The following is a 72,089-nucleotide window of genomic DNA, read 5'->3' as shown; positions in this document are numbered from 1 at the left end:
GAGGACCTTGAAAAAATAAGCAGGTTGTGGACTATGAAAGTTCCTTTAAGCCATGCTAAGAGTTGGAGTTTTATTCTAAATTGAAAATAGAAGCCATTTAGAGGATTGGAAGCAAGTGAACAGAATGATCACGTTTGTTTTATGTTTTGTCCTCTATAACTAGGGAGGATGGGCATGAGACCTAGTGCAGAAAGACAGTGTTGTAAATGGACTTCTGTAGTAGGATTAGAGATGAAGGCAGCTTGGTCTTAGTTGCTATATGGAGTCCCCAATTAATATCTAAACTGTACATCTGTTTTCAAAAGAATCCTGGTGATATATTCTCATAATGGTCCCAAGGCAAACTCATCATTTCACCTCCAAGTGACTTACACAGGGTCACACAACTGTTCAGATTTGGAATGTAAGCCCTGGCCTCAGCTCCTTGCCCACTGCTCCAGAATAACACTTAAACAGACGGCACTGATGCTGGACTGGGCTGCACTTTTAAGGACTAGGGAGTTTTTGAATGAATGAAAGGAAACAAGATTTATGGTGGCTTAGGGTTTTTTGTTTGTTTGTTTGTTTGTTTGTTTTTGCTAGTTTATTTTTAACATTTTTTTCAAATTAACTAACTTTCTGAAGCTTGCTCAACTAGTAGATAACTAACTTTCTGAAGCTTGCTCAACAAGTAGATAACTAACTTTCTGAAGCTTGCTCAACAAGTAGACAACCAAGATGGCAACAGCCTCAAGTTCTGGCACCCATGTTCTTTCCACACTAGTGCAGATCGTCCATCACAGTGCTTCTCAGACAGAAAATAAACAGTTATATTGGATATCTTTTAAGGATGCCACTAGCTTCACAGATAAATCCACATTTATTTTATCCATTTACTAAGTACCTATTGAACATCTATTTGCAGGAACTGCGACAGATGACAGAGATTTAAAAACTGATGTTACAATGTCTGCCTTTTAGGAGATAACAATCAAGTGGGAAGGTCAAAACTGATACCCTAGGACCATAAAGGATACGGCAATTATGAATGGTTTCTTGGCATTTAAGGAAAAGCAAGAAGCCAAGCCTTGGACAGATGTAAACAACTGATATATCCATAGGGCAACAAGTGTGGGTCTGACCTAGAATACTCACAGAAGAGAAGATGGTTGGGGCTACTACAGCTTCATAGGTCTACGCTATTGTTCAGGGGCTGATATGGATACTGAGTAAACAAAAATGAGTCCCTCTTACAGAACATTGCCAGCATGTTAAAAAGGGTAAAAGTGTTGCCTGAATTTAATGTGATACAGAACTAGAACTTAACCTGTGAAGTCCCCTCTCTAATCACATTGGAAGGTCATGACAGTAACTTACTCAGATTATGTGATGACAGTTCATTCCAGATCCTTTTCAAAAATTCCATTACACTGAGAATAGTGATTTGAGAATTTAATTTGCATCCCCAAAGCTGTATCATTTTACAGGCAGTACATGACTTGTTTTTATCTGTGGACACCCATGTTACCTATGCGCAGGGGTTGACCAGCTGATCTTTCCTAGTCATTGGTTATCTTCTAGTCTTTCTTCTGTCTCAGCCTTTCTCATTATTCCTACAGGTAGGTCTCAAACTCCCAGGACAAACTGGCTAACTGAGGTGCCTATTAACATATCAAAGTGGACCTGGTTGCCAAGTTCTCCCAGCATCCCTCTGTTCCTACTTGTTATAGGGTCCTGTGCCTTCCCTTTTATCTACAGTAAACCTTCTCCTCCAACCATACCTAGAAGCACTCATGCCTTCCCTTTTACTTCTTTTTTCATTCACTAACCACTAACTACATTAATGAGCTACAAAGTTCTATCAATATGACATTACTGCAGAGTCAGCATCCAGCAGGACAGTTTCAATCTGCACGCTGTTGAGGAGTGTCATTTCTCTTTGATTGAAATTTTCAGAGGAAAAAATACAAAACAAAGAAAATGCTTAATTTTATTTTTGTTTTGCTTATTTGCTAGTGCTGATGACTGAAATCAGGGCCCTGCACATGCCAACTCAATCACTCTATCACTGAACTACACCATCAGCCTCAAAATCATAACTTTCAAAACCAAGCGATTAGACCAAAACAACAAAGAAAAATAAACTATTAAACATGAAACATTGTTCTTCTACCCTTCATGCAATCCATTATACCTTACACTGTCCTCTAATATAATGGAAGCCATATTTCATTGCATCTCCTACTCTACGTTTATTTCTCCCCTGTTACACCATTAGCTCATTTAGAAGAATGTATCTTACTTATCTTACATCCCTGGTGCTTAGACCAAGGCCAGGTTCACATAGAAAAGTGAAGTAAATGAGTAAAAAGATAAAAATGTATCATGGTATCTGGCTCCTGCATAGCATCCATTAAAATTTAGCGGATTCAGAGAACCTCTAAATACAGACTGTTGGCATTGAGAGGTTTTTAAAGGCCTTTGGAAGAACCCCAATCAACAACAGACGTTTCCTATGCCACCTGAAGACTGTGACTGAAGATTCTGTCTTCTGAGACCATTTATTCATCTTTGAGAAGCATAAATTAGAAAGCTGTTTGTATTCCTGGGCTGACATGCCTGGCTTCCTTCCACAAATTCTGGTTGTATTCCAAGAGATTTCTGTGAATAAATATGTCCTTCAGAAGATTATTTGTTATTGATTAGCAAACCTTGTCTATGCCATATTTCATTTTACAGCAAAGTCCTAAATGTTTACAGTAATAAATTCTAATAAAATGTAACTAGAACCCAACTGAAATTGCTCAGCATAGCAACAGCAAAGTGATAGTTTTTCCCCCATAGGATCTTAATCCTTGTTTAATCAAGAAAATTAAAACAGGCAGGCACTATGGGGTGCACCTGTAACCCCAACTACTTGGGTAGTTGAGGCAGGAGACTCAAAAGCTCAAGTCCAGCACTGAGAACACAGCAAGACACTGTCTCAGAACAAAGTTGAGGTCTGTAGAGCAAATCCTCTAGCACTGAGAGACAGGAAGTGAAAGAGTACTGTTGTTAAAGTCGTGGAGTGCTAACAGTAAAGCCTCTGGTTCCGGTAAGTGTGGGCACAGTGAAACCGTGGAACTAGAGCACTCCAAGGGTAGGAAGAAAGGTATACCGGGGATTCAAACTTCAGACAGTCGTCTTTCAGGGGGCCCCCGGGGCGGGGGGGGACGGGGGGGGGAGCGCAGAAAACAGCAAAAACAGCGGGAAAAGCCTGTGAGTTTTAAATGGACAGATAGTGGTGGGAGAGGGGTGTGAGTCAGGACCGCCTGGGGGCTGGAGCAGCAGGAGGTGGGGTACAGGCCTGAGGGCTGGTGTGGGGGACTTTGCTCCGTGGCAGGTTTGTTTGGATTAACTGGGAACTAGATGCTCATCACCAGAGGTAGTTGGCTGTAGGGGGTGAATAGGTAATCTAGGTGCAAATTAACTGTGAAATGGTCAGAATGATACAAACCTTGTAAAGTTTAAATGAGAATAACACAGGATCACGTGCTTATGGGAAGGAACCCAGTAAATGACTCCTACCAAGGAGAGCACTGAGGACAAATGAAGGGATTGAGCAATAGTCTGATCAAAACTTATCATTTATATTTTAGAAGCTGATGCCAGATGTGAAAGCACAGGTCTGATAGATGGTCACAGTCACAGAGCAAGTCAGCCTCCGGGTACCTGGTCTCCAGGTCTGCTCTCGTTCAGGCTTTTCTCACACAGGTCTGAACAGAAGCTAGCAGTTAAGGCATTTGCTTGTACACAGCTCATTCTCTAAGCCTGTGTTGTGTGGGGGAGATGTAGGCACCGGTTTATCCTTCCTCTGGGGTCCGTTCACATATAATTGCTAAGGGCAACCACATGAAATGTAAATCTTCATTTCTATGTGGCCCATCTGCTCCCACCAGTCACCTGCACATGAAAGATGCTTGTCCTGATTGCATTTCAGGATTGAATGAGCAGTCAAAACCTGCTCCCATCAAGGCTTTATCACAGGGGGTACAAGCCTCCATGACGGACTCCTCCTGAGGCAATAATGCATCCCCTTCCATTAGTGAGAAGCATAAGAAGAACCTGTCAGAACTGCTTCCCCAGGATGGGGCCCCTCAGGCAGGCAGATGTGCTATGTATGAAGAGAAGTTTTCAAAAGCTTTCCTCATTCTTTGCCTGGGGCAGAGCAAACAGGGCTGGGACCATCAAAGCCAGCTGCTGGCCTCCAGGGCGGAGGGGCTAGGTACTGCATTTCACTTCATAGTCTTGCTCCTCCCCACCACACTTGGTTCAGGTTTATTTGGTTATGTTTTTTTCATTTTAGCATGTTTATAAAGTTAGTCTTCTTTAATTTTCTTGCCCATCCATGTAATGGTAAAACAGAATAAAAAAATCAGAACTATCTAATCAGAGCTGAGTGAAAATGATTTAAACCCTCAGGGAAGGGCCAAGCATGCTGAATCACGTCTTGGATCTCCCACTTGATAGTACACCAACACACAACTACCCCCGTTGAAACAGCAGTGCTGGCTGGAGGTGATTATTCTGTTTCCCTTCTCCCTTCCCACTAAAGTGGAAGACAGTAAGTCAAGAGGAAAAAGAGATGTAAGTTTAGACCAAAGACTATTTTCCACAAGATTGCACATTTGAAAAGTCAGTGAGTGAAGTTCTCTTATGTGTTTTAAAGGATATGCATTCTGTTAACACATCAACACTACACTGACAGTCCTGAATTCTTTTATGACTTTTAATGTGTTTTCAGGTCTGTAATTAGTGTATATTAAGAATATCAATTATACATAATTCTTAGTATTTAACAAAGGACAAAACAGTGCTTGCAGGAAAATGGAAGGGTTGTAACTCAGAAAAAAAACCTAGGATGTCTCTATTAAGCCTATCAGAAACCATGAGAAAAAGACCCATTGCAGATGAGCCTTGTAAGGAATACATGTAAGGCCTAGGGTGAACAACCCTGGTCAGGAGTGATAAGCAACAGAATGATGTAAGTAAACCACGAATGGAGTAGTGATAAGCTATAAGCTATGTGTGGAAGTAGGGATAAGACTAGAAACCCAGCCAGGAAAGAATATAAAAGATGAAGCCTCAGACCAGACCAACAGAGCTCGTCAGGCCCTCGTGCGAGATGACTCTCCTTTGCCAGAGATGTGAGATCCTGTCCCCAGTGCAGACATGGCTGACCTGAGGGAGGCTGACCCAAGATCCAGAGGAACAGACGTGGAGAGTCCGGACCTGTACACCTGGAGAGGTACTCCTGCTTCCATTTGGAAGACAGGATGAATAGTGCTTGTAATCTTACTGTGTGAATAAATGAGTGTTATACCAAGTCTGAATCAAGAGTGATTATTCCTCCCCCATAACTGGGGTATGTGCTCGCTACAAGCCTTCTTTTTCTCTACTTTCCATTAATTTACGTGATATTTGACCTGAAGAAGAGAAGAAGTAGGGAAAGAAAGACAGAGCTAATGGAGTAAATCTTCCCACTTAGCTACCAGCTCCTTAATGGAACCCGACTCCAAGGAAACATAGGTTCTTCCTACCTTAATTATCACTTAGACCTAGAGTGACCCCAAAACAGGGTCTTCCAGAGAGTCTCTTTCACTAAGATCATGGAATAAATACCTAGATCTCCACCAAGATTCTGATAATCAGTTTTTCTCTGTATTTTGTTGTGGTTTTCTATAATGGTCTCCATCTATTGAAAAGAGAAGCTTTTTTGATGAAGGATAAAAGCCACTTACCTGCAGCTTTAAGGACAAATATCTAGAATGCAGTTAGGAATTATGCTGGTTTAGTCAAGTGATGGCAGAAGGTTCTCCCCTAAGATTCATGACCTCACTAACTCTCGGGAGTTGATTAGGTTTTCAGTACCAGTCATGATTGGGAACTCATACTGTCGAGTCCAGCTAGACAGTTCCTAAGTTGTGGCCAAGACATGGGTGCCACTGTTTCACCTGCAGGGACATCTTGCCATGCTAGTTATTGTTTTGGTTCATAGATGCCATGCTAGTCATTGTTTTGGTTCATAGATGCCATGCTAGTCATTGTTTTGGTTCATAGGTGTCACAGTTGGGTAGGACCGTTGGCTGCCTCCCTCCTTTGGCAATATATATGTATACACAGACACACAGACACACAGACACAGACACACACACACACACACACACACACACACACACACACACTATATAAAAGCTAGTCTTCAGGAAGAAGGCTTTCATAACTGATCATGGACAATTCAGACACAATGGATTCATCTACAAAACAACTTCTACACCCAAGGCTCAGAAAACATCATGAAAGAAAGAGAAGGCAAAAAAGATTATGGGAGTCAGAAGACCAGGCTGTCTACTCTGTCATCATTTTTACTAGAAATGACAGGGAATACGCATGATACTTTAACAATATGGCTGCTTAGATAGTACCTGAGTAATAAAAACATCAATAGATGGGCTAATGTGGAAGGTGGAAATTTCATGGACCCCCATCTCTAGGGGATAAATCTTCCCTGGGGATGAGCCCAATTTATTATCCATTTTATACATATTATATAAGTATACTATAAATACATATATATGCACTTACTTATATATATGTAACAAAGTAAAAGCAGCCATGAATTAGGGAGGGATCAAGGGGAGGGTATGGAAGGGGTAAGAAAGAAGAAAGGAAAAAGGGAAAATGATGTAATTATATTTTAATTGAAAAAATATTTAAGATGTGATCTCATCTTTAACTCTTAACAGGTGTCCAATAAGACACAAATCTCTTTTGCCTTCCCAAGATTCCATTTTCCACTATGACAAGACTGTTTTTTATGTCCTCTCTGCCACAAATGTCAACAAGTTGTAAAATCTACTTGAAAGACTGAATTTTGGAGACTTTAATGTTGATGTAAACCATAAAAGGGAACTTTTAATTGTCAATAGAGACATTTTATACTTAGTTTTAAGTATTTGTTAGCACAAACCGAAAGTGCCTCGGATAGAAACAAGCACTCAATAAGGGACTACCACTGTTTATCCCCAGGAGCACATCAAGGGGCAGGCAACACGTCATGTGAAGAACGGTGGACCTCTTCGAGCTGGCCCACCTCTAATTAGCTGACACCTCAATCACAGAAAAAGGAAAAATAGAGCATAGTCTGGTAATTAAGAAAAAAACACAATAGAAATAAAAAAGAAATAATGGGAAATAATAGAGGGAAGCAACATCCCAATCTTAGCCTCAAGTTATTGATATCTGTGATTATCAACAGACCTTGGAGACAGGGATAGCTACTCCCCCTTTACACACAGGGACCTAAAGTTTGGGAGGCTGTGTCCCATGCCTGGGCTCTTCTGTGATTAAGTGGGTGAAGTATAACTTGAACCCCATTATCTGACCGAATCCAGTCACACTGTGCTCTTACACAGCCAGTTTTGTGAGGCTGTGTTGTGTTAGGAGCACACATGTGTCAGCACATACTGGTCAAACAGCACACACATGTGTCAGGCAGCACACACGTGTCAGGCAGCACACATGTGTCAGCACACACTGGTCAAACAGCACACATGTGTCAGGCAGCACACACGTGTCAGGCAGCACACATGTGTTGGACAGCACACACGTGGCAGGCAGCACACACATGTCAGGCAGCACACACGTGTTGGGCAGCACACATGTTAAGCAGCACACATGTGTCAGCATACACTGGTCAAACAGCACACACACGTGGCAGGCAGCACACACATGTCAGGCAGCACACACGTGTTGGGCAGCACACATGTCAAGCAGCACACATGTGTCAGCATACACTGGTCAAACAGCACACACATGTGTCGGGCAGCACACACGTGTCAGGCAGCACACACATGTCAGGCAGCACACGCATGTCAGGCAGCACACACGTGTCGGGCAGCACACACATGTCATGCAGCACACATGTGTTCGGCAGCACACACATGTCGGGCAGCACACACGTGTTGGACAGCACACACGTGTCAGGCAGCACACACGTGGCAGGCAGCACACATGTGTTGAACAGCACACACGTGGCAGGCAGCACACACGTGGCAGGCAGCACACATGTGTTGAACAGCACACACATGTCAAACAGCACACACATGTGTCAGGCAGCACACACGTGGCAGGCAGCACACACGATTCATTTTGCACTGTGCTTCACTGAAATGTTATGTGATTGAAATAACCCAAAAGACTTTAAAACCTGCTTAATGTTATTATTTACATCTCTGATTGTATAATAGACTTCTTTCATAATTGTAGGTGGTAAAAGTGGTTTCACACCGAAGTGGAAACAATGTTCCCCAGTCCACGATATGAGTTCCGAATACTCGGGGTAGTGATAGGGAAGCAGGTTATTTTACAACCTGCAAAGCTGGGCGTCACTGGAAAAAAAAGACAAAAAATGCCGCTGTGCAAATTGGCGGCAAAGCAGTGGGTTTTGTGCCCTTGATTGCTTTTCTCTGCCCTGTTCAGTTCCCATTGGCAGAGTTCTCCAGAAACCACAGCCTTCCCGGTGTGTAGTACTGCCCCCAGATTTACCACAATATTGGCTCAGGATGTAAAGCCTTATCTAGTGTGCATCTTGGAACCTGAGATTGCCTGTTTTTCTAAGTAGGCTCAGTCCATAGACTGCCTGTAACTTTGTAACCCTAGGATAAACTGAGGGCACCCAGACCAGCAGCACTGGCTGCCAGCCAAGGAAGACAGGGACTAGTGCCCCTTGCTTATCTGTGATTCTTTGATGAGCTCTAAACACATTTCATACTGAAAATTAACCATAATGGTTTATTTATTATGTTAGCATAATACTTGATAGTTGGGGGGAAATTCTATTATTTATTTTCTACTAAATTATTTTAAGCATTCCTTTTCTTTCTATTGATGGTAGAAGGGCAGTTCTCCATATTCATTTTTTTCTTCCTTTCCCTACAATATGTTCTAGGAGAAACCAAATTTCCCTCAGTCCAAATTATCAGTGTTAATATATATATCAAGGCCAACTTGTGGAACAGAGACATCTATTATCAATGATGTGTGAAAGGAGATGTCTGTGAGTCAATTGTGGATTGCATAATTAACTGCTTTCTCTGGGCATATTGGAAAAGAATTGTGATCTTAAACCTACAGATTTCTCTCTGGCAACAAAAGAGCCTAGAACTGTTGGGGGCCACCAGGTAAGATCTAGAATGAAGACTGCCCAATAGAAGTCAGAGTTAGAGGAGAGACAGGGACAGTGTGTGTGTGTGTGTGTGTGTGTGTGTGTGTGTGTGTGTGTGTGTGTGTGTGTGAATGTTAAAATATTAGTCTCATTTGTTAGTTTGACTTCTTTAATAAACATTACCCAGGAAGAAAAATGTCAAGACCAATGGCATTTTGATGATTTTTCCACTGATATGTTTTTGCACAATGCAGTTAAGTATCAACTTTTCTACTATGCAGATTGTTTGGAGCCCCAGTTCCTTCTGCATGAGATTGACTTGATTTCCTCACTAGTAAATAAACATCTTCTTTAGGTCATTTCACAGCCAAATGGTCAGTTATATCTCACATCCCTCTAAGAAAAGGAAAGAGAAACCATGTCCAATGTTAGGGGCTCGCACACTATTTGGTTATGGATTTTATTGGTCTTTATGTGTTGCTGGCAATTTCAGCTACCACAGTAATTAAAGTGTTCACTATGCTATTGGGCCTGGGGATCATTTTTCCAGCTTCAGGATGGGAAGAATGGTATTTAGTACTCAGAGAGATACTCAGATATTGTCACTTCATCCCAATACAGCTAAGGGCTTCCAGTTCCAGAAAGTTCTAGAATCTTAATACATCTGGCTTATAGATGCACAGCTATTGCCCGAGGCGTGCAAAGCTGTCCTAACCACACCAGAATTAATTTGACTGTGAGCCAAAGAGTGTGCTGGAGCTAAGTTTTCCATAAAATGAGAGCAGCCATACCAGACTCAGCCCTTCTCCTGTCGCTGGGAACTGATGACAGGGGGCTCTCTAGGGACACAGTGGTATTTATGTTGGTCGAGGAAGGCTTAGAGGGACTGATAATTAAGAGAACTCCTTCTCAGTAGCCTCCAACAGACAGTCACACATCCTCACAACTCTTTCTTTGAACTGTACATTTTACAAGGCAATACATACAGTGTGTGTGTGTGTGTGTGTGTGTGTGTGTGTGTGTGTGTGTGTGTGTATGTGTAGTGAGTATGTTAGATATGCCTGTATTGGGTATGTGTAGCAGATGTACATGGAATGGGGGGCAGATGTCTATGCCTGGAAGCCAAATGAACTTCAGGTGCCCTGCTCTGTCATTCTCAGACTATTCCCTTGAGAGAGGGTCTTTCAAACGAGCCCAGCGCTAGGATATGCACCAAGCCCCAGCAAACCTCCTCTCTCCACTCAGATTCTTTAACATGGGTTCTGAGGATTCAAACTCAGATCATAATACTGGTGCAGCAAGCACTTGTGCCCATCTCCTCACCTCCACATGGACTGTCCATGAAAAATCTTTCCCTGACTCCAGCTTTAGCATATCTAACCCCTGCGTCCACGGCCCCCTTACTCTTCATCACCAAGAGTGCTACTTTGTTTTAGGACAGTGTTAACTTCTAACATGTACATAAAAGAGTTCGTAACTCATTTTCTGCCCTGTGGTACTTGTGGAAATAACACATCTCCCAACCTCTCTAAGTATTAATAGCCCTCAGAAATTATCCCTGTCTGTCACTCCAGGTTTGCTATTTATTGGAAAACAGTCATTCAGAGTTTCACAGACTGCATAGCCCTTCCCAGTTTTGTTGAAAGACTGGTCCTACCAAGAGGCTGAATAAGAAGCAGTGAGAATTAAAGCACTGGGACCTGTGGATGAATAACCTTGGTCAGAAAAATGGTCAACCCTACCTCTCCCTCCTGCCCTCCAGACTCTAGAATGGGGGCGGGAGACCGTTCTCCATGAAGGGGGATCTTTGAGCTCCCAGGATAAACCCCTCTGTTATAATACAAATGATATAAAGCATTACCGAGAATTCCTGGTTTCACATTTTGGGAGCAAATTAAGAATGGGAATGGGAAGCTGGGCAGTATGCCCTGGCAGGGGACAGCAGCGCATCAGAGATGAGGGAGCTGCCCCGTGCTAGAAAGGAAGAGGAGTGTCAACAGCAAATGCTACAGGGCTGGGCACAGACATGGGGAGTTAGGAAAGAAACCCTTTCAGCAGAAATCAGTGCCCTCTGAAATCCACACCTGCTTCAGAGAAAGGAGGGAAGGACCCGAGCTGACAGCAGGCATGGACAGAAAATGACACCTTCGTGCTGACTGAGGGGTGGTGGCTCATCTAGCAATTGTGCCTGGAGAGCAAGCCTGGAGATCTGAGTTCAGTTCCTGGAACCCACGTATGGTTCAAGGAGTGAACCAACTCTACAAAGTTGTCCTCTGGCTTTTATACACACAGGACCTGGCATGCATTTCTACACACACACACACACACACACACACACACACACACACACACACACACACACACGGGGGCAGAGAGAAGAAGAAGAGGAGGAGGAGGAGAATAAAGTTTGAAAGAAGAAAAGAAAATTACACCTCCAATGTGAGCATCTACTTGGGCGGCTGTGGGAGACCCTATAACTGCATGTGTTGGGGAGGAACTGGCAAATGGTCCAAAATGCATATGACATCAAGAAAAAGAGAAGGGAGGCATGATCAGTTCTGGTACTGAGTGTATGTGGCTTTTGATGAGGGGAATGGCTGAGGAGGAAATGGGGCCTAACAGGTCAGCTGGTGGCTGGGTCAGCACTTGAGGGGATCTTGTGCTTTCAAGGACCACATGAAGCTCCAGTGTATTCAAAGGAACACTAGTCCTGCCTGTTAGGTCTGCAGGAAAGCATTAATTGCTTTATTTATTTGTTTGTTTTGTGTGCAGTTTGAGGCTTTTTTGGGTTGTTTTTAGGGAAACTGTCAATTCTAGGAGAAGGTGTGAGGAAGTGGAATCTGCTGGCCAGATGGAAGCACTGGGTGGACGCCTGGCCCACCAGCTGGCTGTGGGCTTGGAAAGGGAGGGAGGCAGAGAGGAAGAAGGTCAACAGGGAACAGCTCAGATAGAGGACTATGTGAGCCAGCATGCACGCACACACACACACACACACACACACACACACACACACGAGGCAATCTGCATTTGACTTACAGCAAAAAGCACTTATAACTGGGATGCCCAAATGTTCGATCCTGTATTTCATAGCAGTCAGGCAAGCTTGAGACTGAAAATTTAAGGTGGCCACAAATTGTGTAATGAATGAGAGTAAAATCAGTAAACAGCAAGAACCCTCCATTTGATTCTTGTAGTACTTCCTGCCCCTATACTGGGACTAGAACCAAGTTTCTCCTGCACGGAATGCAGACGCTGTACCACCGAGCCTCATCTCCAGCTATCTTTTCACTTTTTATTTCTGGAAGATCTAACTGATTTGATGAGAGTGACCTTGAGCTTCCTATTTTAGTGGCGTAGCTGGCATTTACAGGTCATTTCTGCTGCCATTACAAAGACACTCTGATGTCTTATTGGGGCACTAGGATTCAAAGGGTTCCTTGGAAACCTTATGTGAAAATCAGGAGTAGTCTGCCTCTGCTTGCTACAATGCAAAAGTGATGTGAGAAGAGAACAGACCAGCAATTTTACAGGAATCACGACAGAATTTATGTGGATACAGATATTAAACTGAGGAAATGCAAGCAGAAGTGTGCTGCAATGCACTATTGTACAACAGCTGCTGATAGTAAGTGCATATTTCAAAGGAACTAGAGGAAAGGGTTTTGAATGTTTTTGGTACAAAAGAAGTGATAAATGTTCAAGAGGATAGATACATGCCCCTTAATTTGAATATTACACAATATTCACATATATTGAACTATGATATGATACTCAAAATGTGTACTTTTTTTTGTGTGTAAAAAAAGCAAAAGTTACAGACAAAAAAAATGTCGAAGAAAAAAGTCTAAAATGCAAAACACCAAAAGCTTTCCATCAAGATCAATCGTGCCCAGTGGACTTTTTAAAGATTTGAAATACTGTGAGTTAGGACTGGATTTTCTTTGAGTGGGGTGCTGAGGGTTTTTTATGCACTTTCATGGTGGTAAGATACCTTTATCAGAAAAGCTTATTGAGTTCAGGACAGAAACTTGGTCAGTGTAGTCCATGCTTAACAACCTGTGGATGGGTCCTTAAAGCAGAACACTTCTAAAGAGGAAAAAAGGAAAATTTTCACTCTCAAAATGCCTAGTATTTAGTTAGTATGGATTATGCTAAACAAATGCAAAGGCTATTTTAGCTGTTCCCCAAACTAAAAGCAAAATATACTGGAATAATCTAAATCTTGCAATAAACAAATAGATAAGATACAATAACAACTCTAAAGTAGCAAAGAAAATGAACTCATTTTAAAATTGGTCCTTAGCAGGTATAATGAAGAAGATAAATTTGAACAATTAGGAACTAATGAAGACTTTGTAAAAATTGCTATTTACAATGAATAAGTGAGAAAATGTTTGGGAAATGTGATCATATATTAAAAATAGGTCTAAATGACAAATGCCATAGGCAATTAAAGAAATTAGTCAAGAAACTCAATTAACTAGGCATTATTTTTCAGAACCATTATAGCAGATTGGATATCTACAGCATGGTACACATATTCAGAAGATGATTGGAAAAAATTCATTCAGATATTACCAGCTGGTCATTTCCCCACTAATCATACTAGTCATTAAAATCATAAGGTTAAACACTCAGTGCATGACCAAAAGTGACAATAGAACCACAATAATCATGAACACAATTTTAAAAATAAGGCTCACATAACAAAACAATATTTTTGCCTCAACATCAGATATAAAAAAAATGATGAAAAATTGATTTTGCACTGTGACTAAAGAATACATATAATTTATAGATGTGGACACTCAAACATTTTACATGCTGATCACTTTTAACCCACTTGTTTAGAAGCTGAGCTGTGTAAATTGAACCTAATTTTTGGCAAGGGAAGACTGTTAATTATCCCCATGTAAAATGAGTTTCTGATGAAGGATCACAGTAATGGACCAGAAGGGTAATTGCCATTTGTCCATGCCCTCTGATTGATGTCAAGACCAAGCTTGCAACCCTTGATTATGTCTCAACAGTGAGAGTAATTTTAGGATTTAAGCTTTCATTGCACTGGGAATTATGGTTAGTATTAGTGTAGGTAGAAAAAGAGCCTATCTGAAAACCTCAAAGCCAGGGAAAAACATAGCCTTAAATGGGGAAATTGGAGACATGTGTTAGAAAGGAAACAAAATCGTTAATGAAGATAAATGAGTGGATAAAAGGCAGTGATCAGTAGAAGAAGGATGTTCTGAGCCAGTTGAAATCCTAATAAATTATTTGCAAGAGAGATGCCCAGGGCCCATGAAGAGGTGCCCTGTCATCCCTCTGGTGGCAGACTGGTGTGCACACATATAGAACTGGCCACAGGGAAATCAGGCTGTGGTGAAACTACCCTCGTGTTGTTTGAGATAGGCAGTGGTCTATATCACATTCTTGGGAAGAAAAATTAAACACAGGACATAATGGGATTAAGACAATTCCTCCCTGTACATTATTAAACTGCATTTTAGGAGGTCACTTTCACGTTCAAGATGGCTATTAGTTTTCATCTCACTTTCAAACAGTGTGGAGGCCCACAAAGGTTTCCTAGTGAGATCTGAGCTTGCTTTACCCAACAGGGATGCATTTGAGGATTACTTGACCATGTGTGTGGTTACCACATGATTGGAAGGGTCTGCACTTCGCTGTGCTATGGGGGAGTCTTTTGCTCTACCCCATGGCATTTCTACAGAAGATACAGGAATGGCTGGTGGGTATTGATCCAGGCCCTCCCAAGGTTATCCTGTGTTTCTATCTGTTTCTCTCCCCTCTATCTTTTTACCTAATATCCCTTATCACTCTCTCCTCAAAAGTACCTTGGGGAAAAAGTGGGTGCAGATTCCCTCACAGATGGCACTAAGAACAGGGACTGGGATTTGGTGAAAGAAGAGTTGGGGGCATCATGGATATAAGTCGGTATGTCTGATAATGAACTAAAAATAAAGATGACAGTAATTTATTCTTGGGAGTGAAAGTAAAGTGGCTGAAAGAAATGCCAAGGTGAAAAGTGAGGCTGTAGTCAATCTCTCTCTCTATCTAGGTTTCTTTCTTTTTATCTCTCTCTTAATTTCTATAAAAATTAAGGAAAAGATATAAGGTAGAATATAGGGATATAATGTAAGAAAAAACTTAGGGTAAGGTAGAATATAGGAATATTGGGTAATAGAAAACTTAGAATGAGAAAACCAACAAGACAGAGGAGCTATGTCCTTGATTCTCCTAACTATGGGACTATGAATGCAGACTCTTGTGAAAAATCAGACTCATGAAAAAGTACTATGAAAGAAAATGGGCAGAAAAAGATTCCCATGGAAGCTTTTGGCCTATAGACAGCTTGGATTGAAGCTCTGAGGTGCAAGGGGGAATTTTCCCTGAGGCAGATGCAAATGAAACAAAACTCTCCACTCCACTGGCAGACACTATTACAACACCATACTCAGTCAGTTTCCATTTGACCATGGAGCTAATTTAAAGGAACAGAAGTCTTAAGATGAGACAAGAGGAACTGAAGGGGTTAAAAAACTTAGCAATTTTTTTCAAAAAAACCCTGAAAGCTCTTCAGGTCTTTCCTTCTAAGATCTCTTTTATTTCTGTAAGGACAAAATTAGACTCACTGGAAGGAATGAAAAGATTGTCCATAACTAGCACAAAAAAAGCCTCTCAGACTATAACAAACCCTCACTGATAGTCCTGTCTCCCTTTCACACCAGTAGACAGAATTTGGCCATACAAATGAGGCAGAAATGGGGAATCAAGCCCCTATCCCCAGAACAGAAAGCAGTTAGCAGGGGAACTGAGCCATGGCTGAGGCATCAGGGACTCTGCATCTTGGGGGGCAGGGACAGGACAAGCAGGGACAAGAAGAAAATCTATCAAGAAACAATTCTCTCTGTAAAAGCTCTTAAAAGTCTGATTAGGGGTACATCTGTCACACAGTAACAAAAGTGTCCTAATATAAGCTTAGGGAAGACGAGAAACCTCCCATGGCAAAGCAGTGGCCCACAACTGGCTGCAGCTGAGTCTTCTCCAGACCCAAAAGGCAGTTTGGGAAATGTAGTTTGTAACAGTGTGATGTTATAGACCAAATTTTGAAGTTACAACTACAGTCTGAGCTGAATGACTCATGATCATAGTGTATCACAGCAACTAGTAAAATGGCATCAGGGGTTGAGAAGCTAGTGAATGAAGTGAAAATACTAAATCCTGAAAGTGTTCTTCCTCAGTGTGAGCTAATGAAAGATGTGTTTCATGATAAATAAAACAACACATCTATGTTCTTGACTCAGTTTCTATGAACAAAAAAACCTTGTCAGAAACATTAGGCTAATAAAAATCTATCAAAGACAAGGCATAATTGAAAGAGCTCATGACAGGCTAAAAAAGCAGATTCAGAAAATTAAGAGGGAAAATTGTACTCCCAGTCACCAAATGAAGCTTGCTGGTTGCCTGACTAAGTTAGTAAAACTAACATTTTTTTAAAAAGTTAGTAAAACTAACATTTTACTTGTGTTATCAGAAAAATCAAAGAATATCAATTATAGATGATTGAGATTAATGATCTACTGAACAATATTTTATGAGCAATGTTTTACATATTATGCCATGTATTTGATCTAGATCTTTTAATTTCATAAATAGTACCATAAGAAAAGTATTCTTATTCCTAATTTTCAAATGAAGTCCAAAGAAATTATTCTCTGTCTTGTTGGAAGAAAATGTAAATAGTTCAGTTAAGAGATCTCTTCTGGATGTTGCTAAAGTCATCCTATAGAGTTTGCTTTTGAATGAATGTAAGTTAGTTCTGTTAAGGGATTCTTCTAGATGTTTGCTAAAGTTTGTAAAATTGTTCTATGGTGTTTCCTTTTGAATATAATTTTGTAAAACATGTAAATATGTATAGTGATATTCATGCTACTTGTAAATATATTGAATGTAAGTCTGTAAAATGTGTAAATGTTGAATGTAAGTTTGTAAAAAGTGTATAGTGATATTCATACTAGAATTGTTTTTATTACTCTTTACCTTTAGATATATTTGAACACTTTTTATGGTAGCTTAAAATATAATTTTATGATCTCAGTGGCCCCTGGAAAACTTAAGCAAAGGTGTCATAGTCATAATTAGGGGAGCTTTTCTGTCTTCTTCCTAAAAGTTTCCACTCCTCTGTTTCTGTTTAGAAAGGGGTAGGCCTCCCACAATCGAGTTAGTTTGTACAGAAATTCTACTGCTGTGCTAGAAACACATGTATAAACAGCTAAAAGAGTCTTTATAATTAGCATGAGTTTTTGTTTACTTGGGTGGATACTTTGGAGTGTTTTGAAATGACCATTTCCTCCTGAGAATCAAAATAGTCTCTTGAAAATTTTATTGAATATCTGTTAGGAGACAGTTTTGATTTAGAAAAAGGCTTGGTGCATCTAAGACTTCTATAGTCACCTTAGACTCATTCCAAAAGGATATTCCATCTTTATTATCCTCTACTCCCTTACTGGGAGGTGTGGCAGATCTCTGTGGATTTTTGCAAGCTCTTAGTAGGGACCTGGGTCAGAGTTCTGTACCTCCTCCTGCCAGAGGCTGTTAGCCAAAGATGAGCAACCTTCTTCTTGATAGCTTCCAACCTAAGCCAGTGTATGCTTGATGGAGAGTGTATCTCAGTGATGGGTAAGGAAGATTATTCAAGACGGACAACCTAAGACAGGCACAGTCTATCTGAGGGGATGTGGGGGGACACACGGGGGGGGGAGTGCTATATTATATCAAGAAGAGGGAGTTGTGGATGTCCACAAAGGTTTCCTAGTGAGATCTGATCTTGCTTTACCCAGCAGGGCTGCATTACAGAATTGCTTGACCATGTGTGTGGTTACCAGGTGATTGGAAGGGTCTGTACTCAGCTGGGCTACAGGGGGAGATCTTTTGCTCCATCCCTTGGCATTCCTAAAAAAGTCCCTTTTGAAGATACAGGAGGGGCTGGTGGGTATTGATCCAGGCCTTCCCAAGGCTATCCTGTGTTTCTATCTGTTTCTCTCCCCTCTATCTTTCTACCTAATATCTCTTATCCCTCTCTCCTCAAGAGTACCCTGGGGGAAAAGTGGGGCAGGTCCCCCATAAAACAGCTGAAAGAAAAAAATGTTGTCGCTACCAAAACAAACAAAATCGAAGTGTATCACTGCCAATTTAACCTTTTAATTTTGGACATTTTTGTCATTGTATGTCCATATTTTGGTCATAAGTAGAGATGATTGTAAATATTAGATTCCTGAGCCATGTCACATTCACAAATTCTGACATGCTACATGTGTTAGTGATCTCCATCATGGTAGTTAGGTCATGTTTATACACATACATACAGAGAGAGAGAGAGAGAGAGAGAGAGAGAGAGAGAGAGAGAGAGAGAGAGAGAGACCATGTGAGAAATATTTATTGTACTAGGGATCTGAACTCAGCTTTCAGTATTCACAAAGCAAGTGTTTTAACTACTGAGCTCTTTCTCCAGCCCATAGAAATGAAATCTCAAATGGTCTTTTACACACACAACAGAATTTGGCCTTTCTCTAAGGAGCAACAACAATTATTAATGTTGTGAGGAGACCAGGGTCAAACTCATCTAGTGTCTGTCCTTTATTCACAAAAATCACTGCTTATATTATCTCTACCATCTACAACTCCAAGAAGGAGATATTCTAGATCCATATAACTTTCAATCAATTCCCAACAAATGAAGGAAGGAAGGAAGAATATTATCAAGTTATTCCAAAGAAGACTGATAAATATAATGTTAAAAGGTAGGACCACTTGTTACAGAGATGTGACTGGTCTCAAAATAGAAATTCCAGATCATATGCTTGAAGAGGGACATGGCTACTGGCCCAAAACTAACTCAATAATAATCAGTAATCATAAGTATATTTTGAGATAGTAAAGGAAAGAAATCAACAGGCCTATAATCTCAGCTACTCAAGAAAGAGGAGGCAGAAACATTACAAATTTAAGGGCTCCCTGTGTTATGGAGTGAGATCCCAAAGCCATCCTGGGCAATTTGAAATGATCCTATCTCAAAAAAATTGTAACTTGGAGTATAGTCCATCTCAGTGGTAGACTCTGACCTAGTGTGAGCAAGGCCCTAATTTAATTCCCAGCACCACCAGATATTTTCCCTTATATCACTGATTTGTTTTTTTCCCCATGTATAGAATCAACCAATGTTTGGCTGGACAACTGTATATTGTCAGCTGTCTTGATGCTGGTGTTTCATTGCCCAGCTCTTTAAGCTGTGGATCACAACCTTGTATGATCCCCCAAAACTGAGTGTGGAGGTCATGAAAAAATCTGACAAGAGTGAAATATTTCTGAACATGCAGTGGCTAAAAGCTGCTCTAATTAAACACAAAAGAAATCAGAGGTACTTCTGGCAATGTTTGCTCATGTTGGGTTGTGTAATTTCATTGCAGCCGTGGTTCTGAACGCACAGCATGCACACTTTGCCCTGTATATTTTGTCAGACTACATAACACCAACAAACAGTGTTTTAAACACCTTGGCTCTGAATTAAGACTGTTATATTATGAACTGTGATGTTTATGCTGTTACTTACATGTTTTCTGTTCATGTAGAAACATAATCTTTTAATTGCAGAAAACAAAAACAATGTTTTTCTACCATCATTCTTCAGTATGTAAGTATGAAATTTGTATATATTTGAACTAAATTGTGTTAGAATTTTAATTTTATAATGTGCTATTTGAGAAGAGGGTAGTTAAGTTGGTTGTAAAGTACCCGCAGTGCAAACAGAAGGCCCGAGTTTGGGTCTCCAGCATTAACTTAAAAAGCTGGGCACATTAGAATACATCTATAACCCTAGAAGTAGGGGCATGGAGACAGGTGGATCCCTGGATCTTGCTTGCTAGCTTGTCTAGCCAATCAGTGAGCTCTTGGTTCAGTGAGAGACCCTGTCTCAAAAAATCAAGTTGGGAGCAGCAGAGGAAAGACACCCAAATCCACTTCTGGCCTACACACATGTGCACACACACACTCACACACACAGCATAAAAATTTTAAATGCTGCTCTTTAAGTTCTTGGCTTAAATTTCATTTTTTAAAAGAAAGAAAATTTGGCTTAATTTTAGAAGAGATTTTCCAGCCATTTCTGAATGCAATGCACATATATCTGCCATTCTGTGCTTTATATTTTTGTACTCTTGCTATAATGAAACACCATGACCAAAGGCAACTTGGGGAGGAAAGGGTTTATTTGGCTCATACTTCCACATCACTGTTCATCACTGATTAAAGTCAAGACAGAAACTCAAGCAGGGCAGGAATCTGGAGGCAAGAGCTAAATCAGAGTCCATGGATGGATGTTTCCTCCAGACTTGCTTTTTATGGTTTGCTCAGACTGTTTTCTTATAGAACTCAGGACAATCCATCCAGGGTGGCACCGCCCACATCGTGGGCTGGGCCCTCCCACATCAATCACTAGTAAGGAAAGCACACTGCAGGCATGTTAGGGAGCATTTCTCAGCTGAGGCTCCTAACTCTCTGGTGACTCTCGTGTGTGTCAAGTTGACATAAAGTGAGCCAGCATAAAAATACATAAAATAATATTTTCAGTGTCACCAATTATTAGGTAAATATACTGCTGAACTCAGAAAAGCATTGATGATGCTCTACATTCTCCAATATTAAATATTCAGTCAAAAATTAACTCTGTAAAATTAAACAAGCACATCCATTTCATTATTATACAATTTTGCTTTCATCATTAATAAGTGGTAAAATCATATGTGTATTAAGAATTGTTTTTAAAATATAAATTTTTTATTATGGGTAAATGTTCTTTTATATCATCATTTTTATGGACCTGGTGTCACATTAAAATTTCCTGGGTTGAAGGGGTGACAAAGAGAAAAAGTTGAAAAAACCATACTTTTATAGATAATTCTTTAGAATATTCTCTTTGTCCTATCTTTTTCTCTTCATATCCTGGAGAAAGAGGCAGAAATAAATGGTGGTATAGTACATAAAGATAATATTAATCATTCAGCAGACATGATTGGGAAGGCAAAGCGCACACATGCAGTAAGGGTGTTTAATCTTCTCCTACTTCACATTTAGGCATTTGTGCTTAAAACTGAGAGCATGGACACTGTGAGTCAGGATCAGCTTTGCTTTAAATCAGGTGGGGAGGTCCAGAGCCCAGGCACGTTGGCAGGCAAGGTACTGTTAAGGGAGATGATAAATTCAGTCCTTAAGTATTGGCAGAAGATCTGACTTAGAGAAAAAAAGATAAGAAAATTAGTTTGCAATAGAATCTCTCAAAATTAGATGGGATGGAAATCAGAAGTGTGATGATGCTTTATTTGTGCTGATATTTTATTTGTATGTAATAAATAAAGTTTGCCTGGAGATCAGAGGTCAGCAAGCCATAAACAGAAGTCAGGCAGTGGTAGCCCATGCCCTTAATCCAATCACATGCCAGGCAGAGTCTCTGTGTGGTCAAGGACACAGCCAAGCATGGTGACATGAGCCTTTAATTCCACTACCAGACATAGAGACCTGGAGGTCTGTATAGACAGGCAGTGATGAGGAAGTCATGTGGCTGGGCTTAGAGCCAACGAGAAGGCAGAACAGGAAGGCAATAAAAGCACAGGATAGACAGGAAGAGGCTCTCTCTGTGGAAGCTACTGCTGGTGGTAAGCTAAGGCTAGTCGTGGCTCTTGCTCTGATCTCTTTGGCTATTTCCTCTGTATTTGGCTCAGTGTTTCTTATTTAATAAGACTGTTTAGAAATTTGTCTATACAGAAGGGCTCCTGCAACCCTGATCACTTTTTTATTATTATTTTCTTGGCAACTTATTTAGTACATCAGCATATTTTGCAATTTTCACCCCACAGTCCCTTCAGTAACATCTTTTGCTTGAGTGAGCAGTAAATAACAAGGAAAACCAGGGACAATTAACTATTATTGTAGTGCTATGACTAATGAAAATTGGTACATTGCACTTTAGGGAAAAATACTTATTAACATGCCTGTGGGGGGTAGGTTAATGCTGCTACTTTAACTTTGCTTAGGAGAAACTAGAGTAGAATAACACTTAGCCAAGGTTATCCAGAATAGAATAACATAGCCAAGGTTATCCAGTGATGTGTGGCAGTCAGAATTACACAGCAGAGTTTTCCCAGCCATGGCTCCAAGCTACCTCGTGAAGAACTGGGCATCAGCAGCATCCTCCAGCATACCTCAGACTCTAAACATAGATTCCAGTTTGGCATAAAGCAGCTAATTAGCTGGTTAGCACAAAACATGTATTTAACAGCAGAGCTTAATTTTCACAAACCTTTTTTTAAAAGTATTAGTTGAAAGTTTTATTTATGTTTTGTCATATTTACCCATGCACAACATTTTCCTGATTCCCAAAGATGTTCATACTCTTACCTTTAAGAATTGTGAACTCAATAAAAACTTCCGCAATCAAAGGAGAAATTATGGGTGGTGAAGTGAGAACACAGAGGGGGCTGACCGGTGTCGGAATTCCTTCGTCACCAATGCCATGGTCCAGGCTCACTTATCTTCGTTCATTTACCCAGCATACCTGGAACTTGTCTGGTAGCTGAGTGTCTGTAATGTTAAAGTGGGAGCACACACTGAAGTTTGTCCTTAGGTCACAGGAGTGAGTGTTTTACTCTAGTGACTGGTTAGCTACCTGAAAATTCTGAGCAAGCTTGTGGCACAATCAGATTTTTGTGATTGGTTGTGGCAACAATCTAGAAGACAAGAAAGGGGAAGTTACTGCAAAGGGTTCAACACGAGCTGGTATAACGGCACATACTTAAAATCCCAGCAACTGGGAAGCCTAGGAGCAGGAATCAGTCTCTATGCAGACAGACCCCGTCTCAAACACAAAACAAAATGAGTTCAGACAAAAACTTCCCCCTTCCAAGAGAGATATTAAAAACTTGAACTAGGTCACTGACGATGGGGATAAAGATTGGAAACAGATGAGAGAAATTTCTACTTACAGAAAAAACAGCCAGGGATGCAGGAGTGAATGGATGTAGAAATCAAGAGAAAGGTAAAGAATACACGACCCACCAGGCTTCTGCTTAGAGAATAGCCCTGGGTGGAAAACCAAGCTCTCTGGTGAGGCTGGACTCAAAGGAAGCACATCAGAAAGGGGCTGGGCACGATGCCCTGATTCCTGGCTGGACAAAGTCTTTATGTTTTATGTGTTGAGTCTGAAGTTGAGGAAGCACCCAGAAGATGCCTGTTCTGGGTGGTTTTCCACACAAGTCTAGACGTCAGGTGAGAGATCTGTGCCAGCCTGAGAATGTCAGAGCAATGCGGCTCGGTTCTTCATCCAGCCAGTGTTTGATCCTAAATGAAAGCAGAAATCCTTAGAACTGCAAGAATTGGAGACATTCGTTTCTTTTCATGTTGACATTATTTGTTTTAATGTATATTTTAAGCCGTGAAGTATTTTTCGCTTGGCAAGGACTAGTAAGATGTTTGGTTAAATATCCAGATGTGGCTAGTAACTTATAGATGCAGAGTAATAGGGAACACAACTCACAGATGTTTCTCCTGTCTTTCCTTTGTTTCTACTGCCTTTTCTAAGCTTGTTTAATTTTTCCTCTTTCATCAGAGTCACTAAGATAAAGGTAAGCTGTAAAACATTAAGCAAAAGCAAAGAAAGAAATGATCCTAATGATTATTAGACTGAATATATGTAAATAACACCAAGTCTTCACACTGTAAATATTAATATGTGTTAGTTTTCACACCTGTTTAAATAGATCTAAGTACTTTTAATATCATCTGAAGAATGAAACTGTGTCTGTAATAATAATCAAATTACAAGTTGTAAGAAATCAATTCTAAACATACCGATTCATTTCACATTGATTTAACCTTGACAATATTCTCAAAGAGTTTCTTTCTGATATTTCTGTTTCCACTCAGTGTGTCAGGAGATTAGATGCAGCAACTGAGCCTTTTTATTTTTAATTACAATTTTTTTTTGGTTTGGGAAAAGTTGTCTTTTGAAATAAACTCAAAGTTGATCACTGTTAAGTTTATAAAGAAAAAAAAAAAGAAGCAAGAATGTTAGTTGAACTTTAGTAGATCCATCCTCAGTTATTTCAGAAAACATCTCTTTAAAATGAAGAAGTTGTCACTTGTCGAGACTCTAGGACTTGACTTAGTCAATTACATATGGATGGAGAGTGACACCAAGTGGTATTGTGTAGAAAATTATGTGGAAAATGCTTTAAGTTTGGAGTTGAAAGAAATTACAACATGGTAAAACTATGGGATTGTAGTCAGTAGATCTATAATATACCTTTAAATCAGATGAAATTCTTTCAGTATAATTTCAATTAATTCTTCATTAATAAAAGTTTTCTCTCCAATATAGACCAGACTCAAATAAGATGTTCTATTTGGACAACCATGATTCATATGTAAATAACCATGGTAAACGTAGTGAATTTTGCTTATGTTTTTGGAAAAAGGCTGAGTGACTTCAACATGCTGCAGAAACATCAGTTGCCAGTGGTGATCATATCAATCCTTTGGAAACTTCTACCATCTGAGGTTAAATTCCTTTTGTTCTTTGTTCGTCTACAAAATTAACTATCTACCAAAAAATACCTATAATACACTTAAATCAGTAAAATGTTCCCAGCTGGGATGACAATGTTCCCCCCAAGAGTCATACACATTCTAACAAAAACCCATCGCCAGGCATGAGAAGCCCTCTTTGAGTTATTGGAAAGGGTTGTCCAAGAAACTACCAAAACATAGGCTAGGAAGGTAAGTCCATGTTGCTGAAGACACCATGTACTACTTCAGGTACAGACCCATGAGCTGGAACTGACCTAAAAGCCTTCTCCCTGAAGACAGGCTTTCATGGTACCAGAAGACACCATTCAAGCTTCCAAAGGAGCAAAATAACCAACAATCCTACCTAGCTGTCATGCCGATGAACCACCGCAATGACCAGCATGGAAGTAAGCAACAGCTCTTTTATTGTACTTAAGACCCACTCAACAACAGGGAAATCATGCCTGGGACTGGAAACCCAGCCAGCTATCCAGAGCTAATGAAGCCATGGATCTTGGAAGAGAACTTACAACTACCAATTTACTAAACTACTATAACTCCCAACTATATTCTGCCTTTATACCCACAGATAAGAATAGTCTTCATCCCTCATCAAGAAAACTTCTCTTTGCAACAGAGACCATTACAGAAAACCATATCTATCAAAATGAAGAATTGCTGAGGCCAGACCCAACTAATACATCTAAAATAAAACTCCTTTACATAAAACTCAGGGATCATTGTGGAAGAGGGGGTGGAAATATTGTAAGAACCAGAGAATCAGGGAGTTTGCTGTGATATTGTCTCCTAGGAATGTCAGAAGCGACAGCCAGGAAGCCTCACCAGTATGACTGCTTAAACGTAAGCTGATCAGAGATGGTATCAACAGATATGCTAATGTGAATGGGCAGTCGGGGGGCGGGGCAATCCTAGACAAAGCACTATAAGCAGCTAAAGAATACAGACAGTAAGAGAAATAATTTTGCCCAGGGAAGAACACATCAATTGCATATCCAATACTAAGTGGTTATCCCTTAAAAATATACATACAAGTACCATTATACAGACCAAGTAGATTGTATTTATGTATTTAGGAATATATGCAAGTATATATGGGTATGTTCTTGTTTAATACATTTAGCTCACTGTGGCTTACACTGTATCTCTCATCCTACTTGATGGTATGAGTGCCATTTTTTCCTGTACTCTTCTTAAAATTTATTAATAGGATTAGAAAGTAAATTCTCCAGTGAAACAAAGTAGTTGAATATTAATGATGAATATTAATTCAAAATATGAAATACTAGTGGAAGATTGAAAATATCCTCTTCAGAGAACTTCAAAATTCAGATTCACTATTGTAAAGCAGATATTATTTGAGAATATAGGGGAAACAATTACATGTGAATTTAGGTGAATCTTATTTATAAAATTCTGAAAATCGGTGTTTCTTAACCTGAGAATCATCTGGTTGGACTTTTCAGATGCAACATTCCATCTTGCCAGAAAGCTGTATGGATATACATAAAATTGATAGTGTGATTTCATGCTTTGGAGTTCCATAAAATCCATCCACAGGCTTGAAATACTGTAACTAAAGATAAAACCCCAACTACAGGACATTTGCTAGCAATTTTATTGAAAATAAAAAGATTGACTGGCGTTATGTATTATTGAAAGTCAGATAGACCTAGTAAGGTAGATAGGGCTGCAACAGCATGTCTCTCAAAGCCGATGTGCATGCGTCAGTGAAAGTAAGTCACATCAGGATAAAGCATAAGTGCAGGGTCACATAGAACCATCACCCATAGTTAGAGAGGTGTCCTAGTAAAAACGGCATATGGGCAGAGTTTTGACACAGTGATTATTGAAAGGAAGACTGAGCAGAGCACTGTGAGAGGAGAAAGTGAACTCAGCATAATGCCTGAAATGGAGACAGAAATTCATGCTGTTTGATTCTATATCCAGATCTGAGACATAGGACTAAAAGTTCAAGTCAGATATCCTAGGATACCTGATAACCCATTCTCTTCTCAGAGAAAAAAGGTATACTCCAGTTTAAAAGGAATCCCAAGGACACAATTATGAGATACTTGCTCTAGGAAAGACACTATTCTTAAGTCAGTCTGTCTTAGTTAGGGTTTCTGTAATGAAACACCGTGACTAAGATGTTGGGGAGGAAAGGACTTATTTGGCTTATACTTCCACATTGTAGTCCACCACTAAAGGAAGCCAGGACAGTAACTCAAACAAAGAAATACCTTAGAGGCAGGTGCTGATGCAGAGGCCATGGAAGAGTGCTGCTTCCTAGCTTTCTCATCATGGCTTGCTTGCTTATAGAACCCAGAACCACCAGTCCAGGGATGACACCACCCAAGATGGGCTGGGCCATCCCGCATCAACCACTTATTAAGAAAATGCCCTACAACTTGAACTTATAGAAGCAATTGTTATCAATTTTCTCAACTGAGGTTCCTTCTTCTCATATAACTCTGTGTCAAGCTGACATAAAACTAGCCAGCACACAGCCATTGTTTTTTCAACAAAGTACTCATATAGTAAATGACATGAAACTTTTAATGATTGCTTTGAACTTTGAGGTATCCAAGACACATTTTGAATCATGAGTTTATCCACAAAACTTTATGGCATTCGTTTCTGTCCTGTAGCCCCTGAGATATTTCAAAAAGTCAGTCATAGTGTCAGGAGTATAATGCCTCAAAATAGAGGAAGAAACAAAATCTTGGGTCAACTTTGACTTCCCAATCATATTAATTTGTTGTTATTGTTGTCTAGTTCCTAGTGAGCCTAACTTTCCAATAAAACCGAAACACACACACACACACACACACACACACACACACACACACACACATTCACACACACACATGCACAAATTTTCTCAGAACTCCAAAGACTGAGTTTACCTTCTAAAGAACAGCAAGCAACCAAGAAAGAATAATATATTACTTAGGGGAAGCTTTCCCAGGACTGAGTGAATGGGTTGAACATGTCAGAAGGGTCAAAACTTGATCCATGATGTATTTTAAATTTGTAGGAAGAGATTTGGTGTAAACCCTGATCTTCAACCTGGGAATGGTTGGTAATGGTGATAATAGAAGCCCTAGACAGGTTGAAAGCTGGTGTCTTGTTTGCCAAGACAACTTCTGAGGCTTTCTAATGGAGTACTGAGTCTCAAAGGAGATAGCTCTAGAAGGGGAAAAATTCAATGTGGTACAGTGAGCAGAAAGACAAGAGGCGAAAAGAGTTTATTTCATTATATACACCCCTAGAGGGTGAGAATCCATGTGATCCCCCTGAGATTTTGATCACAGAATTGAAATGCCCCCAGGCCTTTCTTTTATTAGAAAAAGCAGGGAAAGAAATATTAAAGTAATATTATATACTACTATAATCAATACCAATGATCAGCTCAGAGGCTTCTTTGATCTTATGATTCTAGTGACCAAGGAGTACAGATAATAATGCCATTGAGAAACCTAGTTCATGTAATATTTGGCCTGTGAAGACTTTTTCCCTTTGCATATTGGTTTAGTTGGGTCAGGATATGTCACTGACATGAAGAGAGTCCAGATGTGAGGACAAGCTAGTTATAAAAGGATGTGGACATGGGCAATGGGTCTATTATCAATGGAATTCAGCTGAAATTTCTTGTCTTTACCTATGGTTCACTACAGAACTGCTCATATTTCCAAGGTGCTTCAGTTGGCAGGGATGTGATGACTCCAAATTTATGATTCTTCTATATTGCCCTCAAAATGGTTAAGATTACTGATATATGTCACCATATATAAATACATATGCCATCGTGTATCAGGATCTCAACAACGTTTCAATGAAGGTCTAATACCACTCATTCAATACCCCTAGTTCAGGTCTACCATTAACAACAATTATCCTAATAGACACAACTTGAAAATATTTAAGAAAATGTTCTAATAAATGAGGACATATGCTAAGGGGCCAGGCAAGCCATGCAAACAGAGTGCTAGTTTCTTTAACATAAAAGTGGCATTTGGATTATTCCCTCAAACACTACTCAAATATTCATACCTACAACTTTCCAGTAAACTTCCTTTTAATAATTTATCTCTATTTGCAGTATTGAATTTTGCATGTTTCTTTACCTCATGTTGACACAAAAACCACAGATTTCATTTCAAAGGGAATAGAGATAGTTTATTCTGAAGCCATTTGAGAACATGGCCTGGAAACACAGATTTAGATGATCTCAATTCCATGATCCAATGCAGATGCAGTTTCAGGAAGTTGTATAGATTTACAGAACAAAGAAAGTCATATATCAAGGCAAGTTTAAAATATTGGTGACTACATCAGAGAGGCAGATACAGCAAGATAAGAAAAGTCTTTCTATATGCCCATGATGCTATCTGATGTCAGTCTTAGGTTTTGAGTTAGTGAAAGTTGGTGGTCTCCTAAGTTAATAGGTTACAAAGGTTTCTCTTAGTCATAAGACATTAGTTCTGACCAGAGCTGGGCAAGGACAAGGAATGGCTATTCAGATGGACTAGAAATAGACCAAGGTGTGAATTAGCCTCCAGACTGCAACAGTCCAATCATGGATATATATCTGAAACCCTAATTAATCAAATAGTCTCCACAGACACAACTTCTCAATTTTGTTCACACTCATCACTATCAATAATTCTCTCTGTCCACCTAGTAGAAAAGAGATCAACCTTTACCCTCTTTTTGGTAGCAAAGTTATCAGAGTCCCTGGGTAAATACTGATCCTGAACTTTTATCTCTAAAAACACCCCTGCATTGTGCTGTAACTTAGGATAGTGTGGGGTGAATGGGCATAATCTCAGCTTTCTTTACTGGTCCCCTGAAAAGCCCCATGACCCAGCAGACAAGTGAATCTTTCCTGGATGGAGTTTAGGGCATTTCCACTCACCACCTTCTTGCTCAGAAAAGCTTGAAGCTCCAAGGGCGTTTTCTGGGAACTGATTCTTGGGTGGCTGACCCTCTGCTGGTGAAGAGATGGCTAGGGCAGTCTAACAGCAATACACTTTGTAGCAGCATTGTTAACAGCACTGTACCACAGAAGCAAAAGGAGCCACAGCCCAGCAGCAGACTTTTTCTCTCTCCAAATGTGCTCCTGTCTCTATTTGAATGTCACTTTTCTAATTAGGAAGCAGAGCAAATCAGCTAGAGACCTTGCTTAGCACTGAAGGAGGCTTGCTAACCCCTTCTCTGACACGAGGAGCAGCCCTGGAGATCTATTAGCAAAAGTCTTCATTCTGATGAGAGAAACTTCAAAGGCCCCAAATGAGGAAAGAGGTGTCGCTGGAAAATGTTGAAATGACAAATAGCAATATTTCTGCTGACAAAAGATGAAGATGAAACAAATGTTAGAACAGAAAACATGGTTTTATTTTGCAAGCTCTGGCTGGAAGCTATCATCAAAGTCCTTAACTGAAATGAAAAAGGTGTCGATTTAACAGCACACTGGAGCCAACTTGGATTTCTAACGACAAAATTCATCTTTGAAATAACAAAAGCTTATAAAGCAGCAAGAAAAATATCAATGCAGAAAGTAAAGTATATGGTCCCAAAATAGTCTTGTGCTGCACATTTGTTAGAGAATGTCGAAGGCTCAAGCCACTTAGGGATCATCTGGGCAAACCCTTTCATGTTTCAAAGGAGAAAGTGGACACAAAGAACTTTCCCTAACTTGCTCAAGGTCATGTAACTAGTTACTGACTTAGGAATTGTTAGCAGCCACCTCCTCTGCCTACATGAAGGCAGACTCTGAGGGCTTCTGTCTGTAAATGCACGCTTGCCCAGTTGTTGGGGCAACCTCACTCAGGACTGTAGACCAAGTTCACCAGATGCAGTGACCTAGTATTTGTCTTTCTTTCTTTGAAACATGATCTATGCACTGAACCAGTGATTTGCAGAGGCCCACCTCATCACCATGCCCATAGCTGTGTGGATGGCTGCCCTCTGCAGTCAGTTCTGGCTGACACATGACAATAGGGGCAGAGAACAAAGACTTCAGTGTCCAAAGTATAATAAGCAAAAAGTATGGACAGCTGGCAAAGGCCTACTACATCCTAGAGACTGAATCCCACAGAACTAAAGATCATACAGAAAAGCATAAGGGTAAAATATTATGTTTTTCAAGTTCTACATAATACCAACAAGAACTCCTGAAAAGAGATGTGTCTGCAGAGCCTGATGGACTGATTAGAAGTTCAGTACCAGGGAGACATGTTACAGATCCAGAAGCTAATTACCTTGTTTTGGGCTAGCTTTATCCTCTAGAACAGCTATCCCTTGTCTATCCCTGTGTCAGAACTAACATCCTGTGCCTAATTGATAGAATCTTTTTCAAAGCTATTAAGTTAGCAGACTATAAGTTTCCTCCACCTAAAATGTAAGAATATCATCAGATAGCATCTTGGTCCTATAGAAAGGCTTCCCCCATTTGCTAAACCACCTTGTGGATGTACTCACCATTGTATTTTAAACTTGCCTTGATTTATGACTTCCTTGTTCTGTAAAACAATATAGCTTCATGAAACTGCCCCCACATTGGACCATGGAATTTGGAATAACCTAAATCTGTGTTCTCTGGACACCATTGCTCAAAACAGCTGCAGAATGAACAACCTCTTATTCCTTTCAAGATGAGGGCTATGGTTAGTGAATTGGTCGATTGTGAGAAGCTCTCAGAATGAGTGAATAGATGAGACATTCTGACTGTTTATGTTTCAGGAAGTGTCAAAAGCTTTGGAGCTGCATACCTCAATCTGCCTTCCAGCTGCTCAGACTTCATTTTTTCTTCAAAAATAAGTAAAGATTTATGTGTGTGTACATGTGTGTGTGTGTGTGTGTGTGTGTGTGTGTGTGTGTGAGAAAGAGAGAGAGAGAGACAGAGAGACAGAGAGCGAGAGAGAGAGAGAGAGAGAGAAAGAGAGAAAACCTGTAGAGATAAAGTCTTAGAAAAGGAAAGAAAGAAGTTGCAGATATTCTATTCAGATAAAGATATTCTGAGAACGACCTCCAGAGGAATCCAGTGATAATGTGGGAAAATAGTTCTATGCAACAGAAAGAAACAGAATGCATTGTTTATGAAATTTATCCTCGGGGGAGCAGATGGACAGAGCAATTTGGTGTAAATTGTATTACTCACCCTCCATTCTTCTGGGGTCTGCACTTTTCCAAGCCACCACTCTAACCTTTATCCACGGGGACTCTCCCCTGAATTTCAAGCCCATGTTGAAGCTACTTTATTGAAAGTTAAATAGATTCTTGATTTTAACAAGTTAGAAATGGAGTACTTGGTCACCCCACCGGCTGTTTCTGCCCCTCTTTCTCCAGGAAAAGTGCCTTCTCCCACCTCTGGGTGTCCCAGCTGTTCGAGAATTATGTTATTAGTCTTTCATCATCAACGCACATCAGTTGATGAAAACCAGCATCTGCTTGTAAGTGGAAAGAAGACAGGATTTTTATTGCTGCTACATTAGCAGGGGGGACAAAGGAATGCAGCAAACCCACCAAGTACCTGTTCTGGGCTCTGACGTGAGGTCAAAGTTTTGCTGGAGGGCCTGGGATATGCACATCTGAATGGTCCCAGTCAAGGTGTGGCCCTGCCCACCACTGAGACCCATCATGATCATCAGTCTCATCCTGTAAATTGCTACAATTGTGTGAATTCCTGGAGACAAGGTCCTCTTTGGCTGGCACCTTTCCACCTCCCAGCAGATTCCAGGGAATTTCCCATTTCTGTAGGATCTGCTGTTCCAATAGTCTGAGATTCAGATTGAGGTCACAAAAGTCTCTTTAGAATATCTTATTTCTGCCAGGTCCATTACTATTACCTACTTTCTATTTTAATCTTGATCTTTAAAAAAAATTTTTTATTCAATTTTTTATTTTTTGAAATTAAAATGTAATTATTTCATTTTCTCCATTCCTTTCCTTTCTCCATCCCTTCCATACTCTTCTGCCTTGTTCTTCTTAAACTCATGAACTCCTTTCATTAATTGTTATTGTTACACACACACACACACACACACACACACACACACGAAAGTGTAAGTACAGCTTGCTCAGCCTATCTAGTGTTATTGCTGTGCACACGATCCGCGGCTGTCAGCTGTGCTGGGTGGCCAGCTCAAGGGTTCATGGGGGGCACTGTTCCTCCCACTATCAGCATTCCTTCACTGTCTTTAGTTCTCCATTTACGGGTGGGGCCCCGTGACCAGAACCACGCTGTCCAACCACAGCAGGCCCTGAGTATTCCAACACAGCTGAGGCACAAGACAGAGACAATAAACAAAGAAATAGAGGCAATAAAGAAACATAAACAGAGGGAATCCTGGGAATGGAAATCTTAGTAATGCTAACTACACACACAAGGATCACCAACAGAATATAAGAGATAGAAGAAAGAATCTCAGGCATTGAAGATATGATAGAAGAAATCAATATATTGGTAAAAGAAAATGTTAAATATAAAAAATTTCTGACACAAAACATCCAGGAAATCCAGGGGGAAAAAATGAAAGGAACAAACTTACAAAGATCAGGAATAGGGAAAGGAGAAAACTACCAGTTTAAAAGCCGTGAAAATTGTAAGGATTTGATCCTTAATTACGTCATCAGCCTTTGCTGGCTTCCCAGCCTAAAAAGAGGGTGAGCCCTCTGTGGGCTCTCTCTTTCCCCTCTCCTCTCTGCTCCTTCCTCCTGTGGGCTCCCCTCTCTCCCTCCCCCCTTTGTGTCTCTTTGTCTCTGTTTCTCTCTCTCTCTCTCTCTCTCTCTCTCTCTCTCTCTCTCTCTCTCTCTCTCTCTCTCCCCCCCCTCTCCCCCCCAATAAAGCTTTAAAAGGTAACCATGGCTATGATTCTTTTGATCAGCACGCTGCTCCAACGGCATGGTCGCTGCGGGCGGCGACCAGCCACGAGGGGCAGCCCCGCTAGGGGCAACGCCGGGGCATAACTAACAAAAATATTTTCAACAAAATCACTGAAGAAAAATTTCCTAATCTACATAAGAAAATGCAAGAAGCATACAGAACAATAAATACATCAAACCAGAAAAGAAAGTCCCCTTGTTGCATCATAATCAATACAGTAAACGTACAGTACAAAGAGAGAATATTGAGAGCTGCAAAGGAGAAAGATTCAGTAACATATAAAGGCAGCCCTATTAGGATTATATCTACTTCTCAATGGAGACTTGAAAGGCCAGAAGGGCTTGGCCAGATGTGCTGCAGACTCTAAGAGACCACAGATACCATCTCAGAATACCATACTCTGTGGGGGGCCATCCCACCCCCACTTTTCCCCAGAGTACTCTTGAGTAGAAGCCCCAGAAAATATTAGAAGTATAGAGGGGAGAGAAACATTTAGAAAACACAGGATAGTCCAATCCATTGGCTCCTGACTGTCTCTGCCAAAGGGTTTTTAAAAGGAATGCCAAGGAGTGGAGCAAAAGACCTCCCCGCAGCCCAGCCAAGTGCAAACCATCTCAGACACCTGGTACTTAGGCTCTTGGTCCGATCATCCTCTTTATGCAGACCTGCTGGGTAAAGCCACTAGGACACCTAAATTGGCTCCAACAATACTAAGCAAAACTTTCAATCCATATAGATGGAAAAAATAAGATATTCCATGATAAAGTCAAATTTAAACAATATCTATCTATAAAACCAGCCTTACAAAAGATGCTAGAAAGACAAATCCCAATAAATGAGGTTAACTACACACAGGAAATAAAAAAATCTCACACCAGCAAAAGCAGAAGAAGGGAAACACACACACACACACACACACACACACACACACACACACACACACACTACCACCACCACCAAGAACAAAAAGAACAACAAAATAACAGAACTAACAATCAATCATTGTTCATAGATGTTTCTCAATATCAATGTCCTCAATTCTTCCATAAAAAGATACAAATTGACAGTATGGATATGAAAATAGGATCCATCCTTCTGCTGAATACAAGAAATATACTTCAGCATCAAGGATAGACATTACCTCAGATTAAGGGTTGGAAAAAATATTCCAAGCAAATGGACCTAAGATGCAAGATGGAATAGCTGTTTTAATATCTACAAAAATAGATTCCAAACCAAAATTAATCAGAAGAGATGCGGAAGGACACTATGTATTCATCAAAGGAAAAACCTACTAAAATGACATTTCAATTTTTTACATTGTACCTCAAACACAGGGGTACCTACTTTTTAAAATGTTTCCATTTAAAAATTTTTTATTATATGTACATTAGTGTTTTGATATTCATCACGGGAAAAATCCACCAAGATGAAGTCTCGATTCTAAACATTTATGCTCCAAATACAAAAGCACCCACATTCATAAAAGAAACACTACTAAAGTTTAAAACGCACATCAAACCCCACACATTAGTAGTGGGAGATTTTAACACACCACTCTCACCAAAAGATAGATCTACCAGACTGAAACTTAACAAAGAAATAAAGGACCTAACAGATGTTATGACTCAAATGGACCTAATAGATATCTACAGAATATTCCATCCTAACACAAAAGAATATACCTTCTTCTCAGCACCCCATAGAACCTTCTCAAAAATTGACCACATGCTTGGACACAAAACAAATCTCAACAGATACAAAAAAATTGGAATAACCTCCTGTATCTTATCAGACCACCATGCCTTAAAGTTAGAACTCAATAACAACAAAAATTATAGAAAACCCACAAACTCATGGAAACTGAATAATGCCCACCTGAAACATCAATGGGTCAAGGAAGAAATAAAAACAGAAATTAAAGAGTTCCTAGAATTCAATGAAAATGAAAGTACAACATACCCAAACTTATGGGACACTATGAAAGCAGTGCTAAGAGGAAAATTCATAGCTCTAAATGCACACATAAAGAAGATGGAGCAATCCCATACCAATGAATTAACAGCACAACTGAAAGCTCTAGAACAAAAAGAAACAAACTCACCCAGGAGAAATAGACGCCAGGAAATAATCAAATTGAGGGCTGAAATCAACGAAATAGAAAACAAGAGAACAATACAAAAAATCAATGAAACAAAGAGTTGATTCTTTGAAAAAATCAACAAGATAGACAAACCACTAGCCAAATTAACCAAAAGGCAAAGAGAGAGCACCCAAATTCACAAAATCAGAAATGAAAAGGGAGACATAACAACAGACAATGAGGAAATCCAGAGAATCATCAGATCATACTTCAAAAACCTGTACTCCACAAAAAATGGAAAACCAGGAAGAAATGGACAATTTTCTGGATAAATACCACATACCAAAATTAAATCAAGACCAGATAAACCATTTAAATAGACCAATAACCCCTAAAGAAATAGAAACAGTCATCAAAAGTCTCCCAACCAAAAAAAGCCCAGGACCAGATGGTTTCAGTGCAGAATTCTACCAGACTTTCAAAGAAGAACTAATACCAATCCTCTTCAAAGTGTTCCACACAATAGAAACAGAAGGAACACTACCTAACTCTTTTTATGAGGCTACAATTACCCTGATACCCAAACCACACAAAGATGCAACAAAGAAAGAGAACTACAGACCAATCTCCCTCATGAACATTGATGCAAAAATACTCAACAAAATATTGGCAAACCGAATCCAAGAATACATGAAAACAATCATCCATCACGACCAAGTAGGATTCATCCCAGGGATGCAAGGATGGTTCAACATACGGAAATCAGTCAGTGTAATACACCATATAAACAAACTGAAAGAAAAAAACCACATGATCATCTCCTTAGATGCTGAAAAAGCCTTTGACAAAATCCAACACCCCTTCATGATAAAGGTCTTAGAAAGATTAGGAATACAAGGAACATTTCTAAACATAATAAAAGCAATTTATAGCAAGCCAACAGCAAACATCAAATTAAATGGAGAGAAACTCAAAGCGATACCACTAAATTCAGGAACAAGACAAGGCTGTCCACTCTCCCCATATTTATTCAATATAGTACTAGAAGTTCTAGCTAGAGCAATAAGACAACAAAAGGAGATCAAAGGGATACAAATTGGCAAGGAAGAAGTCAAACTTTCACTATTTGCAGATGATATGATAGTATACATAAGTGACCCCAAAAACTCTACCAGGGAACTTCTACAGCTGATAAACTCCTTCAGTAAAGTGGCAGGATACAAGATCAACTCAAAAAAATCAGTAGCCCTCCTATACACAAATGATAAAAGGGCTGAGAAAGAAGTCAGAGAAACATCACCCTTTACAATAGCCACAAATAATATAAAATACCTTGGGATAACACTAACTAAACAAGTGAAAGACCTTTTTGATAAGAACTTTAAATCTCTAAAGAAAGAAATTGAAGAAGATATCAGAAAATGGAAGGATCTCCCATGCTCATGGATAGGTAGGATTAACATAGTAAAAATGGCAATCTTACCAAAAGCAATCTACAGATTCAATGCAATCCCCATCAAAATCCAAGCACAATTCTTCACAGATTTGGAAAGAAAAATACTCAACTTTATATGGAAAAACAAAAGACCCAGGATAGCTAAAAGAATCCTATACGATAAAGCAACCCTTGGAGGCATCACCATCCCGGACCTCAAACTTTACTATAGAGCTATAGTAATAAAAACAGCTTGGTACTGGTATAAAAACCGACATACGGACCAATGGAATCGAATTGAAGACCCTGACATTAATCCATGCACATATGAATACCTGGTTTTTGACAAAGGAGCCAAAACTATACAATGGAACAAAGAAAGTATCTTCAACAAATGGTGCTGGCATAACTGGATGTCAATATGTAAAAGATTACAAATAGATCCATATCTGTCACCATGCACAAAACTCAAGTCCAAGTGGATCAAAGACCTAAACATAAATCCAGTTACACTAAACTTAATAGAAAAGAAAATAGAAAGCACTCTTGAACGCATTGGCACCGGAGACCATTTCCTAAATAAAACACTGACAGCACAGACCCTGAGCACAACCATTAATAAATGGGACCTCTCGAAACTGAGAAGCTTTTGCAGGGCAAAAGACACAGTCAATAAGACAAAAAGACAGCCAACAGATTGGGAAAAGATCTTCACCAACCCCACATCTGACAGAGGATTGATCTCCACAATATATAAAGAACTCAAGAAACTAGACATCAAAGCACTGAACAGTCCAATTAAAAAATGGGCTAAAGAGCTAAACAGAGAATTCACAAAACAAGAACTACAAATGGCTGAAAGACATTTAAAGAAATGCTCAACATCCTTAATCATCAGAGAAATGCAAATCAAAACGACTCTGAGATACCACCTTACACCTGTTAGAATGGCTACGATCAAAAACACCAATGACAACCAATGTTGGAGAGGATGTGGAGCAAAGGGAACACTCCTCCACTGTTGGTGGGAATGTAAACTTGTACAACCACTGTGGAAATCAGTATGGCAGTTTCTCAGAAAAATAGGAATCGAACTACCTCAAGACCCAGCCATCCCACTCTTGGGCATCTACCCAAGGAATGCTGATTTATACCATAAAGATACATGCTCAGCTATGTTCATAGCAGCACTATTTGTAATAACCAGAACCTGGAAACAACCTAGATGCCCATCAATGGAAGAATAGATGAAAAAAATGTGGTACACAATGGAGTACTACTCAGCAGAGAAAAACAATGAAAGCATGAAATTTGCAGGCAAATGGATGGAACTAGAAAAAATCATCCTGAGTGAGGTAACCCAAACCCAGAAAGACAGTTATGGTATGTACTCACTCATTGGTGGATTCTAGATATAAAATAAAGAACAATCAGACCACAACCCATAGAACCATAGAGGCTATATATATAGCATGGAGGTCCCTAGGACAACTGTGGCATATAATAAATTCCAGTTTTACTCAATTATTGTAAAAAAATAGCCAAATGAATGGAAACACATGAACTATGAACCAAAGGCTGAGGGGCTCCCAGCTGGATCAGGCCCTCTGAATAGGTGAGACAGTTGATTGGCTTGATCAGTTTGGGAGGCATCTAGGCAGTGGGACCAAGTCCTGTGCTCATTGCATGAGTTGGCTGTCTGAAACCTGGAACTTAAGCAGGGACACTTGGCTCAGTCTGGGAGGAAGGGACTGGACCTCCCTGGACTGAGTCTACCAAGTTGATCACAGTCCTCGGGGGAGGACTTGTCCTGGAGGAGGTGGGAATGGAGGGTGGGCTGGGGGTAAGGGGAGGGCGTGGGAGGGGGGAGAATAGGGGAACCCATGGCTGATATGTAGAACTGAATGATACTGTAAAATAAAAAATATATATCACAAAAAAAATTTATTTTATGTACATTAGTGTTTTGATATGGATGTCAGGTCCCCTGGAACTTACAGACAGTTCTGAGCAGCCATGTGGGTGTTGGGAATTTGGAACTGGAGTTACAGACAGTTCTGAGCTGCTATGTGGGTGTTGGGAATTGAACCCAGGTCCTCTGGAAGAGTAGTCAGTGCTCTTAACTCCTGAGCCATCTCTCCTGATCTGGTACCCACTTTTGTAAAAGAAACAATACTACAACTTAAATCACATATTGAACCTCATACATTGATAGTGTGAGATGTTACTACTCCAATAATCACCAATGGACAGGTCATTGAGACAAAAATTAAACAGAGAAATATGCTGGTGTTAACTGACATTATAAAGAAAATGAATATAACAGATCTTTACAAGACACTCTAGCCAAACACAAAAGAATATACCTTCTTCTCTACACCTCATAGAACTTTCTGTAAAATTGGGCATATACTCAGACACAGTACAAGTCTCAACAGATCCAAAAAAATTGAAAAAAACTTCTTGCATCCTATCAGAATACCATGGATATCAACAACAGAAAGCTTATAAACTCAAGGAAATTGAACATCTGTCTACTGGATCAAGATAGGAATGATGAAAGAAATTAAAGACTTTCTAGAATTCAATGAAAATAAATATACAGCATATATATATTTATGGGAAACAATGAAAGTGGTGCTAAGAGAAAAGTTCAGAGCTCTAACGGGCTAATTAAAAAATCGGAGAGATTTCATCCTATCAACTTAACAGCACACCTGAAAGCTCTAGAACAAAAATAGGGAAGCACACCTAAGAGGAGTAGATGCCAAGAAATAATGAAACTCAGCGCTAAAATCAGTAAAATAGAAACACAGAGAACAATATCAAGAATCAGTGAAGCAAAGAGGTGGTTCTTTGAGATAATCAACAAGATAGACAAACTCTTATCTAAATTAACTGAAAGATGTAAAAAGACTATCCCAATTAACAAAATCAGAAATGAAAAGGGAGACATAACAACAGACACTGAGGAAATCCAGAAAATCATAAGGACATACTTTAAAAACCAGTAATCCACCAATTTGGGAAATCTAATAGAAGTGGGTGATTTTCTTGGTAGGTACCACTTACCAAAATTAAGTCAAGATCAGGTAAACAATTTAAGTAGACCTATAAACCCAAGTGAAATAGAACCAGACATTAAAAGTCTCCCAAAGAAAAATAGCCCACGGCCAGACATTTAAACCATAGATCTACCAGACTTTCAATGAAGACTTAATGCTAATACTCCTCAAATTATTCCATAAAATAGAAACAGAAGGAACATTGCCACAGTTATCCTGCTACACAAACCACATACTCAGCAAAGAAAGATAGAGACAAATTTCCCTTATGAACATAGATGCAAAAGTACTCTATAAAATACTTGTGAACTGAATCCAAGAACACATCAAAAAGATCATCCACCATGATTAAATAGACTTTATCCCAGAGATATAAAGAACTAAAAAAAAATTGACATAAAAAAACAAATAATCCAATTGAAAATAGGGTACAGATCTAAACAGAGAATTCTCTATAGAGGAATTCTCTACAGAGGAAATTCAAATGGCTCAGAGATAATTAAAGAAATGTTCAAAATCCTTAGCCATCAGGGAAGTGCAAATCAAAATGACTCTGAGATTCTTACTCCTGTCAGAACGGCTAAGATCAACAACACGAATGACATCTCAGGCTGGCGAGGACGTGGAGCAAGGGGAACACTCCACTGCTGGTGGGAGTGCAAACTCATACAGTGACTTGCTGTCCAGCTCTCCATGGCCCCACCCTGGAATGCCAAAATGTTGTTGGTTTTTTTGCTCTTTTGAGGGGCCCACTACCCATCTCCCAAATAAATCACACATGGAGGCTTATTCTTAATTATAACTGCCTGGCCTTAGCTTTAACTTATATTATCCCATCTACCTTTGGTGCCAGGGCTTTTACCTTTCTCTATTCCTGTATACCTTTTCTTTCCTTCTTACTTGGTGTCTGGCTATGTCGATGGGTGACTGGGCAGCTGGGTGGCTGGCCCCTAAAGTCCTCCTCCTTTCTTTCTCATTCCTTGAGCTGTCTGATTTCTCCTTCTATATATTTTTTCTGTCTGACAGCCCTGGCTATCCTTTCTCATGCCTTGCTATTGGCTGTCCAGATCTTTATCAGACCTGTTGCTGGAGAGCTTCTCTCCAGGTTCCCCAAGCCCTGCAGTCCCACAATCCACTTATAAAATAATCACTCAGACGCTTATATCACTTATAAACTGTATGGCCGTGGCAGGCTTCTTGCTAACTGTTCTTTTATCTTAAATTAACCCATTTTTATAAATCTATACCTTGCCACGTGGCTGGTGGCTTACCAGCGTCTTCACATGCTGCTTGTCCTGGCGGTGGCTGCAGTGTCTCCCCCTCAGCCTTCCGCTTCCCAGAATTCTCCTCTCTCCTTGTCCCACCTACTTCCTGCCTGGCAACCTATTTCTTGCCTGGTCACTGGCCATCACAGACCATCAGGTGTTTTAGACAGGCACAGTAACACAGCTTCACAGAGTTAAACTAATGCAACATAAACAAAAGTAACACACCTTACAATAATATTGCCCAGCAACTACTATGGAAATCAGCATGGCAGTTACTCAGACAATTGGCAATAGACCTACCTCAAGACCCAGCTACACCATTCTTGGACATTTATCCAAAGAATGAACTATCTTATCACAAGAACACTTGCTCAACAATGTTTATTCTGGCTTTATTCATAATAGCCAGAAACTGGAAACAACCTAAACACCCCTCAATAGAAGAATGGATAAATAACATGTGGTACATTTATACAATGTCATGTATTAGCCAGCTGTTAGAAATGTGACATCCCAAAATTTTCAGGCAAATAGACAGAGCTAGAAAAAAAAATCATACTGACTGAGGTAACTTAGACCCAGCAAGACAAATATGGTATGTATTCCCTTAGAAGTTAATATTAGCTATTATGTAAATGATAATAAAACTACAGTCTGTAGACTCAGAGAGGTTACACATAGAGAAAGGGAATAAAGATGGCATATGGATCTCCTTGGGAGGGGGAAATACATTTTATAGGTGGGTCTGGGGGAAGGGGAGAAAGTACGGGGACCATGTGGAAAGCAGGAGGGGAGAGTGGATTAGGGGAAGGAATAAAAGGAGAGATGGTTAAAATTGAAGAGCATTTGAGGAGCAATATGGAAACCTATTGGACACTTCGTATAATATATGAAGGCCAACCTAACCTAATGAAATTTCCAAATAGTGAGGGAGACAGAATGCCAACTGGCCAACCCTTGTCACTAAACAAAGCTTCCAGTACTGGGACTGGGGTTCATCCAATTGAGTTGCTGGCCAATAAGGCCCCATGGAAATCCCCAAACAACCCAGGATGTTGCCAAGCCAAAGGTTTCTCTCCACAAGCTGCCAGGAAGGCCCCATTGCTAAAGACAACACCCACACAAGTCATTGAACATGGAGAGGTCAAGCTGGTGCCTACCTAGAACCTTCACCCCTAAGTTCTAGCATCTTTGGTGTGGGAAAGTACTATGCAGGCTACCAAAAGAGAAACACATACACCGACCCAGCCACAAACTCTTTGATCTAAGTTGCTGTTCTGCCTGCAAGATATGCTGGGACAAAGGTGGCCCAGAGCTTCTGGGGGTCACCAACCAGTGTCTGACGTGACCTAAGAGCCACTCCACGAGATGGAACCCACACCCAACAGTGCCTGCTGACCAAGAGCCAGAGACCAGACAGCACAGAGACCTATGGTAAAGCCAAAAAATAAAAATAAAACAGTCCAAAAAACGTAACAATAAAATTTGATATTCTAATGATATTCTGTTATCCTTATAAATTGGTGCCTTATTCAGCCTTTCTCCTGCAGCAGATGGGAACAAATACAAACTTTCAGGCAGACATTATGCAGAGAGAGAGAGAGAGAGAGAGAGAGAGAGAGAGAGAGAGAGAGAGAGAGAGAGAGAGAGAGAGAGAGAGACCTTGGAATTGAGTTCTAAATGGGATGTCTCATCAAAGTTGAGGCAATCCCACAGAAGAGGAGGCAGAAGGAGTCGGGGAGACATACAGGACAAAGGACACCAGAACAAGGCTGTCTGAATCAACTGAGCAAAGCTCGTATGAAGTCACAGAGACTGAAGCAGCAATCATGAAGTGTCTACACTGGTCTGCACCAGGTCCTCTGCATTTATACCACAGCGTTCAGCTTAATACTTTCATGGGACTCCTGAATGTGTGAACAAGTGGGTCACTGATTCTTCTGCCTTCTCTTGGGATCTTTTTATTTCTGTTGGCTTGGCTTGTCCAACTTTGATATGATAGTTTTTATCTATATTTTATTTTGTTAAAATATTTTTTAAAAAATAGGAACATTTTTATTCAAATGTTTTATTTTTTGAAATTAAAATATAATTACTTCCTTTTCTACATTCCTTTCTTCCTTCCAGACCTTTTCATGCCTTCTGCCTTGCTCCCTCTTAAACTCATAGACTCTTTTTCTTAATTGTTATTGTTACACACTCACACACATACACACATATGTATATCTGCACGAAAATGTAAATACAGCTTGCTCAGTCTATTTAGTCACACACACACACACACACACACACACACAAGGCTGGCCAGTTGTGTTGGATTAACGAATTCAGAGGTTCATTTGAGGGGATAATATTCTTCTACTATCAGCATTCCTTAGTTACCTTTACTTATGTTTAGGATGTGGCCCCATGAAATACCCGCCATTCCATGATAGCATGTCTATTGGTGTTGGACTTGTTCATATCTTAACATCACAACCTTGAGGTGAGTTATGTCTATGTCCAAAACAAACATAGTATCAGGATGCAAGTAGGGACCAAGATTATAACATATTTAGTTGCTGCCAAGTAACCATGTGTAAGAACCATTTTTCTTAACCTTTTGGACATTAGTTTTCAGAAGGGCTGGCACAAACAAACCCATGATGTTTAGACAGTCTTCACACTTGGGATTCCCATGCCTCAGCTTCATATGCTCTAGGATTGCATATAAGTGTTACCATGCCCGGCATGATTTTATTTTCATTCTGACCACCACCACCTCTTGTCTCTGAATACTATTTCTCTGAAGGCATTGCAGATTAACCATCTGGTAGTTTGTTCTTCATTGTCCCATAATGCCAAGAAAGACTCATCCTGGTTGGTTTGATTTACCCTTTGTTGGCAGAGAATGGATACATCAAGAGACGGACATCAAGGAGTTGGGAGCCAATGAACTCTTTAGCCAAATAAAGCAACTACCACAGAAGAAGTGACTCGTTGGTCAGGCATATCTAACATCTGTTCTGCTTGCCTTATGGGTAGTGTCCTACCATCACAAGAATGCTGTTTAGATTCCTTTGTCAGAACTCTACTTCTGTAGAATATTAATTTAGTCTGTAGTTTAGCTATACGACTATTTACAAAAACACAACTATCAAGTAACAGACAAAAATTAGCCATAAAGCTTTGCAAAACACAACCACCAACACTAGAACTTTTTTTTTTTTTTTTTGAGAATTACTCCCATTTCAAAAAGAAAATTCTCAATGAACTGTAACTGGAGATGCTTTCAACCTGGCAAAGGATATCTATGAAAACCTCCTTACAACATGACATCTAGTGATGAGAAATTGCATGCTTTTCCAAAAAATCAAAATTAATAAAAAGCCAATCCAAAAAAGACCAGAAAAAAATGAAAATTATCCAGTTAGGAAAACGAGAATTGCTTTCTTCATTAGCAGACACAAAGTCCATAATCAAGCTACTTACTATGACTTGAATGGAAAAGGACATCCACAGATTTGTTTGAAGGCTTGGTACTCAGATGAAATGGGCCTTTAGCTGGGCCTAGCAGGAGGAGATGGGTCACTGTAAGCACATCTAGAGTCTTCTTATCCCAGCCTATGTCTTCTTTCCCCTTCACTTCCTGTCTGCAGATGCAATGTAACCAGGCATCACACCTTTTCACTATGCCTATAACTATGATGGAGTAGCAATGCCTTCTTCACATTGATAGGGCAGGTCCCCCCTAAAGTCAAAATAAAAATTTTGTCTACCCAGTTGCTTTATGTCAGTATTGATCAAGGACACAAGACAAGTAACAAGCTACTAAATCTAACAGGTTTTACCATAGCCATAGGAAACAAGGTTGAAATTCAAGAACTAAATATATTTTTATATACTAGCAACAAATAACCAGAAATCAAAACTAAAATGTAACAATATAAGAGACACTGAAAAAGAAACATAACAGTAATTGTGGAAAAACTGTATATTGAAAACTAAAATACAATGTGAAGATTAAAACAAAAACTTTAAAAATGGAGAAACATGCTTTGTTCATAGTTTGAAAGGTGCATATGTCTGTTCACTCTAGACTTATGTTAATAGCAATGCAATCCTAATAAATATCCTAACAAACTTTTATACATGTAGACAAACTAAATCTGAATTTTAGAGCCATTCAAAAGACTTAAGTTTAAGCAGAAAAATTTTGAAAAATCAGCATAATGTTGTAAGACTTGATGGTACTCAGAGTTCAGTATTAAGTATAATAATGAAGATCATGTGGTAGTATTGGCATGAAGACAGAGAGGCTGATCAATGAAATACAATCATCCAAAAACATGATCATGATATACATGATCAACTGGCTTTCACCACAGACACTAATGCAATCATAGATATAAAGGGTAGCATTTCCAATATAAACAACTCAAAATGGATCCTATGCCCAAGTTCACAATTGAACACTATTAACACTTCTGAAAGACCCATACCTAGTTCTTAAAACCTTGGGTTGAATGAAGAGTTCCTAGATAAGATAGCAAATACATTATGCATCAACAAAATAATACATGGTACTTCATTAAAATTGAAAAACTTTAACTTTTAAAAGTGTTGTTTTGAGAAGGAAAGTCTCTGATATGAATTATAAATAAAAGTTGTCTATAATCCACATATTTGATAATTTGTTCTCATTATATTTCTTAATAAAATAATATAAATATGTATGAGTGAAAATTTTTAAAAGATATTTCACTGAGGACCATAAATGGCTAGCAAATGATTCCATACAAAGAATGCAAATATGACTAATTTTTTAGAAAGAAATGTAAGCTAAAACCATTCTGACATATGACAGACACTTTATATAAAAGAACACTGATGGTCAACCACATTTTGGTGAGCATGTACAGCAACTATATCTTTGTTGAGAATGTTAAATAATACAAACTACTTGAGCAAATAGTTTGTAAGTGCTCTCTCTCTCTCTCTCTCTCTCTCTCTCTCTCTCTCTCTCTCTCGCTCTCTCGCTCTCTCTCTCTGATATAGTGTCTCACCATGTAGCTCCTACTGGCCTGGAACTTACTATGGAGAACAGGTTGGACTTAGACTCACAGAGATCCTCCTACCTTTGCCTCCCCTACTGAGTGTTAGAATTAAACATACATGCCACCATAAGAAGCTTGGCTGTTTCTTAAATAGTATATCTGCACCTCCCATATAATCAAGATCCTATGTAGCTAGTCAAAGAAAATGAAAGCATTAGTAAAAAATATGTGAAAATGAGTGTTCTTAAACTTTATTTACAGTAACCAAACCTTGATAATATTGCAAATATCCATAAGATAATGAATGAATAAACAAATTATATTATGTCAATATAATGACATTTTAAGTAGAGACAAAAGAAACTATTGATATATAGTATAATGTAATGTATATATTATAATGTAATATATAAAGTATAATGTAAATCTAAAAATATTTTCAGTGAATGATAGGAAGAATACAGAAATGGATACATTATTCCATAACAAGTTAATTATGAAACAAATCAGTAGTTGCCTGAGAGTGGGTGTAAGTGGCTAGAACTGAACATGGAGTAGACGGATAGCAAGGTTACAAAGCTCAGGGTACATCCCAGAAGTAGGGTTGCTGTAAGAGTCAGAGGACCAGGAAGTCTGCTGTGAGATTGTGACTTCTGGCTATGACAGGCAAGCTAAACAATGGAATCTCAACAATTTGGATACCTTAACAAGACCTAAAAATTCCAACAAGAGTTGACAGCCCAATGTAGATAGAGAAAATATCATGGGGCCACACCCTTAGATGGAGAACTACAAACAATTAACTGCTGAGAAAGGGGGAATCAGTCATCCCCAGGTAGCCCCTGACTGGATATCTAACCCTGAATGGTCAGTCCTAGAAACACACATGCAGGGGTCACTGATGGACTCAGCAGACTCCATTTGCATTAGACCCATGTATATGTCTATGTAACAACTATGGCTGGAGATGAGGGGAGGGGGCTCTGGTGGACATAGGAGCAGTAGGGGGAGTAGAAGGAAGGGGAAATGATGAAATCATATTTTAATTAGAGATTTTAAAAATTGTTTAAATAAAAAAGAGATATGACAAAGTTTCCAGAGAAAATTTGCAGGCGTGATGGTCATGTTCTGTGTCTTAACTATGCAGATGGCATTATGGGTACATGCGTGTTTCAGAACTTACTGAACTGTACATTCAGGTATTCCTATTCTATTCAATTATTTAGTATTCTGTTTAGATCCCCCACCCTCCTCACCTGACTCCTCTTGTGCCCTGCACACTCACTCTCATATTCAGGACTTCTTTAATTGTCCACCACATGTATAAATACAGCCTGCTGAGTCCACTTAGTGGTGCATTTAGGGCATCCTGGGGGCATCTGATTCACATCTGAGCATATGGTTAATTGGACATCTGGTTGGGAAGAATTGTTCAGTGTGAAGCTTCCTTGGGGGTTGCCACACTGTGCATTAGAAAGAAATGGGGGATAAGGACCACACTGGAGCTTTAGAAAGAAGTCAGGGGATAAGGGCCACACTTTAGACCTTTGTCTCTCAACTCTGTCCTGAAGGTTGCTGCTGAGTCCTTCAATTTGTACTGGAATCTTGTGGGAAGAGTTGTCTGAACCATGGGACAGACAGGACTGTTGGATAACACTGATGGGATGAGATACTGCAGCAGCTTCTGGTGAGACCCAGGGCAGTTACAGCAGTTAGTCTGTAGCTTTCACCCTTGGCTTTGTGAATGGGGACCTTCAACTGGAATTGCCTGGTAAGGCTGGCAGTGGTGGAGGGCACAGCTTGGAGATGTTAGCAGTGTGGATAGCCCTTTGGGAGCTGGGTTGTGAATAAGGCTGGAGACAATGAGAATCACCTCAGACACTCCAAACCAAGTATGGCCTGCTCAGATCCAAACTCCCACACCTTGCATTGGAGCTGTCAGCAAAGACATTCACCAAATACTGAGGATACTCTTTTTGTTGTACAGTGAAACTGCCTTGCCAATCTGGCAGCATAGGGTTTTAATTCTGGCATGTGGCAAAAATGATGTCTTTTTGAGACAGGTATGGAAGGTTGGCCTCAAGTTTTCTATGTAGCTGAAGATGACCTTGAACTTCTGATCCCCCTGCTCTGCACCTTCCATATCCTAGGGTGTCAGGTAGGCATGATCACGCCTGGTTTTATAGGGTGCTTAAGGTTGAACTCAAACAAACACTCTACTAACAGAGCTGCATCCTCAGGCCACTATAATGCCTTCATGGAGAAGAGAACCTGCCGCAAAACAAGATGCTGCTGGTTCTGTGGTGCCAGATGAAGAAAAGGAAGGGGTGGTCCGCACAAAACCTGGGCTCTACTCTGCAGCACCGGGCATTCCTGATCACGGCAGTGGTCGCTGCTGCTTCTGTGCCCTCCTCGTTGACCTCGACAAAGCACTTGTGGGCAACCTTGGACACGGGCACGTTCTTCTTAGTTGTCATTCCAGAAAAGTCAGCCTTGGTTTCCTCAAAGGCATCTGTCATTCCCAAACTCTGAAGGAAAGATTCCAGGTCATAACTCTCCTCCAGCTTTAATCTTGGGAAGAAGACTTGAACTTTACTTTCTGTCATGGTTTCCGGATTTGTCCAGGCCCTGAACTTCTCATACGTCAGTGCCTTTTCCACCTGGAATGACAAAAGATCGAACTTTTACAATGAGGAGGACAGGAGGCTAGTGCCACTTACATTCCCTCACCCTTTCCCTAGTGAGGAGTGACAGCTGCTTGAGTTTGCTTCTATTCCTAGACTAAGTTCCTTCCCATGTGGCCATGATAGTTCTCATTCTTGACTCATGCCAACAGCTTTCTGATTATAGAAAAATCAAAGAAATCAAGTGGCCTTGCCATGGACCCTGTGCACCAGCATGGAGCAGCCTGCTCGTGTTGATTTGAAGCGCTTAGTCACCTAAAGTCAACTATGCTAGACAGGTGCTTCCCCAACTAAGAGCTGGCTTACCAGAACACTACCAGTCATACACCTTCTACCTTGTAATTCTCTCCTTCCACAGACTTTGTTCCTTTCCTATCATGAGGAAGATTAAAGGTAAACCCAGACCAGTACTTTAGACCCTGTATTCAAGGTGTGTTCTATGAGGCAACCGCACTTGCTTCATCTAAAGTTTCGTTAGAAATGCAAAATCTCAAGCTGAATTAGGACCTGCATTTCTTAAAATATTCCCCATGGGGTTCATATACACGTTAACATGTGGAAAACTTTGCCATGATCCAATGCTATCCTTCTTCCAGGATCTTTGTTCAAGAATTATTGGTTTATCAACTAACCTCCCCCTCCTGAGTTAAAAATGTTGTTACATTTTTGGAACGTTTTCATCCTGGCTTCATTAAAACTTGTCTACTCCTAGATAAACAAAAGGAGTTCATACACATGTTTGCTGAAAGGAACACCTGGGTGCTAGCACTGCTCAGAATGATCTAGTTGGAAACTCTGCACATGTTAGCGGAGAGATGGACTTAGTAGATGAGCTCAGCTGGCCTCCACGACACTCAGCGCCCAGCACTCACCACAGCCAGGTCAGTGTTTTCATCTGGAAGCAGAATGACCATGCACAGCTCCTCCTCTGCGTACGGCAAAACCAGGACCTGCATGTTCATCTCATCCACATGCCCCATCTTAAATTTAGCATGCTTGAACATCATCTGCACTGTTTTTTTCTCCTAGTGAAAATAAAATTAAAACTAGATTTCCAAAACGATAATATAATTTACTAAAAACAAGCTATATCCAACTTGTGGGATTCAGAAAAGTATAAGATGATCATAATTTCTCTGCACGTAGTCTGTTAAATGTCAAATCTTCATTAGCACATTGTAGTATCAAGCGGGCTGCTGTTCCTTGGATGGGGTGTCACTAGGTATGAAAGAACACTTTGATAAATGGAACAGAACATAAAACTGGGCATTACTTTTGAAGAAATTGTGTTGTTTTTGAGAAAACTCATAATGAAGCATTTCCATGGACTTTGGCGACATTGTTTCCAGATTAAGAAGGGCATTCGCTGCCATTCAGTCCTTACACTGAAAGGTCCCAGTTAGAAGAACAAATCAGAGAGAATACACGTGTGTTCTGCAGCCCCATTGTAGAGCTGGTTTTATATCTTTTCTTTCCTTGGGAGGGGATCATGACATGGGCTATTCAGTCAGGCAGTTTTAAAGTTGTACCAAATACATTTTACAATCCCATCTTTGTGTAGCCCGCTATTTTAAAATTGATGTAAGCCAAATTCCATTTCATATTTAAAGGGAATGTATAAAATTATATTTAAAATTAGCTGAACATCTGCTAACATTTTTCCTTTCATTAAAGATTCTATTCTCTTGCACTCCAAAACATAACGACCATCAACATGGCAAAGACAGCTAAGCAACTCCAATGACAGCATCCACACAATGACAGGGTCTTCCTGCAGCCCAGGCCATTTGCCTGGGGAGCTAAGATTGAATGGACCAAGGATGAGAAAAGAAAGAAACAAACCCCAGTATACACATTATTCTAGTTTCTCTTCCTACCTCTACTTAAAGATACAGAAGAGGCAGATTAAGAGTCAAGAGAGTGTAAAATAATCTGTTCCTTTTCTCATTCATCATCTTTTCCAGTTTACTACTTTAAGAAAATAACAATACATTGGAAAACAGTGCTCCACCTGGTTAGTTTTAAAAGGCATGCCTCTTGTGTACTTTCTGTCAAACTGAGCCTTCCACTTCCCTTTGAAATACATGGCATTGACGAGAACCAGCTTAGTCAGTGGGCAGACTGTTCCAGGACTTAGAACTTCTGAAATTTTACCTGTAGAGAACAAAAAAAAAAATTAAAAGAAGAAGACAGTAAGAGGAGTCTATAGTGATTTGGGCTGGAGGTGGCTCTAAGGATTCTCCTATAATCAGTTGTCTTGACACGCAACGTTGAAAGCCGAGACTGGGTGGACAACTAGGCTGCAGTCTGGCCCAATGCATCACTTGTTCCTAAACAATAACCATGCTCTCTGCTCCTCAAAAGACAGTCTTTTGGGCAGCATAGACTGGCCTCAACCTCGCTCCATAGCAGAACCTGTCCTCAGACCCACAACCTTCCTCCTCCAGCCATGCCCTATGCAGAGATAAGTGTGAAAGCAGGTAAGGCTGCTTGGCTTATCCTTGAGCTTGTGTGTGTAGCAGTTCAGGATGGGAGCATTTCCCCAAACTTCTGCCAAGTTCACAGAGGTAGCAGTGGGCTACACTAAGAACTATCTTTGATCCTAACAATGTCCTCTTAGGTTTAGCACTACAAGATCTCCTTTACATGACTATAGACATTTTACCTGGGACCACTTCTTGGTTGGGGGACAGCTCTATTGTTCATGGTAAGGTATCAGCTAGTGATACCTTCCTCAATTTCAAGAGCCAAAAATACTCTCAGCCATTGTCAAGTGACAGTTGGAAGGTAAAACCAGTCCTGGTTAAGGATTACTGGTTAGTACTAATTTCCAGATCAGATTTATATAATCAGAGGCTTCCAAAAGATCAGAAATACAGACCCTGTAGTGGGGGAAGGAAGGAAAGCTACCAAAAGGAATAAACTGGACAAAGAAATTATAGAAGCAGGATAAAAGGCCCAAGTCCAGTTGTCCAATGAATGAGATAAGATGATCTCCAAGATACTCTTCAGCTCTAGTATTCTGGGAAATCTAACAAGCAGTCAGCCTACATGGAGGAAGGATGTGAAGAGATATAAAAAAAAGTGATGGTTCATGAGGGGCAAGATTCAAAGAACCGCTTCGCTACTGACTGCTCTTTCATCAGTGGGAATTCAAGAGCCCACTGGGCAGATGCTGTATGCAACATGGGAGGCTCTCCCTTCCTGGGATTGTTTGATTGGTGTTTAGTATGATCAAGGGCACGGCTGCTAATTCATTCACACATGGTGAGTGTATCATATAAATTAAATGTACTAAATAATGGGTTCTAGATTGTCACTTGAACAAGTAAATGACTTTTAATTCCTCCACATCTTAGAAGTTTCTAAGTTTCTTGTTTGTTATTTAGGGTGCCCTATTTTGCTCTATATTCAAGTCAAGAACAGGCTAAAATATTGCCTGAGGATAGGAAGAAATCAGGTCTATGAACATTGCTATCCCAACAGTAACCAGACATCTAGACTCTAGAGCAAATTGGCAAAAGGTTCATCTTCTGAAACAACTGGGACCACCATGGTCACATTAGGAGGAGGTGAGGCCACCATGGTCACATTAGGAGGAGGGTGAGGCCACCATGGTCACATTAGGAGGAAGAGGGTGAGGCCACCATGGTCACATTAGGAGGAGGGTGAGGCCACCATGGTCACATTAGGAGGAGGGTGAGGCCACCATGGACACATTAGGAGGAAGAGGGTGAGGCCACCATGGTCACATTAGGAGGAGGTGAGGCCACCATGGTCACATTAGGAGGAGGGTGAGGCCACCATGGTCACATTAGGAGGAAGAGGGTGAGGCCACCATGGTCACATTAGGAGGAGGTGAGGCCACCATGGTCACATTAGGAGGAGGGTGAGGCCACCATGGTCACATTAGGAGGAAGAGGGTGAGGCCACCATGGTCACATTAGGAGGAGGGTGAGGCCACCATGGTCACATTAGGAGGAAGAGGGTGAGGCCACCATGGTCACATTAGGAGGAGGTGAGGCCACAATGGTCACATTAGGAGGAAGAGGGTGAGGCCACCATGGTCACATTAGGAGGAGGGTGAGGCCACCATGGTCACATTAGGAGGAGAGTAAGACCACCATGGTCACATTAGGAGGAGGTGAGGCCACCATGGTCACATTAGGAGGAAGAGGGTGAGGCCACCATGGTCACATTAGGAGGAGGTGAGGCCACCATGGTCACATGAGGAGGAGGACGAGGGCTGATGAAATGCTCAGTCTCCCACAGGTGGGGAATGGGCCAACTCCAACTGATACACTGTCTAAACTCCATCCCAAGAGAAGATCCTTCTGCTTCAGAGAACAGCAGGATTTCCTCTGACAGGACATTACTAGGGACCCCAAAGAAACCATTTTCCAGGGACTTTCCAGCACAGTTCAGAGGGAAGCAGTCTGAGGCTCAACATTAGGTTACCTTTTAGATTTCTGATCTGATAGTCCCAAGGAAAGCCCAGCAAACACACCACCACAGCTCTGAGAACTGGGCCTCAGGAGCAACACTATGGGGGACCCAGCCCAGGCCGCCACAGACCTCCCTATCCCTCCTAACTCCAAAGTCATCTAAATTAAAACCTCCTACCTTCAGTCTTTTCCATCACCCAGTCATTGATGTGTTTCCTGCATTCTTCAGTGTCCTTAGCAAAGGACAGTTCTTCTAGTCCTGCCTGATAGAACTTCTGGCAGGATTCCTTGAAGGTCTGCAGACACAAACAGAGGTTGGACACTATTCAGCAAAGTTTCTCACAACTGAGGAAACAAGTATTTTCTCTTAACATTTTCCCTATCATAAAGGTCTATGGAGGTGATGATGTATTTCAAGATGTATTCATGTAATTGTCAAAAACGTGTGGGCCCCCTATACTGCCCAGTGCTGAGAGAGATGCTGGAAGCCAGGTGAAAATATACACCTGACTGGGTGGCCCATAGCCTATGAAGAGGATGTCCTGTACACAAAGACACTTATAACAGGTTAGTACTATGGTTATCTATGCACAAAGCACAGAAATGTTTCTTCCAAACATGCTGGGTTGACTTTGTTTAATTTTCTGTTTCCCCACCCAGTAGGCACTCACTCTTTTGCTCATTAGATTGTCAAGAGCTAAAATGTCAAGTTAAAGGTAGATAAAGAAGTAAACAGAATGTTTATGTTTGGGACACAAGGATTTTGTGGTTCTCAAACCCTTTAGCAAACCTCTATCTCCAAAATTATTTACATTATGATTCATAACAGTAACAAAATTACAGTTATGGAGTAGCAATGAAAATAATTTTGTGGTTGACGGTCACCACAACATGAAGAACCGTATGGAAGTGTCACAGCATTAGAAAGGTTGAGAATCACCCATTGGAGAATAGGGAACAAAGAAAGGTCTGCAGAAGTGGCAGAAGCCATTGGGCATCATGGATCTTCACAAGCTATACGGATATGAATGAACGTATTTGTATATGTGAGCCTGTCTATATGTGTGTTTATATCTGCAAAGTAAAAAGTGGAAGTTGAAGTTAAATTAGGAGATTACCTAACACAGTAGAATCCAGATAACTTTCCTAAAAAGTCATGTTTTCAGATATGTACATGTAGTGATTAACTCCACTCTCTGCCCAATACCTATTCTAAAATAGTTTAGGGGCCATGGACACTAGAAAGGTAGAATGCAAGTCATTGTGTCACCAACACTAAAAGATAAAGCTGATGTTCCACGTGAACATGAATTCACTGGAGGAATCCTAGCATCCAGAATCATCTCCAGGGATAGATTAGCCCAAAGCAGGGAGCTGCCAGGCACAACCCTGACCACAGCCAGGACAGGCGTGCACAGCCAGGACAGACGTGCACAGCCAGGACAGGCGTGCTCCCGGTCTGATGGGAGGGTCCTCAGAATGCTCAGCACAGCCAGGACAGGCGTGCTCAGCCAGGACAGGTGTGCTCAGCCAGGACAGGTGTGCTCAGCCAGGACAGGTGTGCTCAGCCAGGACAGGCGTGCACAGCCAGGGCAGGCGTGCACAGCCAGGACAGGCGTGCACAGCCAGGACAGGCGTGCTCCCGGTCTGATGGGAGGGTCCTCAGAATGCTCAGCACAGCCAGGACAGGCGTGCTCAGCCAGGACAGACGTGCACAGCCAGGACAGACGTGCTCAACCAGGGCAGGCGTGCACAGCCAGGACAGGCGTGCTCAGCCAGGACAGGCGTGCTCAACCAGGGCAGGCGTGCACAGCCAGGACAGGCGTGCTCAGCCAGGACAGGCGTGCTCAGCCAGGACAGGCGTGCTCCCGGTCTGATGGGAGGGTCCTCAGAACGCTCAGCCAGCACAACAGTCAGGTTGCCCCGCTCTTTCCACTAACTTCGTGTTGGCGACACCCAGCACGTTACGTGGCACGACCGCCAGACCTCACTCACTAGAGCAAGCCGTGGGAAGGAAGGAAGTTTGGGACTGTGTTCTCAAGCATGGAGACACTTTTATCTTAGAAAGGCTATTTTTTCAGTGGTTGGATGGGAGGGGATCTATATAGCATGGCGGATGATGTGGTCACTCAAGAGCAGGGGAGGAAGGGTGAGGAGATCTCTCTGGGTGCAAGAGGATAATATATGGGGGATAATATATTGACTTTGACTTCACATAGAGATTTGTCAGGAAAAAAACTTGAGAGGACATAATTAAAAAGCAATCCTAAAATTCACAATTATAATGTCAGAAGTGTAGTTCTAAGTACATTTCTATGGTGAAAGAGTTAGATTTCATCTCTTGCTCTTCTTCAATTTTGTCTTTTTTTTTTTTAATCTTTCTTCAACTTCCCTTCTTCAATGTCTGAGTACTACATACCGAAAGAAATTCACATGATTCTTCTCCAAAGAGGCGGCAGGCACTTTTTAGCAAGTACTGAGTGCCAGTTTTGTTAACTTCAGTGAGAAGGGTCTGGAAACCTTGATGAACATCTCCACCTCTGTTTAAACCAAGTACCTAGGGGTAGAATAAATAAACAGACTGTTTAACATGGTCATTATCTCCCGTTCTGCATACACACCCAGCTAAGGGGGGAAATGTGAAATGTTCCTGTAGTATGAGGAGTCTGATGTGACTGTCTCAACAGGGTTTTCCAGCCAGCATGCTCGCCTTCTGAAGCCGTGCCGGGCTGCCCGGAGCTCCGGAGGACCAGCGTCCCACTAGATGTCAGTAGCGCCCCTCTGCTGTGAGAACTGAACCACTGAGCACTTAGAAGTGTCTCTGGGGAAGCAAAATGCGCTCCTTGAGTGAGAGTCATTGATTTGAAGGACTCATCCATCCCAGAAGAGTGTCATGTGACAACATAACAATTAGATAGCAGGAGTGAACCTAATAACCAGGGAACACAAGAATAAAACAATGGGAATGAAAAGGAAGAAGCTTTCAAAACTGTTTTTTCCAAACCAGATCATGATTTACATCAAAGGGAGGGTTAAGGTTTCCCTTCTGACTCTGACCAAGTCGCACTCCCAAGGTTTCTTCCTCAGTGAGGTCAGTGAGCAGATCTCAGCTGTGGCCCCTGAACGCACTGCAGGAGATCATCCATACACTCTCATGCTAGTGGCAAAGTGATATCTATATGGTAATTTATGTGATGCTTTCCCATATGGTTGAAAATATGCCTCTGATATATCACTATTATCTCATTTGTAGATAAAGATGTAGACAACTATTTGAGATCCAGCAGATTATATGTTCCCTCTAAATTATTCCCAAAGAACTAATTCCATACTTATGCTCATTTTTGTCAACGTATGTATAATCATACCTGAGAAGTCACCCATTCCACAAAAGCTTACTTACACAGCTACATTACTCTTTAAAACATAACACTACAAAAGCTTGTAACAAAGTTGGGGTGCATCCTGCTCGCTTGTGTAGATCAGGACTCTAATTACCATTTTCTGCAAGATGTGACTTTACTAGAATGATGACTTTTATGTAGATAAAGTAATTTAACATTCAGTGTTTCATGTAAACTGTAGAGATGACTGGTCCCACATGATTACCTTCCTCCTGTGCTTGCCCACATCAGGATCACCACAGTGTCTCTCCTCCACCCATCAGCCACACTGACTTCTACCCACTGCCTGAGGATACAGCCTGAACCCCTGCTGTAGGGAGCAGAAACCAACCTGCTGTTTTTCTCCCCTTTGCCCCTCCCCACAACTTCTAGCAAGCATACCTGGGACATCTGGGCTGCAGTGTTTCCCTTGGCTCCCAAGTAGACCATAGCCAGTGCAGAGGAGACACTCAAGGGACAGAAAAACAGGTTGCGTGACTTGTCTTCTTCACCCAGTATTTTTAATAGGCTGATGGCAAAAGAGCCATTGGCTTCACAGAGGTCATCCATCTGAGAGGATCTAGACTGAAGACACAGCACAAAGGCACATCAACAGAGGCCTTCTGTAGGCACATAGTCAACAGGGCTTCCATCAGAGGACACTAGGCATACCAGACAGAACATCTGTACCTCAAAAGACACTCAGTCCAACACCTAAGCCCTGTAAATATGTTGTCTTATTATCTTACTTAGCAGTGAGCACCTTACTGGTGGAACATGGACACTGACCTACAGTATCAAGGAAAGTGTAATGAACTTGGAAAGGTTCTTAGAGGAGAGAGAAGCAGGAAGGTTCGGGCTAAGAAACAGAGATGCAGGCAGAGGTCTCTGTGATGCCAGGCCACCAATGTGGCCACCTTAAGAAGCTGGAAAGGGAAAACAAACCCAAGATTCTCCGGGGGGGATCGCTGAGAGCAGGGTACCAGGCGCCACTGCACCACTGGACTGGACTTCTAGAACCTGGAGATAATGAATTTGCATCCTTTTCTGTCACTAAGTCTGTGGGAAAACTGGAGGGTTAATGACCTGAGAGCCTCGGGTGGACTGAGAAGCTCTGAACAGGAAAGCTGGCTTGACTGAGCACACCTGTGGAAGCGACTGCTAAGGAGATCCACACACCAAACCTGACTGCCGGGGAGGTAACCTGCAGATGGAATCTTCCATCCCCGAAGTCTTCTCTTTTCCATCCGGTAAAGCTCCAAGACCCTCATGTACAGTCTCACTTCTGCAGAGAGACTGTGGCCTTCAGCTGTTCTGACTAGAGAACAATTCTGCTCCTGAAGATGCCCATCTTCTTCCATTTTCCACATTGCCTACATCAATCCTTGTCTATCAAAAATAGTACAGAACCAATATAGAATCAAAATCAAATATCCCCCCTATATATACACAAATGTAACCAAATAGTGGACTATGAACATAGGACTCTGAAATGGGGGCTTAGGCAGCCTCCAAAACTTGCTTAGTCCTCCCTCAAATGGTAAGTCCCTCCATCAAGTAGCCTGTAGGGGACTCTGCCAGTCACTGTTCTCAGCATCACCTGTCTAACCCCAATAAAGTACACATTGAGGTCAGTAAAGACCTGGCCTCCTGGAGGGAGGGACTGGCAGGCTGAGCAGGATGTAGATGGCCCTTCCAGAGCTCCATGGAGTCATTGATGACTGGAACCCCTGGATTCCAGAGCCTGCCATCCCTAGTCATCACACACACAAACAAAACAGAATATTGCTATTTTTCTCTCACTAAGATATCGCTAATATAATTATTAAAGAATATTCTAAGAATCATAACTAACTTTCTGTAAACACAGAGTGCATGTCTGTCACCAGCAAAAACTGGGAGGATAAAAATCCCCCCGTTTTGGAGGCTGTATTGAGGATGGTCTAGCCTGAAGTGTAGACTGTTGAAGATGAAAAATTTATGTGAATCAGTGTGACTCTAGAAAGACACAACATTTTACACAAGATCTACTGAGATTGCTGTAGGAACCTCCAAACAGGGTATGTGTGAGCAAGTGTGTGTGTGTGTGTGTGTGTGTGTGTGTGTGTGTGTGTGTGTGTGTGTGTTTAGTACACAGGAAACCCAAACCGAGAAGCACTGACTTTGGATCTGTCTTGGCCAGGACCTTTAACCTTTCCCTCAGCTTTACTAAACGATAATAAAGCTAAAGTTGACTAAATGAACAAATGAAACAGACTTGTTCCTGCATAGAGCCCTGACTTCCTTCCTCCCAAAGTTTTCGCTTTAGAAAAATTGTAATTGTTAATTAGGCTCTTCGCCCTTTGAAATGTAAATTTTGTTAACTGCCTCCAGCCAATTTTATATCCTCACACCCTCAAGAACCCCAAAGCCATCCACTGAAATGTGGTACCCAGTTGAGCTCTATTGACCCAGTTCTGGAAATAGTAATGCCTCAATCTAGGTCTGGCCAGGCAGCACAGTCCTGTTGTCCCGGTTACTCAGGAAACTGAGGCAAGCATAATGATCACACGTTCAATGACAGTCTGGGCTACAGACTAAATTCAATACCAACCAAGATGATTCAGAGAGATGCTGTCTGAAAATAGTAAGTAAAGAGAGGGTTGGACTGGCCAAGCCCTCCTCCCACTGCACCCAGCACCAGAGACAAACACAAGCTAAGAGAACAATAGTCCAACTTGAGCGTGAATTTTGCTCAAGTGATTAAAAGTAATATTACTTATTACAAATGTTATAATCAGTATAGCATTATTATCATTGTGATTAATCCTTCATTATTGATTAATCATGTTTGTAACAGACTGTCATGATCATTAGTAGTAGTTGCTGTTAATAGTTATTGTAATCTTAAATTATTGTGTCTTTCACAATAATTTTATATTTATTTGTTTATTTCTATTAAACTTTATAGAAACCTTGGTTATTAATTCTTAGATTATTTAGAGCTCACTGAATTAGTCACTGCCCACAATTCTATGGCCCTACAATCTTTTCTCTTATATGCACACATAATTTTAACTGGAGCTTTTAAACCCCACAAGAAGAGTATGTCCTAATTTGCAAAATTAACAAAGGAACAGTATGAAAAACACTAGAAACTTTACCTAGAGCTGAATGGTCTTGCACATGTTCATTTCCCTGTGTCGACAGATCATGAACTCAAAACGCTGCATGCAATAGCTTTGCAATCATACTTTATTAGGGTCCAAGGACTTGAGGGTCACCTGCATCTCTCAGATGCAAGAAAAAGTGGGGAGCTGATGGCTCAGACTGGGGGATTTTCTCCATTAGTAAAGGCTTTGTTTTAACTTTCCCCCAAGGCAGTTTTTAAGAGAAGACATGTAGTAGAGGGCAAAATGTGGAGTTCTTCCTTGTCACCATATCCGAAAACCTCTTCAGGACTTGGCATCAAAGAGTGGAGCTATCAGTCGACATGTTCTGTTGTGGGCAAGCGCCAGTAGAGCAGGGTCAAACTTGTCTCCAGGCAATGTCTGTCCCTATAACTCACCTTACGCTTCATTCAGAAAACAGAGGCCTAAACAAATTTCATTAACCAGAAGGTGGCATCAGAGAAGCTGGAGGAAGAAGAAGAGTCTGACAAAAACATAAGTAAGTTCTGATTTGATTCTACCTTAGGATAAAATCTTAGGGTGTGTGCATGTGTGTGTGTGGGATGGGGTGGGGTGTTTTCACCTTGTCTGAACAGGCAACAGAATGAATAAACTACTGCATGAAACACAACTTTACATGTAATTGCTCCTAATTCTGGCTTCTTTCATGCCTCCTTCCTTCATCTCACTTCCTTCTCCCACTCATCTTGAGCACCCAGGTGGTAGTCAGTAGCATACCACAGCTTGTCAACAGCATACTGACCACATGATCACACACACACACACACACACACACACACACACACACACACTGACACACACACACTCACATGCACACACATTCACACACAAATACACTCACATACACACACTCACATACATACATACACTCACATAAACACACACACACTGACACACATACACACTCACATGCACACACATAAACACATTCACATGCACACACACATAAACACACAAACACACATACACACACTCACAAACATCAACATACACACTCACACACATAAACACACACACACTCACACTCACACACATATACACACTCACATGCACACACAAACACATTCACATACACACTCACACACATAAACACACACACATAAATCATGGTCCTACTACAACAGTTAATCCGGGACAGGAACTGGGTGACAAAATGACTCTGTCCTTGTTTTCTTGTCTCAATCTCAGTTACACGCAGAAGCTTTTGAGGAAGTTGGAATGTCAAGCAAAATGGGCCTTGCCCAATAAATCTAAAGTGAAATTATTTTCAGTAAAATACTAAATAATAGCTTTAGGGTTCATTCTACAACTAGACTGCATGCAATAAAATGAATTAGCATCCAGCTAATTTTCATTTTTACAAGTGAAGAAATAAGGACAATGACAATTAAATACTGTCCAGAGGATTCACAGGAAAAGTGACATCTGAAAACCACGCCTTCTGCTTCTGAGTGTGTGACACCATGCTTCTGCTGGAGCATGGGACACTCCTTTTCTCCACACGTCTCCCAAACGAAAGCATTCAGAGAGCATTTGTGTTGTGCTCTCTTTTCATGGTTGTCAGAACATGGTCAAAAAATGACAGATGTGAACAACGTCCTGGGGATCTATGGGAGAGGCCCCAGAAAAAAGGCAGAGGCCTTTTACCTCCAGCGCATTTCCCCCCGGGTTATACCTGGACATCATTTCCTGGCTCCTGTGTTAACATTTGTATTCAATTTGCAGGGCATGCTACTTCTTGTTGGATGTCAGAACATAGCTATAGAACCCAATCCGGTCAGTGTGCCCTGGATCTGGAAATGGCTTCTGCCTTGCTTTCATGCTTTCTCAGATATAATCTATAGTATATGCCAGGCAATTGTGCTTAAAGTGGTCTGTCCTGAGAAAGTTCTGTTGATATTTAGTATGTGCTTACTGGCATTAGTTTACATGTTTATCTGATCATGTTTTTCTGAACTCTAACAACCTCCCTGGATCATTGCTTTCTTTGTTACATCCATGTATAAAAGCATACTGAAACTAACGTAAAGTTGTCTGCATTAGACTGTAGTCTGCCCCATTTTTTCAGGTACTCAGATCCCAGGTCTGGCAGACACAGATCTGCACAGGTCAATGAAAGTCGACAAATGTCTGGGGAGGAGAATGGTAAAAATAACTGTTAAATCCCTGACCAGGAGCACACACCCTAAGGTAGATAGAAACACTGAAATGCCTGGTTCTCTGGAGCAGATAATCTGTCAGGGATCCTGTGTAGTCTTCCCAAAGAAGTTGCCTCTGAAAACTTGAGCAGGAATTTTGGAAGTGGTACAAAGGTGTAATTTCAGTCTGAAAAATTGGCAGACACACACACACACACACACACACACACACACACACACACACACACACTGCACCATGTCGGTGTGGCATTCAAGGAAGTGGAATCCTGTGAGACACCAGGCAGGGATAAAATGGGTCTCTTTTGCTGAATTTATGAGTCCAAACACGAGCTAGGAGCTAGAAGCCATACATAGTTTTCTAGCAAACATATTCTACGTAGATATCAGACTGTTTGGTATGGAAAGGGGCCGGGGAGTCTGTTAGTAGGTCACAGACCAGTGACTGTTGATATAGATGGGACCCTGATGGAGAAGTAGGTATTGTCAGGTAGAATGACTGCTGCAGGTTAGGAATGAGCAACAAGGCAAGGATCACTGTAAAGCTTCCTGCTATATTCATACTTAGGTCAAGAGTCCTAGGAAGTTCCTATGAAGAACTAGCTTGGAATGGGGAAGGTGATGCATTCCATTTGAGATGTTTGAGGCATACCAGGTCATATGAGGCTGTAAGATGGCAGCCACTGCAGTTTGGAAATAAAGGTAGGGCAAGAAAGAGATGATCATTCCAGAGTAAGACTTAGAGGCCTCGGGCATCCTGACTCCAGGAAAGCCTGTGTTAATAGAAGACATTTTCAAATCTTATGGATGGTGAAGGCACTCAAAAAGAAACCCACCTTATTCTACGGTATGTCCCGCATCTGCAGGCTGTAAAAGGAAGCGAGCAGGCGAGCGAGAGGGACCCCGGAAAGGGCTTATTAGGAGAAGTGGGAGGATATGTCTGTGTGGTCCACGGACCACAGCATAGGTGGACACAGGCATGACATGGGAAAACAGCCCTTGGCGGAGAGGCAGGCTGTGCCCGTGGTGCGCAGCTGTAGGGCAGATGCCTGAGGCTGGGGAGTATCTGGAAAGTGGGAACTTGGCTGAAGAACAACCAAGACACAGGGTGAAACGGGGAGGGAGGTGAAGAAGGTTAGTTTCAAGTTGACAAGAAGCTTTCAATGAGCAAAAGATAAAAGGAGAGCAAAAGATAAAAGGAAGGGCCGGTGGGGTGGTGGGGTGGAGAGCTCCGTGAGAGAGGAAGCAGAAAGGAACTGGCAGTAAGTGAGGGGGGTGGGGGGCAGAGGAGACTTGTTTTTCCACCCATCATGGGACGGACCCAGCACTCCAAACTAGCTTGAGGCTCCAGTAAATTCCTGATGTACCTCCTCCCACCCTCCAGCCCTCATTCCCAAGCCACCCTGCATCCCCACATCCCCCAAATCGAGGTCTCCCATGGGGAGTCAGCAGAGCCCAGCACACTGAGCCTAGGCAGGTCCAAGCCCCTCCCCACTGCACCAAGGCTGTGCAAGGTGTCACACCACAGGCACCGGGTTCCAGAAGCCTGCCCACGCACCAGGGACTGATCCCGATCCCCCTGCCTGGGTGTCCCTAAACAGTTGGAGACAAACAACCGTCTTCCGTATCCAGAGGGCCTTGTCCAGTCCCATGGGGGCTCCACAGCCACCAGTCCACAGTTCATGGGCTTCCACTAGTGTGGCGGGGGGCGGGGGGGGGATGTCTGTGGATAGCATGTGGAGTGAGTAGAAATTTTCTTAATAAAGAAAAATGAAAATAAAATAAAAAAATAAAATTTCTAACTGATCAAAAAAAAAAAAATCCTGATTTCGTTGCAGGTCACTCCCTAGCATTGTTTTTGCGCCCTCGACTTCTTCCATTCGCAGGTGGAAAAGCTCCAGCGCTTCCTTCTGGCTTTCAAAACCCAGGGCTTGGGGTAGCAACAGTGTGAGGCCCGCAAAGCCCTGGAAGCCAGCCCGGGCGTGCGAAACACGCCCACCCGGAAGCAGGCTCGGCACCCAGGGCGCGCCTGCGCTCTGCGGGCCTCCGCTCGCGGCCCCGGGGGCCCAGGCTTAGACCCACGTGACCCGCGCAGCCCCCCAGGCCTCCTTACCTGCTGGCTCTGGCGTCTTCTGCCAGCTCCTGGGCTGGTCCCCCTACTTTGGTGGGGTCCGGCCGCCTCCCGCCTGGACTCTCCCTCCCCGCTCTTCCGAGCAGTGTCTGCCCCGGGGACCTGGGGATCCCAGAGCCTCTCACAGCGCCTACCCTGGAGATTTCCTGCTGCTGAGGCTGCCGCTTCTGTTCCTTCTTTGTGGACAATTCAAGTCCGCTTGGATCCTGGGCAAGGCCCTGACGGGTGACTCAGAACATAATGCACAGGCTTGAACAGCCTGTGACTCACACTCTCCAGAGTGGGACCTGGGAGGAGCCGAGCCTGGCCAAGCAGCCTCCTATGGGGTGGAGGGCAGTCTGCTGACACCTGTACCTGGGTCTGAGGACAGAACTGGGGTTTAGGGCCCCAGGACAGTGTGGATGGCTCCACTCTCTTACAGGACTAGTTTGTTTTCCCAGGTCAATATGTGCTGCCTTCGTGTTTTTGTGTGGATGCTAGAGCAGCTATCCTGTTGGAATTTAACTTTGAAAGTTAACCAAAGGCAAAAACCTGGAATTGCAACTGCTGTCAGGGCGTACACGACTGTTTTACTTAGCAAACCTAGCTTTTGGCTTGCACTCAAAATTGATCACGTGATGATATACTGTTTGTTAATCCTGTATAAATGCCACAACACACACACACTTTTTTAAAAAAGGCTTTAAAACTAGGTATAAACATGTTTGTACTGCAAAAATTCATGTACTTTTGTTCTGGAGAGCAGAGTGATTATGTGTTTGTGTGTGTTTTAGTTTGATGTTTTGACAGTGATTTGAAGACTTGGTTTAAATTTGATTCATTACTAACTGGATTGTTGGCCATCCTAAAGAAAAGACATCTCAGGAAATGAGCTGATTAAAATGTAATACAAGCTTTCTTTACTAAACCTTTACCCTCGATTTTTAACTTGTATGCTAGCTCATCTGTTTTGGTATAAAATATTCAAAATTTTAATAGTTTGAAGGGCACTGGATTTCTGTTTGCAAGACCAGTATGGAGCTTAGAAAGCCACATTTCCAAGCCTCTGAGACTTGTCTTTTCTAGCCTTCAAAGCCTGTGACATCATGTTAGAGCCTGAGAATCTGTGAATAATCCACCACAAAAGACCGAGTAAGCTAAGAATTTATTTAGAAAAACTGATATTCGGGAGGCAGAAGGGTTCGGGCTCCAGAGCGCGTCCCCAAGGCAGGGGCAGCAGCCGATTTTAAGGGGAAAACCACAAAGAGCCCCATAATGTAATATGGGAGACGCTGTTAGGACTTTCCAGTGACACACTTTCAGTCTATCAGGGAGTTCTGTGGTTTGGTGGTTCAGCTGGCTCTGGGACAAGCAATCAGAAGAGGGCGGAACGCTTGTGGCTTATACCTGTGTGAGGGGCTTGGGGCTGCAGCCTAGCCTCAGGAAATTGTGGGTAGCAGCTCAGGGCAGACAGGCAGACCGGGACAAAATGGAGTTTCTGCTGCTAGTAAGATCTAAGGAGGCATGTGACGTCAAAGCATAATATCACGTGAAGACAGGGTAAGTTACTCACAGGATGATCACTATGGTTTCTAAGAGCAGTTCATCTCTTATTCATTGAATGAGAGAGCCTTTATCTGCCCAGGGATCAATTTTACTTTTTTACAAAGGTATTCTCTAGATATTCTTCTGGAAGGCACTTCCCAAGACAGAAAACTTCAGCATACTTAAAATGTTGGCCCTTAAAAAAACAAGAAATGAACAAGAATAACAATAGACATGCCGAAGTGGATGGGGGAAAACCAACAGAGCTTCAACCCTACACAAAGAACTACAGGCAACTAATGAGCACTGAGTGGGAGACATGGTCTTCTCTGGGGAAGAACACACCAGCTGTTGTTCAATAACAAATAGCCCTGAAAACACACATATGAATAACATACAGACAGAGCAGGTTACTTACGTATTTAGACTTGTATGTATATACACATGTACATGGCAGTGATAGCAATGAATGGAAAAAGAGATCACGAATCTGAAAGAGAGCAAGGAGGGATGTATAGGAGGGTTTGGATAGACAAAAGACAATAATGGGAAAATGATAATACCTGAAAAAATAAGTCATTTTTAAGAATCGTAAATATGTGGTTAATTTCCCTTTAAAACACTCTTAAGATGTACTTCGTGACACGCTGCAGTTTCCCCTGCCACTACAACAACGAACAAACGTGATGGAGGGGCGGGAAAGACGGAGCAGCCGAGTGGCACATGTGTGGCAGAACTGGAGACATGGCAACTCTGACCGCTGCGAGAGAAGGCAGCAATTCACAGAGGAGCAGGTGTTGCCCAGAGGGGTCGGCGAGAAGGCTTTTCTGTTGTTGTATTTTGTTCTTTGGGTGAGGGAAGGCTATAAGGGTGGAGGGATGATATGGAAGGGATGGGAAATGAGTGGGATTGGGACACATGATATGCAATCCCCCTTCCCCCCAAAACATAAAAAATTAGTTAGCATACAAAAAATAAACATTATTATGAGCTTTGGTGTTTACCAAAATAGATAGGTAGTAATTGGGCTACTTATTACAACACATAATCACTCCTAATCATCGCTTTTGAATCACAGCGCTAACACCCAGTGTCAGTCATCTCTCGAAGTGCTTTGCTGAGAGCACCCCGGAAGCTGCTCCTCTCAACCTTATCCATCATAAAGCAGCCCTGCTCCCTCTATACACATGCAGAGGTCTCGAGCACCAAGTTGCAGTGCAGAGACATGTCTCCTGATTCTAAAGTCTTTGCGGCTGCCATGCTCTGCTTCTTGGGAGGAACCGGAACACAGACACTAAGGTTTAGAGTGACAGTCATTTTGGAAGAAATACAATCCTTGCCAATAGAATATATAACATCTGTAATCTCCTCACTCCTTGGGAGTCTTATCTGAAACATACTCAGTGTTTTTCCTACTAAAACAAATAAGCACTTGGTTAAAAAAAAAAATGAAAATACTAAAAAAATAACCAGACTTCCTTTCTTGTACCTTGGACCACAACTTTGAATTTTCTTCCAGAGCAGTGTTACAGTGTTTACAGTCATGTTTCTAAAAGTGGGAACATATTAATTGTTGCATTTTCTCACCTTTGCTTCACAGTTCCTGAAGACTGACTTCCACACTAGTCTTCTGTGAAAGTGTCCCTGCTGAGGTCTCCAAGCTCTTCTACTACTGTAGCCAAAAATATGGCCCTGGCCCCCTTCATTCTGCTTATCCCTTTGTTTTGGCCTTCTCAGAATCTCCCCCTTTCTTGACTTTTTCTCCAGATTCCCTTTACATCATTGGAAGTGCACTTTTAATCATGATGATGTCATTTTTATATGAATGTGGCTGTATTCATAAATTCAAGTTTCAAGTTTTTGTTTATTTCGTTGTTGACTGTCACTATTCCTGCGGAGATGTGAACAACCAAGTCCTTGCTCCAGACAGGGAACTTAGGACAGACCAAAGCACAGACACACCGAAGACAACCTGTGAACCAATGAGTTTCATTGGAAACACTTACAGAAATATTGGTGTGCCGGCTAGTTTTATGTCGACAGGACACAAGCTAGAGTTACTGGAGTGAAGAAAGCTTCAGGAAAATGCCTCCGTAAGATAAGGCTGGAGTCAGGCAGCCTGTAGGACATTTCCTTAGTTAGTGATTGAAGGGGGAGGGCTCAGCCATGTTGGGTAGAGCCACCCTGGTAGTCTTAGTCGCCCTGTGTTCTGTGTGAGAGCCAGCTGAGGAAGTCAGTGGGAGCAAGCCAGTGAGCAGCAGCCCTCCAGGGCCTCTGCATCAGCTCCTGCCTCCAGGTTCCTACCCTGCTTGAGTTCCTGCCCTGGCTTTCTTTAGTGATGGACTCCAATGTGGATGTGTAAGCCAATAAACCCTTCCCTTCCCCACTTATTTCTGGTCATAGTGTTTCATGACAGCAGTAGTGACCCTGTCAGGACAGTGGGTGAAAGATTAATCACAGGAGCAGAGGTGAGTCAGAGAGCCGCATCACCAAAGCTCAGCCAGTGCGGTAACAGCTCATGAAAACTGGAAACTTGGAGCACATTGCTCAATTTTCAGGCCACTCAACATGTTCCAAAGTGTCCTTTCCAGGTGGCTCAGTTTATGAGCCTTTTCCAAACAGCTTACCTGGTCTCTGCTTCCAGGTCATTCGACTCGTCTGAGAGGTCTCCCAGAAGTCCTTATTGCTTTATATACTTGGGGAAAAGCCTACTGATTATGGTCAGTTTTAGGGACTTCCTGAAGCTATTTTGAGGTGTGTACTTCCTGAGCTTAATGAGCTTTCATGAAGGATGGAAAATCTCACCTCCTCATGGAACAACCTGTCACTTTACCTCATGCCAGCACCTTACAGTGTCTTTCCCATCTCCATATGTCAAAGCTGTATCAGATGATCAAACAGTACTTCCAGGGCCCATTCTTAGTATCACAGAGAACACACACAGGGATAGACTTAGAGCTGAGGGCAGTGACATCACATTCCTCAGCAGTGAACCCAGGTCTCGGTTGGACCCGAACTGAAGCCTGTGCATGTGTGTACACACATTGTAGGGTACCTCCTATGAAACATGCACTGCTGTCAGCTGCTGCTCCTGGACCTTCCTCGTTGCCCAAAGAGGGCCTTGTACATGACCTTGGACAAATACATGTCTTTCTTAGATGGTATTTTAGAGAAGTCATCCCTGACTGTTTCAAAGGTGTCTACTACCCCAAACCACAAAGGATATCTTCCATGCCATAATTTTCAGAATTAGAGGTGGCTAAGCTCTGTTGTCCTGTGTGGGTCCTTTTGTTCATTTGTTTTAAAGCAAACATTTGTCTTCATTTGTCATTTTTCACAAGAAGTCTGAACACTGCCACTGTTCTCTGAGCACAAACACATGGCATTCATTGTAATCATTTCCTGCTCTCAAATAGGGATAGAGAGACAGAGGAGACAACTTCAGCAACACCACTGAGATGGAGGTCACCATGGCACCTTGGAAAAGAAGGGTCAAAATGGGACAGGGATGAAGGAAAGTGAAAAAAAGCTTCCTAAGGGGAGCATGGGTCATAGGAAAGGCATAGGTGGTGCTTATGAGAAGTGAAGATAAAGAAATAAGTGTGCACAATCTAAATTATGAAGAGCTTTACACCCCATGCAATTGAGCTTGAACTTTTGACATCTTGTTGCTGGAGGGCTTCTCTCCAGGTTCCACCAAGCCCCGCAGTCCCACAATCCACGTATAAAATAATCACTCAGACGCTTATATTACTTATAAACTGTATGGCCATGGCAGGCTTCTTGCTAACTGTTCTTATATCTTAAATTAACACATTTCTATACATCTATACCTTGCCATGAGGCTGGTGGCTTACTGGCATCTCCACATGCTGCTTGTCCTGGTGGTGGCTGCTGTGTCTTTCCCCCCCTTCTTCCTGTTTCCCCAATTCTCCTCTCTCCTTGTCCTGCCTATACTTCCTGTCTGGTCACTGGCCATCAGTGTTTTATTTATATAGAGCGATATCCACAGCACTTCCCCTTTCTTCTTCTTTTCTTTTTTTAAAGGAAGGTTTTAATTTTAACATGGTAAAATTACATATAACAAAACAATTATCGAGCAAGAATTACAGTTACAATATTAAAGAAGATGTCCTATCTTATATTTGTGAGTTGAAGGTTTTATATCTAACTTATCTTTTATCGTAACTGAGAAAATTACAACTATCTAGTCTTTAACCACATCAAAGACCTGAGAAGGAACATAATGGTACCTGAGAAATGGTAGATGGATGCAAGCAACTTTTGGGAATCTTGCAAGAGTAGACCAAGACAGCTGGCAGCCTGGACAGTAACCTAATGTTTTTTAGCATTGTTGGTGCATTCAAATTGGCTACAGGCCTAGAGTATCTGACAGACCATTTTCAGAAGCAGGAATTTTGAAAGACCATCTTACCCTGTCTTGGCAGAGTACAGTGGTTGCTTTCCTTGTGTCCCACTTGTCCAGAAAGGACAGCATTGCATTTGTACTGTCAGCTGTCAAGGCAAGGGCAGTTCTTTGCCCAGTAGGCCATTTTGTGCCAAGAAGACAAACTCCCAAATGGAAATGTCTTAGAAGCCCAACATTCTCTCAGGATCAAATTGGTGCAGCCAGGAGCAATTGTGTCTCACATCAACAGACTTCTAAGTTATTTAAATGCCATATTCTCTAGGTCTATGAAGTGTTTGAAGATTACCTATCTATCTGAAATATATCTATGTATACCTAGAAGACTTAACTAACATGGCTACAAATATGATTATCATAGATGACTAATTATTAATCTATTTTTTAATTATCCATTACAATTTTAAATGAGTTACATAAGCATAATACCTCAAACAGGAAGAGAAATATATATATATATATATATATATATATATATATATATACATATATATATATATATATATACAGTATAACAAAATTAACTTCAAGTTTGTATTAATAAACTAAAATTTATACCAATGTAAAACATTTTAAACATAAACTAAAATCTATACCAATGTAAAACATTTTAAACAAGTTGTTCTTTAAAAGTAGGTTCATTAATCTACCCTTTTATCTTATCATCTCTATATCCTCCTATATATCTATATCATATCCCCTTTTCTTTTTTAGAAAGAGGTCACATTTATAATCAACCTGGTCTTTGATGGGATTGAAGACTAGCAGTTATAGTTACAACTAAGTATATATAATATCTTAGATAGAACATATTAAGTATTAGATTCAGGTTCTTTAGGATAGGACACCTTTTGAAATAATCTTTATAACATGTCATTTACCTATGCTCTATACTTCTCTGGATTTTAGTATGTGTTTCTTGCTTGATATTGTTTGTATTGGTTGTAGTTCTAGGTCATTATCCCTCATTATTTCCTGGACAATATTTGATAACCTTTCCTTTGTATATAGTCTTGTACTAGTTTAGAACCTTCTTATTTAGACCAAAAGGGGGAGATGTAGTGGGTAGCCATTCCAGCTTGGATCTGGAAGTTCCAACCCCCATTGAGACTCTGGCAACTGTCACGCCTATGAGGCGGGGCCAGGGGAGGCGTCTGGAGACCCGAGACTTGGATGGGCGAGCACTCTCTGTTCCTGGACCCTAGATGGTGGAGGTTGACTGAGCAGAGTTCCAGAGAACACTGCTGGACTGCGATACACCTTCCCCAGACCCTGCGACCTACCTATCCCTTCATTTGTAAGTTACCCACTAAATAAATCTTCCTTTTAACTATGTGGAGTGGCCTTAATAATTTCACCAATAACATCTCCATGATCAGATTTGTGATATAGATCATACTTGGGATAGATTATCTAGGGACATGGGGTAGAGAGACCTACAAGTATGTAAATACCTTTGATAAGATACAAAAAGGGCAATAGAAAGGCCCAAAGGTTTGGAGGGGAATCCAACTGTTCAGTTGCCAAGGATCATGTTCATTCAAGTTAAGATTGTTTGATT

General features: G+C 41.2%; 1 protein-coding gene across 2 annotated transcripts; it reads right to left on the bottom strand.

Annotated features, from left to right (window-relative positions):
* Positions 1-46,540: 46,540 nt before the first annotated feature.
* Serpinb8 (serpin family B member 8) lies at positions 46,541-64,855 on the bottom strand. 2 transcript variants are annotated; one of them, XM_042257945.2, is made up of 7 exons: positions 64,561-64,855; positions 57,524-57,706; positions 56,158-56,295; positions 53,917-54,034; positions 51,305-51,447; positions 50,166-50,318; positions 46,541-49,269 (listed from the first exon to the last, which is right to left on the bottom strand). In XM_042257945.2, the coding sequence occupies exons 2-7, from the start codon at positions 57,689-57,691 to the stop codon at positions 48,865-48,867; spliced, it is 1,125 nt and encodes a 374-aa protein (XP_042113879.1). In that variant the 5' UTR covers positions 57,692-57,706; positions 64,561-64,855; the 3' UTR covers positions 46,541-48,864. The 2 variants fall into 2 exon arrangements, with proteins under 2 accessions (XP_042113879.1, XP_042113880.1); XM_042257946.2 differs by having other exon boundaries at positions 64,713-64,850.
* Between the last annotated feature and the right edge of the window lie 7,234 nt (positions 64,856-72,089).

The sequence above is a fragment of the Peromyscus maniculatus genome, chromosome 11 (genome assembly GCF_049852395.1).
Source record: "Peromyscus maniculatus bairdii isolate BWxNUB_F1_BW_parent chromosome 11, HU_Pman_BW_mat_3.1, whole genome shotgun sequence".
Lineage (NCBI taxonomy): Eukaryota > Metazoa > Chordata > Mammalia > Rodentia > Cricetidae > Peromyscus > Peromyscus maniculatus.
The sequence above is the reverse complement of the archived record's forward strand: the minus strand, read 5'-3'. Positions and strand labels throughout refer to the sequence as shown.

Bases quoted from the DNA above. Each gene is read 5' to 3' on its own strand.
- Serpinb8 (XM_042257945.2), bottom strand. From the start codon at position 57,691: ATGGATGACCTCTGTGAAGCCAATGGCTCTTTTGCCATCAGCCTATTA. The intron at 54,035-56,157 runs GTATGTAGTACT...TTGTGTCTGCAG, and splicing joins AATCATGTGAATTTCTTTCG to ACCTTCAAGGAATCCTGCCA. The intron at 51,448-53,916 runs GTAGGAGGTTTT...TGTTCTCTACAG, and splicing joins GGTGATGGAAAAGACTGAAG to GTAAAATTTCAGAAGTTCTA.